General features: G+C 40.3%; 6 protein-coding genes and 1 pseudogene across 6 annotated transcripts; 4 read left to right on the plus strand and 3 right to left on the minus strand.

Annotated features, from left to right (window-relative positions):
* Window positions 1-4185: 4185 nt before the first annotated feature.
* LOC103695810 (BTB/POZ domain-containing protein At5g03250-like) lies at window positions 4186-11191 on the minus strand. The gene is made up of 4 exons (XM_008777227.4): window positions 10778-11191; window positions 8621-8690; window positions 5869-7089; window positions 4186-4926 (listed from the first exon to the last, which is right to left on the minus strand). Exons 1-4 carry the CDS (start codon window positions 10834-10836, stop codon window positions 4462-4464), a joined length of 1815 nt encoding a protein of 604 aa, XP_008775449.2. The 5' UTR covers window positions 10837-11191; the 3' UTR covers window positions 4186-4461.
* Window positions 11192-22778: 11587 nt separating this feature from the next.
* LOC103695802 lies at window positions 22779-23334 on the plus strand. Its single transcript, XM_008777218.4, has one exon. The coding sequence runs from the start codon at window positions 22827-22829 to the stop codon at window positions 23031-23033; it is 207 nt and encodes a 68-aa protein (XP_008775440.1). The 5' UTR covers window positions 22779-22826; the 3' UTR covers window positions 23034-23334.
* Window positions 23335-29168: 5834 nt separating this feature from the next.
* On the plus strand, window positions 29169-38949 carry LOC103695803 (H/ACA ribonucleoprotein complex non-core subunit NAF1-like). The gene is made up of 3 exons (XM_008777219.2): window positions 29169-30196; window positions 36449-36526; window positions 37119-38949. The coding sequence occupies exons 1-3, from the start codon at window positions 29330-29332 to the stop codon at window positions 38718-38720; spliced, it is 2547 nt and encodes an 848-aa protein (XP_008775441.2). The 5' UTR covers window positions 29169-29329; the 3' UTR covers window positions 38721-38949.
* A 12413-nt stretch (window positions 38950-51362) lies between these two features.
* LOC103695805 (receptor-like protein kinase THESEUS 1) lies at window positions 51363-58179 on the plus strand. Its single transcript, XM_017847031.3, is given in 4 exon segments — window positions 51363-51541; window positions 51642-52656; window positions 52659-55120; window positions 56987-58179. Coding segments are annotated over 2 exon segments (2538 nt in total). The 5' UTR covers window positions 51363-51541; window positions 51642-52532; the 3' UTR covers window positions 55073-55120; window positions 56987-58179.
* LOC103695806 lies at window positions 56828-58128 on the minus strand. The gene is made up of 2 exons (XM_008777222.3): window positions 57871-58128; window positions 56828-57686 (listed from the first exon to the last, which is right to left on the minus strand). Exons 1-2 carry the CDS (start codon window positions 58100-58102, stop codon window positions 56983-56985), a joined length of 936 nt encoding a protein of 311 aa, XP_008775444.2. The 5' UTR covers window positions 58103-58128; the 3' UTR covers window positions 56828-56982.
* A 2606-nt stretch (window positions 58180-60785) lies between the features above and the next one.
* On the plus strand, window positions 60786-62129 carry LOC103695811. Its single transcript, XM_008777228.3, has 2 exons — window positions 60786-61112; window positions 61218-62129. Exons 1-2 carry the CDS (start codon window positions 60878-60880, stop codon window positions 61886-61888), a joined length of 906 nt encoding a protein of 301 aa, XP_008775450.2. The 5' UTR covers window positions 60786-60877; the 3' UTR covers window positions 61889-62129.
* A 7853-nt stretch (window positions 62130-69982) lies between these two features.
* The window catches only part of LOC103695807, a 5272-nt pseudogene continuing 3323 nt past the window's right edge, over window positions 69983-71931 (minus strand).

Consider the following 71931-nt stretch of genomic DNA (forward strand, 5'->3'; position numbering starts at 1 on the left):
GTTCCTTAAATTCTTGAAGTCTTGAACTTGAAGCATGAATAAAAGAAACTGCATTTCTAATTTTTGAAATCACATCTTGAATCATGCCCATGCCAGCTTGAACAGAAAGATTTAAGATATGACATGCACATCTAATATGCAATAAATTTCCATTTAACATGGGATGCAATGAGTCCTTTAATAATGTAACAGCAGAATTATTATTAGATGCATTATCAAAAGTAATAGACATAATTTTATCATTAATATTATATGAACATGCAGTTTGATAAATGACATTTGAAATTTGTTGCCCAGAATGTGGAAAATCAAAAGCACGAAAAGCAAGAATACGTTTATTTAATTGCCAATCATTATCAATATAATGAGCAGTAATGGCAATAAAACAATTACTACCTACAGATGCTGACCAAATATCAGAAGTTAATGAAATTTTTACATTTAAAGTAGAGAGTGTTTCAATTAAACTTTGTCTCATTGCTAAAAAGTTAGTCATAGCTACTCTTCTAAATGTACGCCTACTAGTTCTTTTGTAAGCAGGTTGTAGGTTTAATTGAACATATTCTTCAAAATTAAAAGATTCACATAAACTAAAAGGTAATTCATCCTTAACTATCCATTTTACAAGTGCTTTTCTTTGATTTTCTTGATTATATGCAAAATTACCTACAAGTGATCTCCCTTGTATATTAAGGGTACTTTGAGTTTGAGTATGAGAATCATGCATCCTATGACTCTCTTGATGTCTTTTTAAATGGTCTGTTCCCCCACTACTACTACAACTATAAAGTTTGGCACATTTTTTACATTTTGCTTTCCAGACTCCATCAACCATAATTCTATCAAATTCATTCCATACAGCACTAGTCCTCTTACGAGAAGAGGTTTGATCTCCACTTGGTTCACTAGTTCTAGAGGAACTAGGAACATGGGGTTGGGGATTAGTTTCTTCTCCCTCAGAAACAGGAGGAATGCCAAAATGACTTTCCTCAAAAGATGACATATCTAAATTGATGAATGCAAAAAATAAAAACTAACCACAAGGAGGAATTGAGTAGAGGGTCAGAGGGCAGAGGTAGAGCCGAAATTCTGAGCTTCCTCTTGTGCTCTCAACAGGAGTGATCTTCTCTTCTCAACAGGAACCTCCTCTTATGTAGCACTTGAACACTTGCTAAATGCAAACTAAAAATTAAATTGCTAGAAGAGCACTTTAAAAGAGAGAAATAGTAGTAATAGAGAAGGAGAGAATAGTTGGTTTGGTGTGGTGAGAATGAGAGAGGAAAGGGGTATTTATAGGACTCCAAAAAAAATTTTTCCAAAATACCCCTCAAATTAGCTGTTTTTGGACTGTTGGGAGGGGTATTTTGGGAAAAAACCAAAAATAGCCATTGGAAACGGCTATTTTCTCCCCTCCTTCCAGACGGGCCGTGCCAGGCACGGCCCGTCTCGTGCCGTGCCGGGCCCGGCCCGCCAATCCACGGGCCTGGGGCCGGGCCGGGCTTCAGTTTTTCGCTGAGCGGGCCGGGCCGGGCTTCAGTTTTTCGCTGAGCGGGCCGTGCCGGGCACGGCCCGCTAACGAAGCGGGCCGGGCCAGGCACGGCCCGTTTAGTCCGTGGCCCAGTGGGCCTGGGCCGGGCCGGCCCGGCACGGCCCGATGCCCATCACTAGGCACGGCTCATAAAAGGAGGTCGGGCTGGGTTAAGGATTTCTAGCCCGCGGGCCGAGCCCGGCACGGCCCATAAGGGCCTGGGCTAGCACGATTTGTGGGCCAAGTACGGCACAGTCCGCGGGCTAGTCCGGAACGGGGTATTTATAGGACCTCAATTTTTTTCCCAAAATACCCCTCAAATTAGTCGTTTTATGGCTGTTGGGAGGGGCAAAATGGGAAAAAAGCCACAAATAGCCGTTATGGGTATTTTTTTTGGACAGGGCACGGCCCGTGCCGGGCTTGGCATGGCCCGCCACCCCACGGGCCTAGGGTCGTGCCGGGCTTAGACTTTAGGTTAAGCGGGTCATGCCAGGCACGGCCCGTTTAGTAACAGGCCGGGCCAGGCACGACCTGTTTAGTCTGTGGCCCGATGGGTTTGAGCCGTGCTGGGCCCGGCACGGTCCGTTTAGTAATAGGCAGGGTCAGGCACGGCCTGTTTGGTCTGTGGCCCGATGGGTCTGAGCCAGGCCGAGTCCAGCACGGTCCGATGCCCATCTTTAGCATCTACGGAAGCCACGTGCGCATCCAAAGCCGCACATTTTTTTCGGTTGTCCGCGAATATGAACGATAAAAGCGGGGTAGATCGAACCCCCACTTGCGGCGGCCTTATACGGACCCTTGGATCCGTGTGCCCCCTCTGTGCTTTGAGAGTCCCTCACCGGAAGGTTCCTCCGTGTTCGTGCTGTACCACTCGCACCCCCATGGTTACCGTTATCCCGTAGGACCTTGTCTTAAGATCCGTGTCTTGTGAGAGGGTGGCAGGCGCCGTGTGTCCCCGGAAGCTTGGCATCCGAAGCCCTCCTACGCTATGTTCTATTTTGCGCACCTCGGGTTACAGGCAACTAATTCAAATCATTCTTACATTAACTCTTTTATCCTGTTTTTTTTTTTCCACACACTGTAAGAAAGTTTCAGGTTGTTGTATCGTTGATGGTCATCGGTGTTGGTATCTTATCTTGCTCCTAAATCCTGAGACGCACGAGATGCATGAGACATGGCCATGGCTTTTCATCTGCTACCCATCTCTAATCTCTTATAATTGCTGAATGATGCTGCACAAGCTAATAGTCCGTCGAGCACTGGATTTACATCCATCCTAGACAATAATAGAAATATTTCATGCAATAATTAATTTATAATTTTTTATAATAAAATATCTATATACATGCAATAGTAATAGCTGCAAACTAGTTTTAAGAAAAAAGAACATCGTTACAGCAACCAACCGATACGTAGATATCATGATTATTACGTTAAATGTTTTATAAGATAAGAAAGGCATGGAAGATAATATTTTACACCATGTTTGTAACGGCTCTGAGCTTCCTCTTGTACTACTGAATAATTTGTACATTTGGAAGGGGGCAAAAAAAAAAAATATTAAATAGAACACAAAAGAGATGGATGGCATAGTCGTAGGTTTTAGACGAATGGAGAGCATTTTGGCAACGCTTCCATTTTATATAGCTTGGCTGTCGTTCGTCTTGACTCACACGACTCGGCCAGCGTTCAGAGAGAGGAAGAGAGAGAGAGAGAGAGATGGCGGGGCCACCGGCGGGGAGGAGGAGCGCGATCGGGAGGAGGAGTCGGAGTCTATCGAGCCGTCCGATCCCGAAGAGGGGGCAGGTGAAGGTGGCCATCGCGGTGGGGCTGGCCCACTCCGTCGCCGCTTTCTTCGCCCGGGCTCCCGTCCCCCGGCTCACCCGGTCCGCTTCCTGACGCCCGTCGCTCCCCGGAGAGGTGGGGAGGGGGGGAATCGCTCATCCTGTCACTTCCAGTGGCTCTTCTTAGTTTCACACACAACTTCTTGCTTGGTTCCTTAAGAAACATCCAACTCCAACCTTTTATTTCGGTTTCTAGTTCTGCGAAATTTTGTTAATAAATAAAGTCCCAGTTAGATGTGAAAGAAAATGACACCCTCATAAAGAGATCGAGCCTCCCCTTTCCAATATCCGAATTCTTTATCTACTCTCTCTCATCCAAAGGTTTTCATACCTCCTACTGCAATGCAAGGAGATGCTTCTTGTTTGATGCATGGGAAGCTGGGGATGTAACAATACCATAATCCTCTCTAACGGCTTATTAAATTCCAGACCACAAAACGTATCTGAAATGTTAGTGAAAACCCAAGGTCTCGATGCACGGAGCTCACTCCAATAGAGTTGAAGACAGAACAAACTGGAACTAAATCTAATCACGCATTCATCAGGGAATGTGATTTATGTATTTTATATTTTCTTATCCTCTCCTAACATGCGGACTTTCCTTTGATGGATGAGCCATGTAAAATTTTTTAATAAAAGAATTAAAGTATGGAGACAGGTTCGGACTCAAAATCATGTTAAATCCCTGTTTGTCCCAAAAATTTAAACTTATAGAATAAAATAGGTTTATTATATATATATATATATATATATATATATATATATATATATATATATATATATATATATTTATAGAACTTGGAGCTTGTGTGGGTTGAAAGTCACAGCAAATTACACCATTTGTCTTCCAGCCGTAGTTACAGACTTACAGTGAATGCTATCAACAATCACAGGCTATCTAGAGTGCAATCAACAAAAGATAAGAAGCTCATAAAAAGAAAAACACATTGTAAGAAAATATAAAATATATAAATAAATCTTAGAATGAGGTTGATTTATTTATATATTTTATATTTTCTTACACACATCGAGCTCCCTTCGGTCAGCTAATTAATGTTCATCCCTATGACCAGCTGCAATCATAGGGACTTATTTGGCATGCAATGTGGGCTGTGACTTCAAGCCAAATCCAAACTTCTTGGGGAAAATGTTCCATCCACTTTTTGGCTTCCCAAGCTTCTCGATTTCCTGCTTCATGCCTAAACACTCCTTCTCGAGCTCTGAAACTCGCAACCTCATGTCCTCAACACCCACTCTATGGTCATCCTCCTTTTGGGCCTGCATGATTTCGGTCTGGATTGTTCCTTCGTTGGTCCTTGGGAGCATGGTATTCCCATGAGGGGCTTGGGAGTTCTCCATGCTATCAGAGACGAAGAACCAGCCAGCAACTGAGGTTCGTAGACGAAGCTGCTCAAAGAAGACGACTTGAACAACCACCCGGAGGGGCAGCCTTTCATTCTGGGCTGCATGGGTGCAGGCCTCCAGGGAGAGCTTCTGGCAATTCATGAGCCGGCAGAGCTGCTCGCGTTCTGACTCTGTGAGCCATGGGTGGGACTGCATACAGAACCAGAAAAGATAGTAATCATATACCATGAAGAGTTACTGTATCAATTGGAAGGGGGAAAAAATCTGTGCGGAAATCATGACAAACATAAGAATTTTCAAGTTTAATTGCATACAAATTGGTATCTTTACAGCACCATACAACTGTGGCATAGCATACATATTTTGCTTGCATGAAGGTACCATTTAAGAAACAAAAGAAAGAAAACAAATCTGCATGCTTGTTAAATGAGATTGATTGCTAGTTCAGGAGATTTATCGAAGGGTTCATTGGGCCGTATCAAAGCTCAACTTCATCATAGAACCAAGTCTGGCAAGTTCAGAAACCAGATCTCAGGTTGGATTTTAAACTTACATTATCAGATAAAAAGAGTTCCTTCAATTGAAGAAAGCTAGGACTTACCATCTGTTAATCTTCATTTGCACCTTAAACAATGCCATAAGACTTTAATTTTCTAACCAATATACTAAATATAAAAAGAGCATGTCTTTTCCAGTTACAAACAAATTCCAATAGTCAAAAAAGGAGAGTAGCCAAGTTTGCAATAGTCATGCTATATATATATATATATATTGAGAAATAGGATGCAAGAAATCCTGGCCAAATCAAGGTGAGGGATGGAAATGAACCCAATTCTTTGGTGCCAACCTCCAAAGACTTCTACCAATTGCACTAATTGACAGCCCTGATAGTTATGATTTAGTTTGCCAGGAAGATAGACGTGCATTAGAGAAAACAGATGACAAATTTCACTGGGAAGTCAAAGCACACGATGTTCATGTTCTTCCTGCGACGTCCGTACATGTACATATGCAGGTACATGGACGTACACGCAGGTGTGTGTGGCGTGCAAGAGTGCATGTAAATTGAGAAAGGATAAAGTCTCCAGTAGAAGAATGTAAAAGTTTAAATTGGTTATAAAGAGCTATTAACTTAAGATATGTATCAATAGCACGATAGATGCCATCATCTAAAGGTCTGGCATAATCGGGAATGACAGCTGCCAGTGACTGGAACTTGGGCAGTTTCAAATTAACATCTGGTGCGACTTCGGCAAGATAACCATCAACAAGTTTTGCTACCATCGTCATTGGTGTCAATGAAGGGGATGGGGCCATCACTTGTCCCTCATTCAAAGTGCTAGGAGAATTTGCAAGCATGGATTGGTCTGTCAACATGAAGTGATCAAGGATTCGCTGGACGCAATCTATGTCATAGAGAGTTTCAACCGAGTAGCCCACATTTGGTATTAAAAGGTCTTCCAATGCAGCATCATCCAATTGGGCACCTATTCTTTTCTCCAGATTTTCCCTACATAAAGGACTTGCATGTAAGATCATTGCAGTATGAAGCATGCTGAGCAGAAACTTTGTTGAAGTAACACCCTTTTTCGTTGGCAGCAATCCAATGATCTCTTCAAGGAAGACCCTCTGATTGCTTCCTGATGGTGCTGAAACTGATGCACCAGGAGTTGTACGGGTTGTGCCATCACGGAAGCTTGAGTTCCTACTCAGACATGGAAGGAACTTCCTTGCATAAAACATGAGTGCTCCAGCAACATTATCTGGTTTCATGCCTTCAGCTTCCACAGCGAAGATAAGCCTCTTGAATAGAGGTAGACTGAGGAAAGAAGCATCCTCATACCACCAATCGGCACCAGTGGATCTTGGCATCTCTTCAGCAACTATTCCATTCCACAAAGAGCTGCCTGGGCTCTTCATGGAAGTGCGTCCAACCACAGACCAACCAAAAAGATTTGGATCAGCACAAGCTTTAGATGCCAGTGAGCCGATGCATACTGAGACAATGTGAAGCACTTCTGCATGGGAAAGAACACTCTCGCACGACTGCAGAGCTTTGATTGTATCTTTCCAACTATTATAGACTTCATTAAGGAAGTGCTCTGTCTGTAAAATAAGATTCCCACCTACATAATCTTCAGTCATGAGTAGGTACTCAGCAGCGCAGCGCAGACAGACCACATTGAGAGCATTCAGCTCTATCTTTACGTCATAGCAAAATTTTGCTACAAGCTCAAAAGCCTTGGCACCGCCAGGAATGTCATGAAGCTGAAAAACACAGGCTTTTCCATCCTCACCATGAAATTCACTAATCATTTGTTGCAAAAGCCCGCTCCTATTAAGCAATGGGAACTGCAATAATTCATGAAAAATATTATGCTTGTTATAGACACAAACAATTCATTGAGAAAAGCAAACAGACTGTCAGATTATATCACATTTTGCAAAAATGATAAGTGTTTAAAAAAACAAAATTGTATATATATACTTCAGACTTTATCAAGTCAAGAATCGTGATGGTTAGGCTATTAGCTCAGGTTCTTTACACACAGATATGTACCATGGCACATTTATAAACATACATATATAATGAACTAAACGAAGCCTCCTGCAGCAACTTTTTTTTTTTAATTGACAAGCTAATCAGATCATAGCATATTACCACTTAAAACCTACAAGCATCTGCATGCTGATAAATCACAACAGCAATATGTAAGGTTTTCCGAAGGGCCATTTCTAAGTGCAATAGTCTGGTTGAATAATAGACATCATGGCAAGAGATGAATATAATGCCAAAGAATTTTAAAGGAGATGACTAGCTCTCATTTGAGAAAAAAAAGACTCCACATAATGCAGATTGAGCATATGATAGCTATAACAAAAGTGCTTTCGATCATTTTTCCTTAAGAAGAAATAGTTGCACTTTCTAACAAAGCAGAACTTGCACCACCTCCCTGCACACAAAAAAATAAATAATTAATAAAATAGAGGAACTTTATGAGATACAGAAGTTGGAACTGTGTAGCGTATGTATTTGCAGTCTCCATCTGTTATGTATGGAAATCAATACCTTTTCAGTAGAAATGTCATTGCATCAAAATATTTTGAATAAAATTCTGACAGAACAGATCAATTCTTTTAATATGCATGAGAGTTTATGATGTTCTGCAAGATGGACTCTAAAAAAGATTTTAGACAGGGAAAAAAGCTAGAAAAACTATTACAAATTTCTAGATAACTAATGGCATATGTTGATAATACATGAATGTTTGGAACATTTTTTGTTATGGTCTTCATTGAAATAGTATGTCCTTTTCCAGCATTCAGCCTAAGTTACTGATTAGAATTTTTCCAATATAGCGATTAACCAGCAGAAATGAGAATGTTGAGCTGGATGTGTGGTAAAACTAGAAAGGATAGACTAAGAAATGAATATGTTAGAGGAGCTGCAAGAGTTGCACAAATTAAGGATAAAGGATGGAATATCGAGTCAAATGATTTGTATATGTACAGTGAAGATCTGAGGAGGCTCCCCTAAGAAAAGAAGAGAAAGACCTAAATTAACATGAATGGAGGTTGAGAAAGGATATAGAGAAACATAATAATATCGAAGGCGATCCTAGATAGGAATACTTGGCAAATGAGGATCCATAAAGTCGACCTCAAACAGTTGGAAAAAGACTAAATGATTATGATCTGATAGCCATTAACTAGCTTGTCATGTCCATCTTATATGTAAAAAACGGGATCTTTCCATATTCAAAAGTTCCTTGAAATCATGCCTCTTTTGGTAATTGTGCTGCTATCAGCCACACTTGCATAAGTAGGAAAATGGAAATGCGTAACATTATATGAAGGCAGCTTGAAAAGCAAAGAAGCAAACCTTGTGGAGATGAAAGGACATTTCTCCTACTTCGATCACAACATCGCTCGCAAGCTCAGCTGTACATTTCCTGCAAGCACAAAAAGTACCCAAATGTTAGAATGAATTCACAAGGACCATGACCACGAAACTAGGAAATCTGATTTCTTTTGGTTACTTATCAGGATAGTTTAGGACATCATGTTTCTTCATGGTCGATAAATAGCTTTGCATCAATATGATCCCTAAATTGGCAGTTCCCTCCACACAGAAGAACATAAATAACATCCGAACGTATCGATCATCCAATAGAATCCTTCTGGTGTTGGAAAATTGTTTAAATCTGTATGTGATCAGCTCTCAATTTTCACGATCACCACTGCTTGCACAATTAAACATGTGGACTGGGGGCAATATGCACACTATTAGATATGCATATAAAATTTCTTCTCAGCCTTTGGTTTAATCCAAACTGATTCATTTCTTTCTTGTGACAAACCTCTGGATATCTTTGTCTGCGGAATTAGTGATATACTCTAGACTATTTCAGAGAGCACCTTGATGACTTTTTATCAAGGTAATACCAGAAGCACTTCTAATTGTAGGACACTTTATGCTCCGAAGACCAGATGGCAACATGTTTAGGAAGTATGGTAGGGAAGATAACATGTTGTATAACATCAACACTAGTTCGATTTCATAGCATTCCCCACTTTGACTTGACAAGCATATGAGGCACACAACTATGAGCCTTGCATTCCAAATGTCACAGTTCCGGTGTATTTATTTAAGAAGACCTGCTATGAGGAATATTTGCCGACCCAACCTCGCAAGATATTGACCTCGGTATTGCTCGAAGTGTGGTATCTCAGTGTTGACCAAAGTGAAGCCAAATTAGATGGAGTAGGAAGAGGATGCCACGTGCCTCCACAAAAACTGGAAGGCAACTAATGCCCATTCACCACGTGGCCACGATTGCTGTGACGGTTACTCCAGCTCGGCCATAACTGCATGGTTGACGTCCTTAATGTGGCGGACCGTTACCGTGCAGTTATTACACGATGTATCGTTGTTTTGTAGTTATTACAGGTTGGGCTGCTACGGCGTGGTTATTAGGCCCTCTGCTGATTTCGGTGACAGACATTGAGCCTCTCCTATTTATAGGGGAGAATGGGGGACCCTCAGCTAAGTCATTATATTCCCATTCTAGAAACTCTCTCTCCCTCTCTCTCTCTTTTTCTTTCGTTGTTCCATAGAATATGACTGACTTGAGCGTCGGAGGGTCCCCCGCTAGAAAACTTCCAGCAAGTGGATTTTATTTCAGGTTGGACTCAAACCCTGGAAGTGGTATCATATAAAATGCCAACTCTATCAACCCGGTGTCCTTCATCTCGGGTCTCCGCCGAACTCAAATTTACTTCGGGACTTCACCGACCTCAATTGGCCTCGGATTCTAGCGGCAACAAGACCCAAGATGCCGAGAGTGCTATATTTGTAATGCTTGTCCATAAGCTCGAACCCTAATAGTGGTATCATATACAACGCCAACTCTATCAACCCGGTGTCCTTCATCTCGGGTCTCTGCCAAACTCAAATTTACTTCGGGACTTCACCGACCTCAAGTGGCCTCGGATTCTAGCGGCAACAAGACCCAAGATGCTGAGAATGCTACATTTGTAATGCTTGTCCACAGCTTGAGAGAGAGCCAATTGAATTTTGTCAAAACTATGTGAGAATATTTGTTCGATCTCTGTTTATCCTCTAATCCTCCTTGGAAATCTTTAGAGGATTCTCCATTCCCTTAATTCTCTAGCCTTCTGTCGGATGACCTTAAACATTATTTCAAAAACACCCCAAATTTTCCCTGTGGCAAAAGTGCCGCTAGGAGAATGCCCTTCTAAGCTCATGATGTAGTAATGCATTCATATAGAGATGCGACCATCATTAAAAAAAAAAACTTAAAATTGCAAGTATCTCGCTGTAAAAGAAATGCACATATGAAGTACCGTACCAAAGAATTGTTTTTTTACGCTTGCCTAGCTCTCTTTTTTTCACCACAAGAAAATACTGTATTTAAAGAGTAAAACATTTTATTATTAGTACTAAGCAGAGAAGAATGTTGCAACTCTTTTTCATGAACAAGAAATTCTGTTGAGAGCTGGATATGGAAACACATACCACGTTTGGCCTTCCAGTTGGAAGATTTCAGCCTTGGAGCCCGGCTTCATGGTCGCCATCCTTCTTTTTCCTTCTTATTATTTTGAAGTTCTGATTTTTGTCAGGAATGTTATCTCGCTCTACGCTCAGTAGAGGAGGAAGAAATGAAGGAACAAAAATAGAGAAGGATCTGGAGCTCTAGGGCTGATCGCGCCACATAGAAGAACAAGCATACAGATCTTGAGATGTGAAAAAAGAAGGGAAAATTTTGGAGATTAGAGGGAAAAGGTTATCATAAGCCTATGAATCATCTTTCCTGTGTTTCGTTCGGTTGAGAGCGGGGGGAAAAAGGAAATAAGAGATTAAGATGGGCCCGGGTCTAATGGGGAGGAAAAAGGGGCAGCCCGTCCCCTTGAAATCCTCCCCGATGGATTCCACCGGCTTTTCGCTTTTTCTCTCGGTTACATCATTTGGGACATTGTGTCCACCAAGCCGCATTTGTACCTCCCTTGGAGTGCGCCTTTCTCTCGTGTGAAAGGAAAGGCGGGGGCATGATTGCCGACTTTAAATTTGTTTGTGGTACTTCAAAAGAAAAATTACAACGTTAAACTTGTGGTGGCCAGAGATCGGCAGATCTTCAGACACCTTTGTCATTGGAGCTGAGTTTAAAGCTATGTGGGAAGGCATCTCTTATGTGAGACATACTCTGGGTGTGGCCTGCATTCATCTCGAAGGAGACTCGGTTATAGTAATCAAGTAGGCAAGACAAGCAGGCAATCACTATTCTACGACATTCGGAGACTAGCGAAAGAGTGTGGTTCCTTCTGGGCTTCTCATGTCTACCGGAAGGCAAATAGTGCAGCCGACTAAGTGACCTCTGCCGCAGCTTAACACTTTGGAGGGTTTCTTTGGGAGAACCAAGCGGCTGTCCTTTCTTCTCTCCGTCAGCTTTTTTTTTTCAGATTTTGTTGGTTGCACTCATGGTGTGGTGTGAGGTGCCGTTGTACCAAAAAAAAAAAAGAAGAAGAAAATTACATAAAGTTCCCTTGTTTAAGCATAATTTTAATCTGCTTATTTGCGGAAGTTCCCCGGTATGGTTGGCATAAACAATATGTCGAGGGAAAATTGTATATAGATCCACGGTTTCTTAAATTTCTTAAGACTCCCTTGTCAGCAATAATTTGCCAACTTTATATGTAATTGGAAGTTCATAGCATTTTGATGGGGCTACTTGGAGCCAAAATTGATGCTAGTCTGCGCTGCCGTATGCGATTACCTAGAGTTTGGATGCGCTACAATGCATGTTTTATATCGCAGAGACCAGTGCATGTTTGAATGGGCGACAAATCGCCCATCTCGAAAATGGACATGCCACCTGCATGTCTGATGTGTCAAATATGGCAGGTTGATAGTTGAGCAATAGCTATCCATTTTCAAGATGAGTGATGTATCACCCATCCAAATATGTACCATTCTTTAGGATACAAAATATGCATCATAGAGGAACCCAACTTCTACCCATCGGACATGGGTCCATTTATCTGTAAGCCAAGCTGCCATCCACTGATATAGAAGGCGCCAACTAAGATAATGTTGTGCTAGAGGTTCCATCCCACATGACATTTCTTGATGTTAAGAACTCTCATGGAGGTTGCATCCGACTGCGGCAAATATCAATCTGCTGTCCTGCTTTTGCTTTTATTCACATCTGTCGGAAGCACTATACATATTGTTTTAAGGAATAAGTTGTGAGGACCCATGCGGGCGTATGTTTAAACCCACATCGGTTATTCACTGGGTAAATTTTAGGTACTCATACATGATCAAGAAACTCAAATAATACCTTCCGGGTAGCTATTTTGGGTGAAGTCTTGAGTTGTTACAAATGATATCAGAGCGGACCCGGACCATAACCTATGTGGACTAGGGGACACTGCAGCACGAATCCATGGGGCTGACCACGGGCCAATCATGGTATTTGTGATTAGATTTGAATGGATTTGAACCCTTAGTCTGACAAGGACGTCAGGACATATATGGGAGGAGTATGTGAGGATCCATGCGGGCGTGTGTTTAGTCCCACATTAGTTATTTACTGGGTAGATCTTGGGTACTTATACGGGATCAAGGAACTTAAATAATAACTTCCGGTTAGCTATTTTGGATGAAGTCCTGGGTTTTTTACATAAGCACTATGCATATTGTTAATTTTGTGAAACTGAAATGGGTTCACATAGACCGATTAATAAAATGGAGATCTCTACAATGCCAACATTCTATTAAGAACTTTTCAATGGATTCACCTATAGATAGGTGTGGCAATTGGATCGGGTCGGACAAGATGCGGATTAGGTCGGATATATGGTAGATCAAAAATCTGCCAACTCAAATCCGACCTATTTATTAAATAGGTCGAAAATACAGATCTCAACCTGGCTATTTTATTAAACGGATAACTTTCTCAATCTACAACAAATTGAAACAAGTTAAACAGGTGAAGCAAAAATATTGCCCCCCCCCCCCCCCCCCCCCCCCCCCCCGACTTCTAAAAAGCCTTCATTTCTGTAAGACCGTTTTCCAATTCTTTTGCGCCAAAATCTTGCTCAAAATTCATTCAAACAGCCAAATGCAATCACAAAGGGACCATAATTTAATTCAGTTCGGATGTAGAAAGACACATAAGAAAGACACCTGTTTGCATCATGATACTCTTAAACTAGTGACATAGAGAAATCTTTTCTCAGTGGTTTAATGTCGCATAACAATAAGGTTCTAATACAAGAATATGATCTTAAGGTCAAATCTCGAGAAATGAGCAATGGGCACCATTTCCGTGAGAACCTACCTCTTCAATGGCCTTAAAAAAAATAAAATAAAATAAAATAAAAAAATTGATGGTAAGGTTTTAGGTGGAAGATATGAAATGGCAATGCCAAAAAGGTAACAACAATCAGTGGACATGAAGAAACACTGAGCTGTCAGCATGCATGACAATGTGCTTCCATGAGTTAAATTGCTCCATGTAGCTTCCAATTCAGTGAATCCAGGGCATGAAGTTAACCTATCCTGGAGTTATCCCTGCCAAATATGAGAGTCGTGGTCCAGTTCATTGCCACATAGAACCTGTTCCTCCAGCTTACAACATGAGCCAGATATGCGGAGAGCCATATGAGCCAGCCAGTAAAACCAGCCATTGAGAGGCCCTTCGCATGCTGTGAAGTGGAAGGAAAAGAAGGTTTAGAAAGCAATAATTCCATCTTCTAGGGGCTGCATATATGGATGCATGATAGAGAACTAGCTTCTGAAAAAGCTAATAAGAAGGACCTTCTCTTGAGTTTTGAAGCCTGCACAATGTCTCTATTTTTTGAAACAACTAATTAAAACAATATCTCACCAAGCAATGTGGATACTTTGTTCATGATAAAATCGGCATACTAATTTTTTGCTCCATCTGTTCTAGTCATTAGTACATTTTTAAGCAAAGTTGTGCGCATAAAACTACCAAAATTAACATGTATGGCAGCAAATATTCTTTTTCGAAAAAATGCTATAATGTAAATATGCTTGTAGTTTTATTAAATTTGGAGTTGTTGATATAGGAATGAGTTTGAGTCGTAGTGTTGGGTATGTAAACACACTACATAGAGCTATTATTGAGTTGGTGTCATCTCAGACAAACCACACCAAGTCTTGTCTTGGCAGGATTCTGATCTTAACCTAAACCTTCACTTCATAGCTACTTGGTTTAAGGGGAATGACATAATAATTCATCAGTAGTTTCAGGAGCAGATGCATAGGTTTCAGATGGTTGGCTTGTTCTGATTTTTTATCAATGCAGTAGAACATATATTATTTTAATTCCATTTTCACCAGCATCGTTCACTTGCACATTTTGACATAGGATGCCTACAAATGTTTGGTGAATCCAACAAAATTGACAAAAGAATGGATGTGCTTGTACACCATTTGTACATGTAAGGAAATTCTATTTTCAAAAACAAAATGATTACCTTGTTCTGCCTTGGATCGACCAATGCCTTGTAGAGCCCACAGATGCCATGCTTCCTAGGGTGCCTGCAGACAAAAGGATCTCCCAGAGAAATTCTTTTGGCACAATGAGCTTTACCCCCATTCTGCTGCTCAATGCCGTTGAATACTGCTTGTAAGCCTAAGCAACAAAAGTCTAACTGCATATTGCATCCTATGGACATGTAATTCTAACATCAAAACCAAAGGAAGCTGAACTGAGCCAAAGCAGGAAGTGCTCGACGAAATCCCGGCACCGTTGCCATTTTATCCGCATCACTTGATTCAAAATGCCATCGCTTTTTTGTGTCATTTCATGCTTCTCTCCATGGTTTTGAGCGTGGTTGTCGCCCTCTCGTTTTTCTTGATAGGATTCCGTTAAAGGCAAACAGTCAGTTTAAGTTATTAGCTGCTGCTGCAGTTGATGGAGATGATGCTATCTTTCCAGTTGCGTTTGCTGTAGTAGAGGATGAGAATTATGCTGGCTGGGTTTGGTTCTTAGGGCAGTTGAAATATGCCGTCGCAACCTCTCATACCATTACCTTTGTGTCTAATTGGCAAAAGGGCTTGGAGGTAGCTGTGCCTCGGGTGTTTTGAGGATAGTCACCACAGCTATTGTCTGCATCACCTCATTGAGGATTTTAAAGGAGAGTTGATTTTATTTGTGCTGCTCAAGCTTGGACAGTTGAAGATTTTCATGCATCCATTGAAAGCATAAGGAATGTGTCAAGTGAAGCTGCAGAGTGGGTGATGGCTAGCAAGCCCGAAACTTGGTCAGACGCCCTTTTTGGGGTTCAAGATATCATCATTTCTCATCAAACATTGTTGAATTGTTTAACAACTGGATACCAAGAAAAAGGGAGTCATCGATAGTACAGTTGGTTGATGCAATACGTGGAAAACTAATGGAGGTGATGGAAACAAGGCGCGAGTCTTCTAACGCTTGGGTGAGCACTTTAACACCATCTATGGAGTGCAAAAAGAAGTATCAAAGGTCCGTAAGCTTGATGTTTTATGTTCTTCTGATACCGTGTTTGAGGTACGCGGCAATAAAATGTATGTTGTTCACAGTTCACATTGGAAGTTGTGCCAGATTTCTGGTCTACCATTCATGCATGCATGCTATTGCAGTCTTCAATCATGTCGGTAGATCTGTTTATGACTATTGTTCAAGATATTTCAGGACTGAATGTTATCACTCGAACATATTCGGCATCAATTCATCCAATAACTGATGTAGAGAGCATTGATTTCAATTCTGGCACGAATTAATTCATATCCTCGTCCCGTTCATTGTCCACTAGGGCGACCGAAGAGAGCGTTTTTATCGATCCCAATAAAACAAATACAGTGCGACGACTCTACAGCAGGTGCAAACTAGCAGGCAACCTGTGAAGCTGTTCTGTAGATTGATGTTTTGTGCATATCAGGTATTGTTTATCTTGGATGAATCTTTCAAATTGTCCAAAATGGATTGCCATGTACCTTTTTTTTTTTTGGTGGCTATAAATATGTCATCTTTTTCATCAGAGGACTTTTGGTAGATTCATCTTTGATGTTGTATATTTCTTTTATTAGTGCTGTGAAGCGCATGTTTTGCTTGCATGAAAACTGTTAAAGGTATAAACTACTTTCTCCTGTTGCACCTTCCGATATAACTTTTATGAGATGACTGTGGACTGTTTACTTAATGCAATTATTCTGATTTTTGCACCGGCCAGGCATTTACTGGTATTCTCACTCATTTGTATTGAAAAAATTATGTTGAATTGGTTGATGTCAACAAGCAAACCTAAACCATGAGGGACTAGTGGTTACCAAGGCTGGTTTCATGGCATGCTCCATGGTGTGCAGAACAGTCCCCAATTACAAGGGTGGGGAATGGAAAGAGCATAGCCCCTTTTTTATGTCCATGATCTAAAATGAGCAGCATTGTTAGATGATTATCTTTAGAAATCAGGAATGCGCCTCTTTTTTTTTTCTTTTTTTTTGATACATTGGTTGCTCACCCTACTCTAATGTAGGTACAGCCAACAGAGTCAAGAGCTACAAGATGGTATAACTGTAGAGGATGGGTCCCCTGATGCATTCGAAGGCTCTCCCCGGTGTGCTGCACTGCATAAGAGGTGACTCAGTCAACAGCCTTATTCGTCTCTCTATACACGTGTACCACCTGAAACTCTCTACAATCTCGCACCAACCGTCGAATATCGTCAATGAGAGGGTGTCCGGCCGTCCTCCTCCCCTCCTCTCGTATCCAACCGATTACTATGGCCGAATCTCCCTCGAGAATGATGCGCTCTATCCCCAATCTCCTTCTAGCATAGGATAGGTCTGCTCTGAGCTCCACCTCTAAGGCTGTCAAATTATAAGTGTACCGCCCACCTGCAGCTATAATACGTGAATGTGCCTTCTTTTAACCAGTTTTACATGGCAACTGAGTTCAGTTGAGTTACGGGTGTGAAGCTGAAAGCCTGAAGGTAATTAATTGTTTGTGGTCCACCAGTGAGTGCAGTTATGTGGATTTACAAGTAACTGCGAGGTCAGTACGTAATTTTTAATGGTGCCTTTCAGAAATACAATAGCCTGGCAGTTGTTGACTTCAGAACTCCGGATCTGCGTCCAACTTGGAGTGCCTTTGGAAGCTTACGGACGTGGTGTTTCAGAGATTTTTTTTGAAGATTCTTTTCATGGACCGGTTGGAAAGCAAGGAATACCACATTTAGTGTTGAAAAACGAATCTTCAAGGGGAGGGGGGGTGTGGTGGTACATCTGATCGATGGCTTCCTTCAACCACCTGGATGGCAGCCACCAGCGATGCTCTTGAATGAGACTCATGATTGAGCATTTTTCCTTGCTGACCAAATTGTAAGTAAGGGGATGATGGATAACTAATCTTGAAGAGATAATTTGCCAATGTGTGTACGTCTTGCATGAGGTTCTAAACTGAATATAGAGGATTGACTTCAAGAAACAAGCAGTATTGAAAAGAAAGAAAGAGAGAATAGAATTGTATTTCTGCCCATTTATTACAATGTATAGGAGCAGCTTTTATATAGACTATAAGGCTGATGAAGTTTGGTAAGGCCGACTAAGTTTGCAATAATCAATCAATCAATGGATTTTAATAAGCAACAAGGTCCTATGGCAAAAGGATAATGCTACTCAGAATGTAGGTCCATCATGGTTTATGGCCAGGCTAAGAGTCCAAGCCTTGGTTAGGATTCTCTTTTCTTGATAATTTTGTAAGGTCCAGGGATGTAGAACAGAAGAAGAGAATGAGAAAGAAAAGAAGGAAAGAAAAAAAACAAAGACAGAGAATGGGAGCAACCTAATATTTTTAAATTTTAATAGCACAAGTTTGTATTCTCAACCATATAGTAATAAATTTATATAGATGCAAAACTCAATAAGAGTTAGTATCGAAATAAAATACTTGAGTTCTCATAAAATAAAAATAATTTTTTAAATTCGTAAATAAAATAAAATTTTATTACTTTTTATATTTATGTCTTATAGAAGTATATATTAATTTTTTATTGAATGGTGCTCGGTACCATAAGTTGACAAGTTGTTTTTTAGGGTCTCTCACGTACAGAATGAGCTATTGCCCATGTAGCTCTGCATGGTCGCATGGTTATTGTCACGACCCCCGCCCCGTTCCCAGCGGGCCGCCGCGACGGTCCTAGGGTGCGGGTAGGCATAAGGCCACCAGCCACCGCGTAGAACCCTACTATCTATCAATCATCAATAAATCTTGAAAATTTTGGCATGATACTTGCACAAAATGATCACTTTTCCTATAGTGACCTGTCAGGATTATCTCAATACATACAACAACACTACCTGTCAGAGCAGCAATCACATAATCTGTCACATAATAAACCTGGACAATATATAGCAATACATTATCACAGGCACACCATTGATCTGCACACACACATATATATATACCTGCTTCCCAATCCATCCATGGTCAACCCATATCCACAACAGGATCTATGACTGTAACTATGCACTATATACAATAGTAGGTTTATAATACACCAAAAGGTATAAACCACTATCTACATTATACTATGGAGCGGCACAGCTAGCAGGCAATCTCTAACCCTGCTCCTCTCTATACAACATATGTCCTGAAATCCAAAAAAACACCAAACTGGGGAGTGAGTATATAAATACTCAGTGAGTGGAGTAGAGAGTACTATGCACATGAGACAAGATATAATCATGGCTCGAGGTGAAATCTCAAGAGCATATGAGCAGTCGTCAAGAACAGGATACACATAACTCAACATAAGAAATAAGGAGTAAATCATCACAATCCCAATCAACTCATCTGGAGCATATATAGAATAATCAAATAAGTATGTATGATAACATGAATATGCTCAATAGGTCATAGTACTGAATCATATAAATCAGGTGTCAATAGGCTGAATCATTAACAAGACAGCTATCGCGAGGTGGGTTTTACGCCCCAGGCGAACCAGCAACAACTTCCTACTGTCACATGCATATGCAGGATAAGACACCATACCGATAATATAAATGCTAGACAGCTATCGGGAGATGGTTTTACGCCCCAGGCGAACCAGCAACAACTTCCCACTATCACATGCATATGCAGAATAAGACACCATACTGATAATATAATGCTAGACAGCTACGGGAGGTGGGTTTTACGCCCCAGGCGAACCAGCAACAACTTCCTACTATCACATGCACATGCAGGATAAGACACCACACTGATCATGTAAATGCTGGCCAGTATCGAGAACAAAAATTTATAGAGAAACTGTCACATGCATATGCAGGATAAGACACCATACCGATAATATAAATGCTAGACAGCTATCGGGAGATGGGTTTTACGCCCCAGGCGAACCAGCAATAACTTCCCACTATCACATGCATATGCAAAATAAGACACCATACTGATAATATAATGCTAGACAGCTATCGGAAGGTGGGTTTTACGCCCCAGGCGAACCAGTAACAACTTCCTACTATCACATGCACATGCAGGACAAGACACCACATTGATCATGTAAATGCTGGCCAGTATCGAGAACAAAAATCTATAGAGAACCGTGAGGCTCATCTCACATCTGAATACTAAATGGCATCTCGCGAAAATTCTACATCCGCGGAAAGCCATACTGCACCTCGCGGGGTCTTACTATGCCTGGCGGCAAGCAGAATATAAGTCATAGGACTAGCCAATCCTACTCCTAGGGCCGTGTCCCCCCTAGGAAGGGACTGGGCTCCGCCCACCCAGAAGGCTACTATGTACACATAGGCCGATGTTCAACCCCATTGACTATAGGTGTCCTGTAGATACTGCCAAGCCATTCATAAATGCCATAATACACCCTCCCAATACTCTACTAAAAAGGAGTATGATCAAGACTACTACTCACTCGATCATGACCCAATCATAAACTAACATCAGAGTTGGGAGTGAGGAATCACGGGAGTACAATGCAACTCAATATATCATGAGAAGGGCTCTACAAATCAATTTACAAAAAAAATCATTTCACAATTTGGAACCAATTTGACTACTCATAAAAGAGTATAATCAAGGCTACCACTCACAAGTCTTTGAAATAGAGGAAATGAAATCAATTTATAAAAGAAATCATTTCACAATTTGGAACCAATTTGATTACTCATCAATCCTTCGTAATTCCTCTCAATGTTCCCTCAAATGCATGTACAGAATAATCAAGCATGGAGAACAAAACATAGAGGAATCTACCACAACAATTAATCAATAAGCTCAGGTGGAATCAAGTCACACTTGGCAACATTCATGAAAATTAATAAGGAATGTGCTCATGGTGCAAAGTACAAACTTTCACTCACCTGCCAATCTGGCACAGCCCTGATACGCCTCTAGAACTTTATGGTAGACAGTAGGGGACTTCCTCCTCTTGTTCCCTAGCTTCTTGCCTAACTGATATATGCATTTACAATATATTTAGTCTTGTATCAAGGGCATTAATCTACGTGCCAATCATAAATATAGGAAACTTTAATTGATTCAACTCCCCCTTTTTCTAAATTCTTTCCTTTTTCCCTTTATTCATATTAATTAATCCTCAATTTACATGAATCATGATGCAAGAGTATCCCACACACACCTTGGGCCAATACTTTAGGATCAAGGTATGCGAAAGGATCGAATCCCTTCTAATCCAAAATTTTACTAAATCTTGGGTTGACCCCAACTTTGAGAGTCGACCCCCCCGCTTGGATCGATCCCAGCTTACCCTGAGTCGACCCCAAGCATCGAGCCGAAAATCCCCATTCTCTGGGATTTTTTGAGAGAGTCGACCCTACCAGACTTGGGTCGACCCCACTCAGCCCTGAGTCGACTTCGGCTTACTTTGAGTCGACCCAACACCACTTTTTTCATCTTTTTTTATCTCGGATGAACAGTAACCCGGACCGATAGTGGGTCACTTCATCCCGATTTTGATCCACTTTCCGAACTCCAATTTTTATGAAATTTATACCCAATGTTCTACACTCATAGGGGTTTCCAAAATGGTAACATGCATCCCCATCGGAGGCCGATTGACCCCCGAAATAATTCACCGAAGTTGGGACTTCGACACAGTTTTTCTGTAGTGCCGGAAAAATTTGTCGAAATCCGATTCTTCCTCTTTTAACACCCTCTACAACTGTCATCTACCCTTTCTATAACATAAATTCTTTAAAATACTAGGTAGGGACGGGTATTTACTTTTTTCTTCTTGTGAAACTTGGGTCCTTGCGTAGAGAGGAAGGAGACCTACGTTCTTCCCTTCAGCTGGAAGTGCAACCGGGATCCCTTTCCTCCTCGAATCCCCTTCCTCTTCTTCTTTCTTCTTCTTCTTCTTCTCTTTTTCTTTCTTTCTTTCCTCTCTGTTTCACGCCTGAGACTCCCCCCTCTCTGTCTCTCGGTTTCATTCCAAAAGCCACAGCAAACCCTCTTTAAATCACATCAAAGTACTATTCATCTTTTGTTTAATATTATTAAATTTTCATTTTGCTCTTGCCACTTCGATATATCTGCAACTATGCCATTATCTTTTGATTCCTTCCCATTTTGCTCCTAACACTTCAACGCATCTACTATTATGTCATTAACTTTTAATTCCTTCCAATTTTACTTTTATATCAATTTTGAAGGACTATTCTATTTTTTTATATATATAAAAAAAAATTACGGTTATTACAGTTATGATCATCATCAAAATATAACCGGTAACGAACGAAATCAAGGAATTTCAGTTGTCAAACGGAAGCTTCTAAACGTGATGCACGAAACGGGGTAACGGGGGAAATCGTGCTGAAATTCAACACATCGTTTTCTTTGTGAGCTAGTGGAGCAGTTTGGTCCGGCACGTCTTTTTAGTTTGGGTCGTTCTCCACGCCAACAACGGGGTTTTAATTTTTTTTTGTGTTTTTTTCAATAAGTTAACCATACAACATGTATACAAATATATCCAATAATATTAAAAAATTACAAACTTACAAAATGCCTGAATCTTTTTTTTTTTTTCCTGATCATAGGTACCTTCTGTATGGTTAGCTATATAAGCAGCTGTCCGGCCCCGTTGTTACTTGGCCTAAAAAACTACACCACCTTTGGTCATCGTTCATATGTTCTGAAGCAAAAGCCAACAACGTTATTTGATACTCGTATTTTGTCAATCGAATAAATGAGCGGAGTTGATCATATTTTTTATTACCAAAACAAAACAAAAAAAGATCGGAACTGATCTGCTTGCTCTCGTAACCCATCACATCAACCAACTTGGGGGTGAGGTGTTCCACGCTCCAAACCCATCCTGATGTCGAATTAATTGGGCCGCCAGCTTCCAACAGGAAACCGCACCCGACCCGAAAGACTTCGGCCCGCCACGCGTCGCGCATCCGACGCCGCGATCCCCATCCCTCTCATGTTCCCGTCTATATATCGTGATGCGGGAGGGGGGGAGAGGGACTCGTCGGCTGATTTATCGTGAAGCGGGATCACGAGGGAGGGATGGTGTTCTTCTGCTTTCTGGTGGACCAGCGGCGGATGGTGAGGAGGAGCAAGCCGGCGGCGGGGATCTGCTCGAGGTGCGGGGGTTGCGCCAGCGTCGCCGACATGGTCACCGCCACCCGCTTCTGCTACGTCCCCGTCTACCGCCGGACCTGGCGGGCCATCATCTGTACCTTCTGCGGCGCCCTTCTCAAGTCCTACCGATAGAATATATATATATATATATATATAGAGAGAGAGAGAGAGAGAGTTAGATTATGTATATGCAAACGCTTGCTCGTTGCAGCACAGCGGCCGGCGTTGCTCGATGCCAATGCCATCAAGTAATTTGTTTTCTATTTTGTCGTTTTTTTTTGTTTTTTTGTTCCCGTTGAAGAGGGTGGAATTGCTAGGGAGTTGCTTTTATATATATATATACATACATATATAGATATTTGGTTGAGAACAAATGTCGAATAATATGTGTATATATTTATATATGGATCTTACCTTGTCGGATTTTCACTTCTGACTTCCTTGCCTTGTCATTTGTCAATATCTCTTGTCGAGTAATACTGTGGCTTTTATGCCTTGTCAGACATCTATCAACTTGCAACTACTCAGTTCTTGGCTTGAAATTAAAAAAAAAAGAAGAACAAAAAAAGAAGAAGATGATGATGATGAGGGAAAAGAAGCGTGGGAATGAAAGATCTTGTACATAATTTCGAATATCATATCGATGGGTTCTGTTTTGCCACTGGTACCTTATCTAGCTTATATCCGCTACGTGCCGTGGGAGGACGCCAATAACAAATATATTATAAAATTATGTGGTTCTGTTGTGTTTTCAGAAATTTTCACTAATCGCAGGTATCGCAAATCGTGGTTAGCCCACAAGAACAGCTGGAATGGAAGGGGGTTGCCCGGGTACATCACTAACAAATTAGACTAAAGTAATTTATCAAGGGATCTATCATGAATTGGTGGCCATCACAAGAGCTTTGCTATCTTTTCTCTTAGACATCGGAACCCTTAAACATAGTCTCTCATGTTCAGGCTCCAGCTTTTGTGCATGGTAGAGTCTTCAGGTTCTTGCTGGTAACAGGCCCCCTAGCTCCCTATTTAAGCATCTGCTCGACCATTATGATGAGGACTATTCCAGCACTGCCATTACTTGGTTGCGTATACTAATAGATCATTTATCTCCTAGCTAGCTTGTCCCCCGTCAATAATATTATTTTGCCTGCATGCAACGAATAATGAATTAACAAGTAATGCTATAAAATTTAAAGAAAGTAAAGATCGATGCCGAGAAATCTTTTATCTTTTGCTTCAATGCTGGATCACAATTGTTTGGTGCAATTAGGAAATGCAGGAGTCTAGAATGCTGATATTAACATGCATTTGATCCATGTATTTCCACTAGTAGGCGTCTCTCAAATTAAATAGATTATGAGAAGAGGGTTGGCCCTGCGATTTAAACCATTAAATGGGAATGAGTTATGAGTCCTCCAAACATGGGATGCAGGTCCGTAAAGCTGGCTCTATTCAATGCTGCGCAATCGATATGTCCGCTCACCAAACAACCGCACGGAGATGAAGCACTGCACTCCTACTTCCCCCCCTTCCCTCTCCACCATAAATATCCGCTGTGCCGAGTAACTCCCATGCATGGAGGGCCAGTTGCTGATTTATTATTATGGTCATGATTTATAAGCCGAAATATCTAGCGGAGTTACTCCCATGGAGGGCCACCACTACCAGGTAAAGAGAGCATGCCATGATGCCATGATGCCATGCTGCTAATTTATTGTTGTCATAATTTATAAGCCTTGAATGGAATGGACGTACAGGCGCGAGCCCACCGGCTCCGGGATAAGCCCATCGGAGAAGAGGATATTGTCATTCAACGGCGGGGTGTCACATCATCCCGCCATGCCATGCCATGAATGAGTGCTCTTTACTCCATCGTCATGGGGAAGCTTACCCTGATAAGTCCACCGGTCATGTTGCCGTAGAAACCAGAACGTCTGAAGAATCCCAAAATATATATAGAGATAGCAAGAGAGAGAGAGAGACTGAAATTAGATCAAATACCAATATATTCATATCTATATTTATTTTAAATTGATACATATATAATATAGATATCGAAAATATAAATGTAAATAGAGACGTAAGTTAAATAATTAAACTTTAACTTTATGATCAAAGAGTTAAAAATATTACTAACTAAATAGTAAATCAAAAATATGGCCGTATATTTTTCTTAAAAGTTAATGTGGTCTATATAAAATTAAATAGAGTTTCAGATAGAATTAGATATTTGAATGCAAAATTAGATACTTATCTATTCATATTCATTTTTTTTTACAGATATTAGTTTAATACTCAAATTTTTATTCAGGTAGGTTCGAATACAAAAATAAATTATATTATCAGATCTATTTTTATCTCTAATCCAATGCTTAAGCTAATGAGAAAGGTTTTAAAAAATAAAAAGCACTAGCTGAATAATAAATCAAAAGGAATAATCTTATGCTCCGCATATCAAGTTTTATTTTTAGTTTTTTTAAAACATGCGGAGTTTGTGTCCGGCATTAGATTTTGAACTCCAAAGGAAAATAACTTTTTGGTCGTCCATATCCATTCAGCTCAGAAAGATTTATCTAAACTAAAATAGTTTTTTTTCCTACAGTGCCATATTTCAACTTACGATTGCACGTCAGATTTGGACCACCAAGGAGCTGGTTTGGTAGATCCCTAGCCCTAGTCGGATGGGACTTAACACCAAGGAACCATTATATTGCGTCCCACAAGCCCCAGTGGGGTTGGCTGGGAATAATGGATGGAACAAACGGTTAATGAGGGAAGGTTTTGAAGTGATGGCTCTGGCCTTCGACATGAATGAAGCACCTTCGTCGTTCAGTTCGTCGCATTAATGCAAGTAAGTTGGCACTTGAATTTTTTTTATAAAAAAATATTGTATCTTTATTTGGTCAATTTTTCCTTCTTTTTTTTTTAAAGTTTCTTTGGTGACTAAAAGAAATGACCTTCGAGATAGGGTATGCGAGCTAAGCGAGGTGATCGACATCAACGGGGATCATCTTACAATCTTCGCATCGTTGAAATAGAATTTTCGAATTTGAAAGCTGTATTCAAGAATGCAGGTTTTATGGTTATAATTTTACGGCTTATCCCAAAAAATGTGCACACCCGCTTTGGATGAGTAAACTTGCATAGCATTTGATTAACCTATGGGAAGATGAGATTTTGAGTGAAGGCTACAGTAATTCTACTGAAAAGATGCCAAGAAAACAGGATCCAAATTTTGCCACAAATGCAGAAATACCGGGCGGCATGCTCGAGCCCGTTGCATTTCGGCCAGTATTGGACCTGAATTTTCAACCCGACAGAATGGTGGACGAGCTAGGGTTTGCGTCGACCCAACCCGAGCTTGCCGGGTCAGAGCCTGACAAGATAATGCAGTACCTTGGGTTGAGCCCGGCCCAAATCTGGCCCGGCCTAGCCGATAGGCAGGTCTAAATGCAGGTCATTGATTGATAGATAAGTAAGAAATAGTGATGGATGGGTGTGATTCCATGGAGCTAAGCACGAAGAATCTTTGGGTTTATGTAATTATTCAACACATGCAATGCCTAACGGGATACTTCGTAAGTGGTTGTTCCTATGTCAAGCGGCCAACTGGTAGAGTCGAAAGAGAGTCATGTGGTTCTTTTGGGACTTCACGTAATAAATTTGGCGTGGCAAAAATGAAAGGGATGAGGAGTTAAAGGTGACAACATGCTTGTAATGTGTTGCTGGTTCTTTTATTTTTTGTGTATTATTGGAGCCTCTTTCCTTGGTCCCTCATCCCACAGATGAATATTGCTTAAAGCAAATAGACTAAATATTTAGCTTGATCAGACCAACAGAAAGACAAAAAAAGAAAGGCAAGGGAAAACATCCTTTCCAATCTTACATGGACACAGCAAATAATTATCTTCCATGTATCGCCCAATGTCATCCACCATGCTTAAATTTGCTCGGTCTATAGCTTTCTATGTAATTCTGCAGTTGCAAACCAACATTCGATACATTTGATCGCCATCCCCAGCATCATCATCCACTTATTTATTGCATCTTGCATTAGAAATATAACATGTTCTTGCATGATTTGTTCATTGTTCTTTGTCAACTTCATCTTTTCATTTTAATAATCATATTTTGCCCTATAGATTATAATTTATCTATTAAAACCCATTTCCTTAATTTTAGTCATGTAAATATGTCTACTATTCTCATTTTACTTGTGCATGTCATAATATTGCTGCTTGAAACATTGGATGTTGATTTATTCATATCCAACTTTTCCAACCTTAACTTATGTTATGAGACAATTTTTACTAGAAAAATGAAAAGAGAACATGTAACAAATACAATCTCTCTACATCTCTTTGCATAGAGAGCAATTAAACCTCTCTAGGAAATACATATACTCCTATCCATCCTGACAATATTTGATTAGTTTAAAGAACATTATAGGTCCACACCTAGTCCTAGATGATAATTTCGTGGTTCACTGATCACTAAATCTAACATAAAATACCTAAATAGCTTCTACAATAAATATCATGTTGCGAAGGATGGTGGTCTAGAGAAATATATATCCAAGCAGTTGTCAATATAGATATCTGATATATGAAACCTAAGCAACTTCTATGCACCAGTCTACTTATCAAGTCGGCAAGGAAGGTGGTCCAGAGATGTATTTAACTAGTTCTTGATATATATATATATATATGTTTGTGTGTGTGTGTATGTATATATGTATATATATGTATACGTATGTATGTATATGTATGTATGTATGGTAACAATGGTCAAGTCAATCAATCCTATATGTTATTTGCCCAAATACCTAGCATGATATGGTAATTCATCATCAACCATGAATTTAATCAAATTAGCAGTTTATAAGGTGAGGCATTTTTTTCCTTCTCTCCTTTTCTCTGAACATTTTGCTCTGCTTATATTCGCTTGTTCCTTATATAGTAGCGATCATTTACTGTTGCATTTACCAACCCATTACCCAAAAGTGATATATGAGTTTAACTTATTCATTGTTACATGTACATACATATAAACATAGATATAAGCATAGATGTATTCTATATCTATTATATAGATAGAGGAGAGAGAAATCTCCATCCTATCAAAATTTTAGGAAAATCCTAGATCTAGAAAAGTCGAGCATGCCACATCATGAATTTAAAATTAATATGACTTTTTTTCCTCCTAATCTTACCGTAGAAAAATATATCTTTTTCTAAAACTCTATCGAAAAAAAAGTTTTTCAGTTTACGTCATTTCATTAGACGTTTCATTTATATGAAACTCTTTTTGATTAGAATTAAGCTTATTTGATAACAAAAATAAAAAAATATTTTTATATGAAGATATTATTGTTGAACATGCATTGCAAGTGCAAAATGCTAGTATTTGTATATAAATACTTGGCGTGACCCTAGAGCCACATAAAAGCATCTATATTTTAAAGTTCCATAACAACCCTACTCAGAGAGATTTAAATTAGGCTAAGCTTCTATTTTGAAAAAGAGAATCCAGCAGGAAGTCTAAAGGGGTAGCTCTCTTTTAAGTTAGAAATATTATGATTTCATAAACAATAAAAGTTCCATGCTCATCAAAAGTCAAACGTATAGCGATCGTTGATCATAGCAAAACATTCTTTTTGCTTTTTCGTTCGAAGAATGATCATAATAAATTAAGTTTATCTAGAATAAGAAATATATACCAAAAAAATATCCAATATTTTTTTTATTATTTATTCAATATCTATATCTTTAATAGTGATCAAATACGTTTGCGTGCATGCGCATTTAAACTCGCAAATATCAATTACAAGAGCTACCATATTTTTCTGTCAATTTTTGGATGTACTTAATGGATGTCGTTCATCCTTAAAATAATAGATTGCATGAATTATATGGTGATAAGAATTGCATGTAATAAATTCAAGTTTTCTTGTAATTCACTAGATAGACTGCACCTTCTCATTCTTTTTGTTTTTCTCGTTACATTGCTGTTGCCCTCATTTCTTGCTTAGATCGTTTGACATCCCCCAACTTTTCCTCAGCAAGATTTAAATCCTCCTCTAGCATCCTTTTGCATCACCACCATGGTTAGCCTGCCTTTGCTATTTGGTCTCTTTTCATAGTTCCAATTATTTTTCTCTTTCAGAAAACTCTATAGTTTGAACAATTAAGAGTTGCTTCTCTCAGCTATATATATATATATATATATATACCTTCATCTCATCAAGTATCAACTTTGGCTTCGAGGGCTCTGATTGCACTCCTCTTGCGTTCCTGTGCGTTTCCTTTTGGCAACTCCAGCTCTTGCCTAAAACCCTCGCAAAACCCTACCAAGTGGCATCATTCCTGGCGAGAAGTGCAGCGGGGAAACCACTTGCTTATTTCTTCGCATCAATCCTCTCCCCTTAAATGGCCGCCGCGGCCCCCCTGAAGAGCCCTATTTTGATCGCAGAAACCCTAGCCCCGTCGGCGATGGCCGGTCCATGTAGCCCCTCACCTAGCGGCGCCCAGTCGCCCGAACTCTCCTCTCCGCCTGGATTCGAGGCCTTCGATTGGTTCCTCTACGACGCTTGCCCGGACTTCGATCCCGTGAAGGAGTGGCTCGTCGATCCCGACCAGTTCCCGATGCCCGAGGTCGAAGGCAATGGCCCGACCAAACCGGATGGCTCCGACGATCGGAAGAACGTCGAAGGATTCGGCGAGAGTTGTTCCAATCGGGATGCTGGATCCAGGACGACGACCGAATCAGGGCTGAAAGAAGACTTCATGAAAACGTCGATCGATGAAAAGATGGGAAAGGTCACCTTGGCCGAAGACTCTGGGCATCATCATCATCATGGAGGAGATTCCTGTACGGAAGCAGCGGAAGCGAACGTGAACGCCGGTGCAGTGACTAATGTGAGTGCTTTATATGGCGGCGATGGCTCTTCTTGGGGTTCCAGTGTTGCCGAGGGAGGGAATGGAGCGAGGGAAGTCTGTACAGCCAGTGATTCGATAAAGGTGGCCCAGGAAAGCTATGAGGAGAGCAGCAAAGCAGAGACTGAGGAATCAGAAGAGGACAGTGAGTCCTCTGGTGATGGTTCCTCCTCCTCCTCCTCCTCTTCTTCAAGCAGCGAAGAAGAAGAAGAAGAAGGTGACGGTGATGACATCAAGGATCGAAGCAAAGGAAAGGAGGTAGATGAGGCAGAGGAGGTGGAAGAGGGTGAGATTGTTGCTAGTGATGAGAATGAAGAGGAGGATATCAGAGGGCCCATCAGGACCCAGCATGAAGTCGAGGTAATTTGTGCACTCTACTTGAACCGGCTATGTTGCATTTCTTGTATCTTTTTAAAGGATATGTTGGCTTTAATTCTTTCTTGACATACATCGAGCATTTATGGTTTATTATCAACTACATCTTAGCATGTCATATGCTCACGAAGAGAAATACAAGGAATGGTGGATGCTTGAATCTTATACTAAAATTAAACAATATGACATCCATACATGGCTGGAATCAATCCTTTTGCAGTTATAAATAGTATAGGTACAACATAGACATAGATTAATCATAATTTTGTATGGAAGAATAAATTGAATAGGTATGACATTTACTTCGCATTAATCATCGTGGGTATCCAAAATTTACTCACTTTCCATAGGCAATAAACCATGTGAAAGCTACACATTTTTCAGCAATATTCAAAACAAGGTTCGCTGTATCGGTATTGAACCACGTACCAGTGCCATACTAGCATAGGCGTACCGAGTGTCGGTACGGTACGGTACGCAGTACGCTAGGCGTATCGACACTGGCGTACCAATACCGGTACCCATTGGTACCGATACGGTACGTTCGGTACCGACCGGTACATCATACCATGATTCAAAATATATAGGATGAGTGATGAGATGAATAGGGAAAGTTTGCTTTTGTAATATAGTGTCATCTTTGATTATGATTGGTAGAGTTCAAATTTATTGAAAGTATAAAAAGAAATATGAAAGTTAAGATGTTTGCCATGATCTTCTTTGCCTGCATGAGCTAATTTTGACCTGCAAGCGTTGTCCGGTCAATAGGGTTGACTTTGTGGATCGAAGTATACCATGTAAAAGTTTCATAACGTTTTAGTTCTTTCAATTGGATATAAGAGCAACTTTGGCTCTTAATGAATTTATACCAAATTCATGATTAAGGCAAATTTGGGAACATCGTATTTTGCCTTTAGTAGCAAGAGACTTCCATCTAAGGGTGTGCTTGCTTTAGAATCTCTTTGCAAACTTGTTCTTGTGCTTGCTTCCTAAGCATTTTCTTATTGATTTTCATTTTGTGGAGACCTCCTTCACCATACTCACGCTCGAATTTTCTCACACACTAGTCACGTGCTTTTAGTACCTATGGTTTTTTCCATGAAATTTAGATGATCCGTTGGTAGTAGAAAATGCTGGCTTGTCGATTACACAATTTAATCTCAACTAACTTTCAACTTTTTTCCCAATAATTTGTGGAAGTAAATACTTTAAAGCCAAGAGGCATGTTGAAACTCCATCCCATCATATGTATGCTTCAACACTTGAATTATTTCATAATATGAGATATTTTTCTCAATCAATTAAGTGAACAAGGTATGCAAATAGGCAACTTACATAAGCACAGACAACTTCAAATTCAGGGTCCTTGCTTTTTTTAATGCCTAGGACCATTGTATGTCATACCGTATTGAAACGGATGGTATGGGGCAACATCATACTTTACCGGTTCGGTACCGGTGCACAGTATGGGGGTGTATTGAATACTCGGTATATCAAACTGGCCTCTATACCGGGCGTACCGATACAGTGACAGGGTGGCATTGGTACAGGTCCGGTACTGAGACAACGTACCTTGCCTAAGACAACTAGTACCTCTTGAGTCATGATATTCCTTCCTATCTCTTAGTGCCAAACCAGGTTGACATTATCATTCTACATTAGTGTGGCAATTTGAGCAAAAAATGTTAACTCTAGTAGTAAACTAAATATGATCTTATTAAATTTATTGATATATGGGGCAAAATTTACTCGGTTTATAGTAAACAATAAATCATGTGAAATATACTCATTTTCAGTAATTTTCAAAAGTATTGTATGAATGTTGGAGATGAATGGGCAAATTTGCTTTTGTAATATAGTCTCATCTCTAATTGTCATTGGTAGAGTTCAAATTAAGTGGAAGTAAAAGGTAATATGAAGGCCAAGAGATTTGCTGTGATCCTTTTTGTCTTGAGCTAAGTTTGACTTGCAAGCCTTACCCAGTCAATAGGTTGACTTTTGTGTAACGGAGAACACCATGTCATAGTTTCCAAACATTTTAGCCTTTTTGGTTGGATCTTAAAGTAACTTTGGCTCGTAATGAATTGATAATGAATTCACGATTGAGGCAATGCTAGCAACAATATATTTTGCCCTTAGTAGTAGGAAACTTCCCTCTAGGGGGCATTTGCTTCAAAATCTCTCCTTAAACTCATTCTTGTACTTGCTTCCTAGTTCCTAAGCGTTCTTATTCAATTTCTTTTCTGGAGACCTTCACCATACCAACACTCGAATCAGCTCCCACACTAGTCACCTGCTTATAGTAACTAAGGTTTTTCCATGAAACTAGAATATCAATTGGTGGAATAAAATCCTGGCTTGTTGATGACACCATTTAATATCAGTAACTTTCAACTATTTCCCAGTAATTTGTGGAAGCAAATATTTTAAAACAAAGAACCGAGTTGAAACACCATCCCATAATACATATGCTTTCAACACTTGAATTATTTCATTATATGAGCTATTTTTTCAATTAATTAAGCAGATAAGGCGTGCAAATAGGTAACTTACATAAGCACGGACATTTCAAATTCAACGTCCTTGCTGTCTTTGATTTCTTGGACACATAGCACCTCCTGAGCCATGATATTCCTTCCCATCTCTCATTGCCAAACCATGTTGACATCATCATTCTAGGTCAATATGGCAATTTGAGCAAAAAGTGTTAACTCTAGAGTTCAAATTTAATGAATTATGAAAATAAATATGAAGGCCAAGAGATTTCCTATGATCTTTTTTTGCTTGCATTAGATAATTTCAACTTGCAAGCCTTATCCAATCAGTAGGGTTGACTTTGTGGATTGAAGTACACCATGTCAGAGTTTCCTAGTTTTTTAGTTTTCTCGATTGGATCTCGAACTAACTTTGGCTCTAAGTGAATTTATACCAAATTCATGACTGAGGCAAGTTTGCCAACTCTGTATTTTGCCCTTAATCGCAGGAAATTTTCATCTAACAGTGCACTTGCTTTAGAATCTCTCCATAAGCTCATTCTTGTACTTGCTTCCTTAGCATTTTCTTATTCAATTTCTTATTTGGAGACCTTCACCATACCCAATCCACTCCCACACTAGTCGCTTCTAGTAACTAAGGTTTTGTAATGAAACTAGAATATCAGTTGGCAGAAGAAAAGCCTAATTTGTCGATTACACAATTTAATCTCAACTAACTTTCAACTATTTTCCAAAATATTGTGGAAACAAGTATTTTAAAACAAAGAACTGAGTTGAAACACCATCCCATCATACGTGTGCTATCAACACTTGGTTATTTCATTGTATGAGATAGTTTTTCTCGATCAATGAAGCGAACAAGCGTGCAAACGGTGATTTACATAAGCATGGACACTTCCAATTGAGGGTCATTGCTGTCTTTGATGCCTAGGATGCTTAGCACGCCCTTAGTCACAATATTCCTTCCCATCTCTATTGCCAACCCATGTTGTCATCATCATTCTACATCAACATGTTAGTTTGAGAATAAAATGTTACCTCTAGCCTTAAATTATATGGGGTCTCATTAAATTTATTGACATATAGGGCAAAATTTACTCAGTTTCCCAAGGTGACAAATCATGTGAAAACTATACACATGGTTCAGCAACATTTTTGAGTATGGGATGACTGTTAGAGATGGATGGGCATATTTTCTTTTGTATTATAATTTCATCTCTTATTGTGATAGGTATAGTTCAAAGTTAGCTAAAGTCTAAAAAGAATTGTGAAGGCCAAGAGATCTACTGTGATCTTTTTTGTCTGCATGAGCTAATTTCATCTTCCAAGCCTTATCCAATCAATAGGGTTGACCTTGTGGATCGAAGTACACCATATCATGGTTTCATAACTTTTTTTACTTTTTTTTTTTCAGTTGCATCTCGAACCAACTTTGGCTCTTAATAAATTCATACCAAATTCACGACTGAGGGCACGTTTGGCAACAATTATACCCTTAACAGCAAGAAACTTCTATCTATGTTGCACCTACTTTAGAATCTCTCTATAAACTTGTTCTTGCACTTGCTTCTTAAGCGTTTTCTTATTCATTCCTTTTTTGGAGACCTTCTTCACCACACCAATGCTCGAATCCGCTCCCACACTAGTCTGCTGCTTCTATTAAGGTTTTGTCATGAAACCAGAATATCAGTTGGTGCAAGAAAATCCTGGCTTGTCGATCCACAATTTAATCTCAACTTACTTTCAACTGTTTCCCAATAATTTGTGGAAACAAATATTTTAAAACAAAGAATCAGGATGAAGCACCATCCCATCATACGTATGCTTCAATACTTGAATTATTTCATAAGATGAGGTGCTTCAATACTTGAATTAAGCGAACAAGGCAGGCAAATATTAACTTAGATAAGCACGGACTCTTCAAATTCGAGGTCCTTGCTGTTTTTGATGCCTAGGACACTTAGCACCTATGGAGTCATGACATTCCTTCCTATCTCTTATTGCCAGACCATGTTGGCATTATCATTCTACTTCGGCATGGCAATTTGAACAAAAAGTTTTAAGTTTAGTACTAAATTAAATTGGACCTTGTTAAATTTGTTGATATATAGATTTTCTCAATTTCCATAAGCAATAGATCATGTGAAAGCTACACATTTTTCAGCAGTATTCAAAAGTATAGGATTAATGTTTGACATGAATGGGCAAATTTGTTTTTGTAGTATAGTTTCATCTCCTATTATCATTGTTAGAGTTCAAATTTAGTGAAAGTATAAAAAGAAATATGAAGGCCAAGAGACATACTGTGATTTTTTTTATCCGCATGAGCTAGTTTGGAGTTGCAAGCCTTATCCAATCAATAGAGTTGACTTAGTGTATCAGAGAACTCCATGTCATATTTTCCTAGCATTTTAGTTTTTTAAATTGGATCTCGAAGTAACTTTGGTTTTTAATGAATTGATACCAAATTCATGACTGAGACAAGGTTGACCATAGTGGATTTTGCCCTTAGAAGCACGAAACTTCCATCAAGGGGGCACCTGCATCAAACTCTCTCTGTAAACTCATTCTTGTACTTGCTTACTGTTTTCTTAGTCAATTTCTTTTCTGGAGACCTTCTTCACCATATCCATGCTCTAATCCGCTCCCACACTAGTCACCTACTTGTAGTAACTAAGGTTTTGCCATGAAACTAGAATATCAGTTGGTGGAAGAAAATCTTAGCTTGTAAATGACAGTTTAATCTCAATAACCTTCAACTATTTCCTAGTAGTTTGTGGAAGCAAATATTTTAATACAACGAACAAGGTTGAAACACTATCACGTCATTCGTCTGCTTCAACACTTGAATTATTTGATAATATGAGATAGTTTTTCTCAATCAATTAGGCAGACAAGGTATGCAAATAGTAATTGACATAAGCATGGTCTTTGTTGTGTTAGGACACTTAGCACCTCTCGAGTCATGATATTCCTTCCCTCTTATCGCCAAACCATGTTGTCATCATCATTCTACATGGATGTTGCAATTTGAGCAAAAATATTAACTCTGGCACTAAATTAAATAGGGTATTGTTAAATTTATTGACATGTAGGGGAGCTGGTTTACCAGTTTTTCATCACATAAATGCTTCAATACATGTTTAGGGACACCTCTATGAGCTTCGGATGAGAAACTTATAGATACTTCTAGATGCTTCACACTTGATAGTCATTCTTGGTTGCATATGTGCTAGTTTAACCTTATTGTTTCCAAATAAAGGAAATTCATAGAGTTACTTCTTAGACTTTCCATTTCCTTATTTCTCTAAAAACTTTACCTTTTCAAAATGTCTACATAATCATATAGTCTGCTTATGTTGTATGTGTAAAAGTTTCTATGCTTTTCATTGACCCTCATCGTAAGTGCACTGTTCTCATATCTATTGTTCAGTTAACATGGTTCTACTTTCTTGAGTTATTATTTTTGAATTTATTTTACACTATTTACACTCTAATATGATTTGATTTTAGATCTCCTTTCTAGAGCTATGATATGATCTAGTCTGCACGTGGTTTTACATTCATGCAAAATTTTAGAAAGAATAGTCGAGTAACTTGATTCTTCACACTGAAGGTTCTTCCATATATAGTTTGGCGTTCTCGGTTGTAAGTTTCTCATTGTAGTATAACATCCTAACTACAATCATGCAAATACAACTTAGAAGGGTTTTGGATAATAATGAGAGAACCTATACTGCAGGTCCTTCTACCAGTTCCTAAAATCGAAGTATCCTTGGAACCACATCATCAGACTTTACCGGTGGGGGTCATATCATCCGTAAGTTATATGAAACTTAAAACAACTCATTTACATTTTTTGTGGCGCCTAATATTCTCAGAAATGTAATGCTTTGTATGTATAATTCATTTAATATACCATTTTTAATAGTGTATTACTTCTTTTCTGGATGATTCAGGTCAATTATTGAAGAAGAAAAAAATGATCAGGCATGTTACATTACATAAACTGTGGCAAATAGAAACTCATATGTAGGACTAATAAGTGTGTAAACATGTGAACTGGGGCATTTACATTTTGATCTTCCAAAACCTATTAGAGGGATCATCTCTTCATCAAGCAGAATAACTTTACATTCTGGAGAGACAACTGTGGTCTTAATGAATGTAGGCATTGTTAATTTGTTCAAGACACTATTCATCCTGTCAACTGTTTGTTTCAGTATAATATAATCTAAGATATTTCTTCCTTTTCAGAAGAAGTTTCAGAGGTTGGTTAGTCTTAAATCCTTTAGTATTAGTGCTGCCTATGCCTGATTCAGATAATAAGCAAAAACAAGGATCCTCTGGAGTAGTCATTTTCTGGAGCTTGTAACATGATTGCCTTACTATTTTTGCTCTTCTTCTTTCAGATACTGGCTAACCGTGTAATTGTCAACGGTTCAGTGAAACACAATCCTCTCAACGAGGGTTCCATTCTGTGGATAACAGAAACAAGGTCACAGTTAGGTCTGGTAGATGAGATATTTGGACCTGTCAAGAACCCCTACTATGTTGTTAGGTACAATTCAGGCCAGGAGCTACCTGTCGGAATTAGTGTGGGAACCGGTGTCTCTTTTGTCACGGAGTTTGCGAACTGTATCCTCAATGCGAAAGAATTTCATAAGAAAGGATATGATGCATCCGGTGAGCATGACGAGGAGCTGATGGATGAGGCGGAATTTTCTGATGATGAGAAAGAGGCTGAGTACAAAAGATCCCTGCAGCAGGCAAAGAGAGGCCATAACAATAGGCCACATGGGAATCAAGAATCAGTATCTGACATGAAGAGGACCAATTATGAGGATGCTGCGGTTCAAGAGGACATTGCGGCTCCTGCACCTCATGCATCGGTAGCAATGAGCCAACCACTAGTTGGTGTTCCAGGGTCCCTTCAGGCAACACTAGAAACAAGTAATTTGGGTCGTGGTAAGATTTCTTCTTTTCAAGCTGGAAATCCCAGCATGAGTGCTCCTGCCATGGTACCAGCAGTTCCATCTGCAGTGCCAGCTGACAGTGGTTTTAGTGGTCTGTCTCGGCAGGCATTACAGCAGCAGCCTAATGCTGTTTCAACTCATGGATTTCCTCCACATCAGCATCCAAATGCTGTTTCAACTCATGGATTTTCTCCACATCAGCAGCCAAATGCCATTTCGACTCTCGGATTTCCTCCGCAGCAGCAGCCAAATGCCGTTTCGACTCATGGATTTCCTCCGCAGCAGCAGCCAAATGCCGTTTCGACTCATGGATTTCCTCCGCAGCAGCAGCCAAATGCCATTTGGGCCGACGGATTTCCATCCCAGCAGCAGCCAAATTCCAGTTGGGGTAATGCTTTTCCACCTCAGCAGCAGCCAAATGCCAGTTGGGGTAATAATGCATTTCCACCTCAGCAGCAGCCAAATGCCAGTTGGGGTAACGCATTTCCACCTCAGCAGCAGCCAACTGCCTATTGGGCTCCTGGATATGCACTTCAGCAGCAGCCAAATGCCACCTGGAATCATGGTTTTGTGCCTCAGCAGCAGAATATGGGCATGCAGGGAGGATTTCTGATGAACGTATCACCAGGTCAGCAGCCAGGAGAAAACACCTACAATCACCTGCATCAAAATCAAGCTTTTAATAGTTTTCCAAATGGAATGCTATATCAGCAGTTAATTTCTAGTCTCGCAGCCCTGGCCAACACCACCTGGCTGGGTCAGCCAGTGAATCCATCTGCTTGTACCATGCCCCTCGGGTCAGGAGCACAGGGAAACTTCAGCCAGGTAACATTTGGGGGCAATAATATTCCAGAACAAGGGAGTCCAAGTTTTTGTAGCGTGCAGAATCATGAACAGCCACCAACAGCCATTGCTCAGGGGGGTGCCCGACCTTCTACTCAATTCAATCCGGGGAGGTCATTCTTTCGTGGTAGGAAGCCTCATTATAGAGGAGGTCGTCGTTCTTTCGGCCGAGGTGGCCGACCGCAGCGTGGGTAGAGAATTTTGTATTTATTGGATTGCATGCCTTTTTTTCCTTCTTTATGTTAGCTTACTTGCTATATTGCTGATACTTTGGTTGTTTTTTCTGACCGGACAACTTTTGTGGACATGCTATGTAGTGGTTGAACCTTCAAATATCTTGCATCCTTGACATCAAAGGAAAGTTGTTCTGAAAAATGCAGCATAGGGAAGGTTACTTGATCTATGTCTGCATCCCTTCTACAAAGGAATGTATTTGCTGGCTAATTTCATACGACTATAGTGTTTTTGCGGTAGATGATATCGCTATACATTCATTATTGAAAACGGTTACCATAATCAAGAAAATATATCTTTCCTTGTTGAGATTGGAGTATCTTTGTACCAACATCTATCTCAGTCATGATCATTAACCCTTCTATTGGCCGCACCAGCACTATTGGTTAAATAGTATGGCGGTATGATCATTAACCATTGCTCTTTGTTTCAATCCTACTAGCATTTCACTGTAATCCACCTAACTTTAATCCAGTAATTTATAATTACAGGGCATGCTTCTGTTGTGACCCATAGAGCTCGCAGGGCAGTATGATATATAACAGTAATCATATTTGCAGCTTGGCCTTTTGTTGAAAAGAGCAGTGAAAAAAGCAGTTGATGGAAGACAGGGAAACAAGGTATTAGGATGGCCCAAGTTTGCATCTTTACGATGCTTTGAGCTTAAGCGCCCAAGGATCAGCATCTTGGCGCAAAACAACATTGATTCTAGACTGGCAGGAAAGAGGAATAGTGGGGAAATCCATCTTTACACTCTTCATCTCAACGAGAAACAATCAGCAGCCCAGCTTAAAAGCAACATTAATTCAAGAGTCAAGTTCTCAATTTCATTTCTCTACCAAATGCTAGGTAGAAGACGATCATTTTTCTTTATATATATATACAGCAATGAGAAAGAGAATAGGAAGAAAGTTCCACCTTTTCTGTTCTCCACGATTACTCATTAGGCTATATTCCCACTCTTGCTCCTCTCATGTCACTCCCTTTCAGCCACCCTTTGGGACTCTTTATAGTCGATGATAAAACCCCTAATAGGTTAGGGCATTGGTTGTATTTTTGGGACTCTTTATAGTCGATTACTCTTTCACCTTCCTTCGCACGAATCCACCATTAGATTACGCAATAATCACTTCGAGATCTATGCAGCCGGAGGATTGAAAACTTTGGATTGCTTTGAGATCCATGTGGGGCATAATCCAACGGTTTACATTGCGAAAGAAGAACAATCATTTTTTTCGTGTGAAAGATACAACCCGAACCCATTAAGTTAATGCACTATGAAGAGGAATTGATAACTTTCGTGCAAAGCATGGCCACACACACTATAATGACTATAATGAAGTTAAGGAGTATGAAAAATCTTCTTGTTCTGCATGGGTAACATTAAGCAAGGGACAGAAATCCTCCAGCGCATCACTAGAGTATATCATCAGGGAAGGTTCTCTTAGCATGCCATGTACTCCATCTTACAGATCCCAGAGCATGCACAAGATAAATCAAAAAAATCACTTAAAGAACTCTAACAACATAGACCAAACTGAGAAAAAAAATAATAAAAAAATATAAAGAGATGGGATAGGAAAGAGGGCATTGGTGGTCATCGCTCTACCCTCCTCGCCACCACCATCGCTCCTTCCTTCAATCTTCCTCGTCTTCACCACCTTATTGCCTAAATATTCGAAGTCCTCCTTCTTCCAGCATGTTGGAACAGACTCCCTAGAAGAGTCCGAGTCTTCTGCGCAAGTGAAGGAGAAGTCCAATCCAAAAAATTCGTAGCTGCCACAACAACTGTAAATTTGAATTTCAAATTCATTCAAATTTGTGGCAGCTACGAATTTCTGGGATAGGTCTTCTCCTTCACTTGCGCAGAAGACTCGGACTCTTCTGGTGAATCCATTGCAACATAACATCATTGCCACCATTGCCTTGACCAAATTTCTGTAAACTATAATGTTCTTTCCTTTTAATCCTACACCTCCTCCTTTAGAGTGACGATCGCAGCAAGATTCGACTCAGACAACTTAATCCGGTCAAATTTGCCTATGATCTTGCCATGCGAGGAGATATGAAGGGATTTGCTTCCTTTCCTTTGCACCGACATATAGGGTGGCACATCAAAGTTAAAGCATGATGTTTGGGCTCCACCAAAAGGAGGAGATCCCGGTGCTAGTGTCATGATCAATTTGATAACCACCTAACAATTTATTGATACATGCTCACCATATTATTGATATGTACTCTTATATTTTATTGATACACCTTAAATTGAAGTAATACATCTGCACCAAAAAAAATGAAGCAATACATAGTTTAAATCGTTGTTTTTTAATACATAGTATATATCTAAGTAATACATATATGAGTTTTCTTAGTATGCATGATACACACTAAATATTTTATTGATACAACCTTATGCTTTATTGATGTACATCTCAAATCGAGTTCAGGCATGGTCAAAATTGTTATTTGTTAATATATATTATATGTCCAAACAATACACACCTAAGCCTTCTTAATACCTGAGCATCCTAGTTTGATTTTCTAAAACTTCTTAGAATCTCTAGCGACGAAATCAATTTATCCCTCATTGTATCTGTTGTGGTTGAAATTTGGCCCGAGGGTGACCACGCCGGAGGAAGCCAAGAAGCCGCCGGCCGGGATAGAAAAGGAGAGCCGACCTCCTTTGCTCCGGGGTACTTGCATAAAGCCTTGGCCGGAGATTCCGGCGAAGGCCCTTTGATGGCTAAGTTATCTCCGGCCAAGACCCTCCGATGGCTAAGTTAGCAGAGTTTTTGGAAAGTTTTCTGAATGCCTTTTATGGCCTCTTATGGCTTACCAAGGGCCTTTTCCTACCCCCTTTTTGTAGGGTGAGGGTCTCGGCCATTATCTGAAATCTCAGATCAAGCTGTGATCAGCTGGCCATTAGCCGTTACCTAAAATCTTGGGTCGAGCTGTGATCAGCTGGCCATTAGCTGGATTTAAACAGAATCATGGAGATCAATCTCGCAGGCGGAGGATTCAGGAGATATCTTTCCAGATTTATTTGAATATGAATTCTGAGGATCTGCAGGATCTTCAACGGAATTAAGGTTGACAGGGCCGAGGTCGGCTCGGCCTTCAACGGGGTCCGATGTCGGCTCGGCCTTCGGCGGGGTCCGAGGTCGGCCTGACTCTGAGCAGGACCGAGGTTTAACCTGCTCGGCTCTGAGGTCTACCCAGCCGAAATTGGATGGCTCCATGCTGGAGTAGGACGATCCATTTTGCCTCCCATCAGCATCATTTTTGACTGGGTGAGAGAGTTGACGCCATTGGAGGCGACACCAAGTCCTCTAGTTTGAGCCTATTTGAGATCTCGCAATTTTATAAAAAGAGGGTGGTAGAGAAGAGAGATAGTGATGAAAGTTGAAATAGCAGGTTATGGCTATGCAGTTCTCGATGGCACCGTGTGCATGCTAGTGCGGGGTAAAAGAGAGAAAAATTTAAGAGAGAGAGAGAGGGGAAGAGAGAGGAAGAGAGAGGTTTTTTAGAAAAAAGAGATAGGCTTTGGGAGTTGTGAGATGAGAAATGTGGTGCATGCGCTTAGGGGATCTCCTAGGATAATATACTTCAGTGACTACACTAGAAGATTTTTATCTCTAAGATAGTAAGACTCTTAAAGACAATACATTGGGCAACAAATCTTTTTCGAATGCACCAAAGAAAACACATGATAGAAAGTTTTTCCTCAATTGCACAAATTCCTTGTTGATGAAATAATCATGAATCATATTCTTGAACTAATCATCTTCCATGAATTTTGTAATCTAATCATGAAATTATTCATAACTTATAATTAAAAAACGCAACTCTTGTTTCCTCTTTTTTTTTTTAACACAAGCCTGGGCCGCAATTCCAACCAATTGGGCTGGATTAAAAAACAGGCCCATTGGCCGAATGTGGAACTCTGGATCGGTCTTGCTGACCATCTGAGACCATCTTAGAATTCAATATATCCATATTTTGCTAAGTTAAACTCTACTTATAAATGCCGATATCTTTGTCATTTACATCAATCTCCATCTTAAACTCTTCTGAGTCTGATATCTAAGCACATATTTATATTGGTATCCCACCTTTCAAGCTCATATATTAAACTTCATCGTTTTTTTGTGTGGAATATTAAACTTATTGTTGCTTGTTGGTGCAATACAAGTATGAAATCGTGAATGTAATCTGATATATTTAACCAAAAATCTCTGTGAACACAGGGTATAAACTTGCAAAATATTGGTTAGCGAGCCCGCGCTTGGATCGTTGCTTTCTCTTTATATATTTAAAAATTTATAACATGGGGTATAGTTTTGAAATATATTTTTGAACTCTGTTCAGCTAACTGGTTATTGTTTTTATTTATTTTGATACTTAGTAGCATTTGCCATAAGTTTTCCATCTGGTATGGAAGATGGAATTAGATTGGGTCGGATGCTAATCGGATCAAAAATTCATCAATCTAAATCTAACCTATTTATTAAATAGATTAAAAATTTTGATTTGAATCTAATGCCCACATAATCTATTTATTAAATATATCAAATCAAGTCAATGAGTTAAATAAGTGAAGTAGATTTTTAATGAATCAAATGGATTTAAACAAATTAAAAAATCACGTTAAATAAAGGAGAAATAAGTTAAAAAGATTTTAGATAAATTAAATAGATCTATTTTTAAATAGGCTATCTAATCCAATTTGAATGTTAAATTGGTTTTAAAAGAGCCAGGTATATAAAATTTTAACCAAATATGCGCGTTAAATAAGTTAAACGTATCAGATATCTTAAATCTAAATCAAACTGGATGTTAAATTGGTTAGATATATCAATCTATTTACAAAGTAAATTTATTTAATTAAAATTTAAATCTATTTATTGCAGAATTGGAATTTATGAGTTGGATCGCATTTTGCGGGACCTAATTGCTTTTTAAATTCCAGTGATGGAGGCCAGTTATGGGTGTGTTTGCGAGCCTCTCAAGCGGAATCCGGCGACGGCGACGGCGACGGCGACAGAACGCGGGAAGTGGCGCTGGAATTTGCTGGCGTCACCCATGTGTGCACGTGGCCCGATGTTCCCAATCCCTTTCAGTGGGACCCAGTTTGAAATAGCGAAAAAGATTCAAGAACATAAATAATATTTTTTTTGTGAGAAAAACGATGAACTGGGCTGGGCCCCGCATAGCAATGAGTAGCTTCCAACTCCAGGGCTGGACACAGAGCCGAGAATTACGCTGGGCCCACAACGTCTCTGTTCATCCCTCGCCCCTCTCTCTCTCTCTCGGCTGTACCCACCTTGCCGTCGATCCTGGCCGTCGGATCAGCGAGCCTACTCTGACCAAAAAATAGACCGGGTACGTTCACCAGTTGCAGTCGGGCATCATCACAATGTTGATGACATGGTATCGTATGCTCATGGGCGGTGACGAGAATCGCGGACTAAACGGCTAGAATGTTTGAATGGAGGGGTAACATCGTAAATATGAAGGAAAGATAGGGCGTCGGTTTTGAGCCGCGCTCCCAGGGGTAGTTCTAAATACACCCCCCCTATTGCTCAGGACACCCCCCAAAAATTAAAAAAAAAAATACCCAAACTAACCTTTAGTGTAATTACCATATTGCCCTTGAAATTTTCTCAGTACACCCCCTTCCTCCTCCTCCGTTTCGTGCTCCGTTCGGCACTGGATCGCCGAACAAAATGCTTCTGTTCGGCTGAACGGTGCCGAACAGAAGGCTTCTGTTCGGCAACCCTCAACCGAACAGAATCCTTCTGTTCGGCGGAGGAAAGGGGAGGAGGGGTAGGAGGGTGGGGAGGAGGCGGCGGAGGGGGGAGGGGTAGGAGGGGTAGTTGGAGGAGGGGGAGGTGGAGGAGGAGGAGGAGGAGGGGGAGGTGGAGGAGAAGGGGGAGGAGGGGTAGGAGGAGGAGGAGGAATGGGAGCAGGGAGGAATAGGGGGTGGAGGAGGAGGCAAAGAAGGGGGAGAAGGCGGAGGGGGATGCAGAGTAAGAGGGGATGGGGATGGGGGGCGGAGGTAGAGGGGTGGAGGAGTAGGAGGAGGGAGGAGGGAGGAGGAGGAGGAGGGTGAATAGGCGGAGGAGGAGGGGAGAGGGATGAGGGGGAGGCAGAGGTGGGCGGGAAGAGGGGGAGGAGGAGGAGGCAGAGGCAGGGCGGAGGAGGAGGGGAGAGGGATGAGGGGGAGGCAGAGGTGGGCGAGAAGAGGGGGAGGGGGAGGAGGAGGATGAGGAGGGGGGAGGAGGAGGAGGCAGAGGCGGGGCGGAGGAGGAGGGGAGAGGGATGAGGGGGAGGCAGAGGTGGGCGGGAAGAGGGGGAGGGGGAGGAGGAGGATGAGGAGGGGGGAGGAGGAGGAGGCAGAGGCGGGGCGGAGGAGGAGGGGAGAGGGATGAGGGGGAGGAGGAGGAGGATGAGGAGGGGGGAGGAGGAGGAGGCAGAGGCAGGGCGGAGGAGGAGGGGAGAGGGATGAGGGGGAGGCAGAGGTGGGCGGGAAGAGGGGGAGGGGGAGGACGAGGATGAGGAGGGGGGAGGAGGAGGAGGCAGAGGCGGGGCGGAGGAGGAGGGGAGAGGGATGAGGGGGAGGCAGAGGTGGGCGGGAAGAGGGGGAGGGGGAGGAGGAGGATGAGGAGGGGGGAGGAGGAGGAGGCAGAGGCGGGGGGTGGGGAGGGTGGGGGTAATTTAGGAATTTTCAATTTTTTAGGGTGTCCTTAGCAAATGGGGGGGTGTAGAGAGTATTTAATTTTTTTTTAATTTTTGGGGGGTGTCCTGAGCAATAGGGGGGGTGTATTTAGAACTACCCCGCTCCCAGGCATCGCGAACACGTTGGGGTGCTCGCGGCGGGGTGGATTCACAATATATCCCACGGAAGTGTCAAGATTTGGTCACCGACCGGTGAGACGGCTTTTTTTTGTTTTTTTGTATGTGTGTGTGAGAGTTGGTACAACTGCGTCCCATACATGTTCGCGTGGATGCAGCCAACAAAATAAAAGAAAAAAAAAGAACACACACAAGGACTGAGACATTAACACATGGTCGCCCCAGATGAACTATCCAAAAGATGGATCGCAAAAGGTGAGACGTTTATTGCCGACATTATGGCACTACGTGCAGAGTACATCTTTAAAGGATGACTTGGCCGTGGTAATCGAAGAGATTTGCGAGCGACTCTGTGAGTCGAATGGGCAGCCCTTACTCCGTGACATACGGTAAATAGCAAGAGACTGTGGCTCCTTTAGGGTCATATATATACTGGAAAGCTAACATAGCACAGTGCAACACTTGGAAAATTTTCTTTGGATAAACTAGATGGATGTTGCCTACTTATTTAGGCAGCTTATTTTTTCTGATTTTCTTGATTCTACTCATCTACGTTTGACATGAGAAGCCGGTGTAATAAAAAAAATCTATTCTTTAGATATAAATAAATAAATCAACGATACCTACGTGTATCCAACTATATATTCGCAGGAATTTTATACGTGCCAACATGCATGCTATATTCTATTATTTATTTTAGTTTTTTCAAAAAATTATCATCATTATAGATTAGATAAAACCTTGTTACATTTACACATAAATTTCTAATTCAAAAAAAGTAAAATTATAGTCATAAGCTTTGCGAAAGGCCGTTCAGCTAATTTTTCTCTATGATTAAAATCATATTTTTACCAAAATAATGATTAAAAGCATATTTATTGATTAAACAAAAAAAATGGAGCAGATATTGATAAATAACAATAGTTTTTGATGTATTTGCTAGAGAAGCTGGATGTTCCATTACAAGCTCCAATTGAATCCGATAGGTGCTGGGCTCATGTCAGCTTAAGTCCAACCCATTTGCACTGCTTCAGAGGTATGCTTACCTAGTTACGGTGATCAGATCATGGTTGCGTGCACCGAAAGCCGTCTCGCTAAATCCGTAACAGCTGGCTCGAGATGTACGGGCATCAGCAACTGGAAAGGGTTTCAAAAAGGAAAAAGATTATTCTCCTTCTGACAAACAAATAAACAAATTTAAATTGACGGCGCTTTGTTTATCCAGTAAAGTATTTAGACGATATTTCAACGAAAAAGCAGGGGTGCGGGTTAACGGGTTTTTTTATTTTGACGGCCAGAAGGACGGTCGGGGGTTGAGATGACGGCATGTCGCATTTCTTGCTGCCTTCCGCGTCCACTGGACCACCAAACGGAGTCCTCACCGTTCTTCGCACGAATCCACCGCTGAATCTCGAAATAGTTGCTTTAAGAGCCAACATGTACACACACACACACACACACACACACACACATATATATATATATATATATATATATATATATATATATATATATATATATATATATATATATATATATATATATATATATATATATATATATATATGTGGATGAAAAAATTCGGAGTGCTCTCACAGCAATGGAGGAAGCAACCCAACGAGGGGAATTCTGAATTATGATGTCAAGAGTTTCGGAGCAAGCTGGTCACCTGTTGATGCTATTCGTGTGTGTGAAGAGCTCGGACGGTCTGGTCAGACTAAGAATTCAAATTCATATAAATTTAATCACAAACATCATGATCGGTTTGTGGTTAGCTTCAATGGATCTGTGTTGCATAGGTTATGGGTCGGGTCTTCTTTGATACCATTTGTAACAACCCATAATCTCACCCAAAATGGTAGTCGGAAGGTATTATTTAGATTTTTTGATCTTGTATAAGTACCCAAGATTTATCTAGTGAAAAACTAATATGAATTTAAATACATGTCCGCACGGATCTTCATAAAGATAACCCCAGATTCAAGCTCAAAAGGTAGCATTTTTCATATACTATTTTCAAAAGATGGAGGCCATTGCCCTAATCTTGTGAGACTATATGCCTTCAGTTTGTCCTTGATTTGATTAGAATGTTATGGCCAGGGACCGCATCTAACAGGTTAATAAGCCTTGACTTAAAGCTATACCTGTGAGTTTTGTGCAGAGAAGCTAATATCCATTATAAAAACAGAATTTGCATTAGAATTTAGATCCATCCGTCCACAAAACATAGAATTGTTGTTAAATGTGGATGTCATGGAATATGCTCTAAAATAAGTGCATGTAGCTTTAAATCTACACTTTCAAGGGTATACCTAGGTGCATGTCTCATGGTTATGTGAGTGTAAACAACTCATCATAGACTCTATTAATTGCCGCCACCATAGCGAAAATATTTATATAGCTATGTCGATGTAAGTATGGTTAATTACTTCCGAAGGGGAGTAACCTTCTTTCCTGACAGCAATCAATAAAAAAATGCCTCAAGGGAGAAAAATAGGACAACTATATTGGGCCAAGGATGAGGCTGCATTTATAATATCAGAATGGTAGTCACCAATATTTTCTCCAATTCATTATAACCATCCATAATTTTTTTTATAATCACAACATTACATAAATCTATGTTTAAATATAAAAATATGAGAAAAGATAAAGAGGTATGTGTATAATGAAATATGATATGTTTAAATTAAACGAGAATGGATACGCCCACTAGAGTTCGGAAATAAAATATTACAAAACTAAATTGAAAGATTAGAAGAGAAAGCCCAAATCAAATAGTAGGTCTCTTATGATTCTCTACATATGATGCCATCTAGTTAGCAGTACAATTAGCTTTTCTATAGATATGTGAAACCTTAAGAGATTGTAGAAATCAAATTAGTCTCCCGCAATATTGTAGAAGAAGATGAAGTTTATCTTTATCGGAGGCAGCTCGGAAAGCCATCTGATGACTGTCGTAGAATTACTTCTAAATAAACCATGAATCCCGTAACATGGAAACAACAAAATTCAGTTCCTTCTATGCCGCCCGCAATTATGCCACTAGTAATATGGTATCAAATAATATAACACTACTTGCAGCTATAAAAGTATGAATGCTACTTTAGATAACAAAACTTGCTCAACTCGAATACCTTTCTCGAGAATACTACCGTCAAAATTGATTTTAAAAAGGTAGAGGGGTGGTAGCTCTCAAGAGAAATATGTTACTTTAGAAAACGTAGAGATTGCAAAAGAAGAGCCCAAGATTGCCGCTGTTGTTAAAGATCTGGCTATAATAACCATCTAAAAAAATTCATGAGCCTAGATAAAGGCTTTTGGAAGAGTTAATCTAGCATTTTATCTTATACCTTGGAGGATGCAATCATTTCTCACCAACCAAATATTATAAGCAATGTAAGAAGCCATCTCCTTATCATTACTAAAAATCTCTACTGAACAATAGGTAAAAACTTTCAGCAAAAAAAAAAAAAAAAACAATAGGTAAAAACTCTTTCATAGAAAGTGACAAAAAAGTGGTTGAGTTTTGTATTGGAGCTTGTCTCCATACTTAAGATGCAACCATGCATTGAAGAATCACATGAGCCAAAGATTTTTCGACATCAGGGCATACATATATTTATAGTATCTCGAGATATGATCACCATGATGATGTAACAAAGCTCCGCATGGTAGTCGAAGCCCCGTTAATTTTCACATAAATAGAGCAATCTTGGGATGAACTTCAAGCTTCCAGACTCAAACCATGTTCTCAACTGGTTGTTTGGATAGAAAAGGTCAATAAAATCAGATACTTTGGTAGTCAGAATAAAAGGCAGACCCCAAATGAACCTATCACCATATTCACCAACTGATATTGGAATTGACATAACTCTATGCATTAACTCATTCAAGAAATATTGGGCAGTAACCAGTTGATTCTATTTCCTTCCATTGGAGTATCAGATCTTTAACCATAATTCTCTGTAATGCAAAAGTATGAACAAAAGTCGGCCATCATGCTAAAAGTAAAGATGACAACCAGAAATCCTGGAGCACATTAATTAATGCACCATCTCACTAATTAATATTAGAATAAATAATTGCAGTATAAAAACAAATCTTCTTCCAAACTGAAGATGCACTTTAATTGCAAATCGGATAACATGCAAATGACTATAGACCACATTTCATCTTCATAAAAGAGCTCCAACAACCATCGTACACTAAAAAATACCTTGCCATATACATGAGCCTAAGAAATCAATGAGGGAGTGCCCCAGCTATTGTCCCTAACAAGTTGGCATATGTAAGTCCCACATACATGAGCCTAAGAAACCAAATGCACCCATTTAGAGTTATCATTTTTTTAGCTGAAATAAATAATTCATACAGATTTAGTATGAATACATTCAAAAAAATCAAAATACAGTATATCTTAAATGTACTAAGCAGCTCATCCTCTCCAACCCATAAGTATCTCCATAGTGGTTGGCCACATACGAGGCCATCCAATCTACAATCTTATTGGCATGAAAGGCCACCATCGATTTTGTCCCTCGCAAATTTTTTTTAATAATACTATTCAACTTTAATAGAACTCATCTAGATATAATAGTATTAGATGCAATTTTATAAAGGTAACCGATCGCAGATAAAGCGCTTTGCTTCCATCCCTCTAATTGTCTGAAGAAATGCCGTATCATGCCCATGCAGGATCACTTCTTTCATGCTGAAGTAATGAGAGTTATGGATGGAAGATATTGTAATATTTTTTATATTTTTGTTTTTTAATATTTTTATATTGTAAGTATCTGAGGCGCAGAGATGTATACACGAGACACGAAAAAATATTTTAACATTAGCCATCCTAGAAAGCACTTTGCCGTAAGCTAATCCTATTCCACTTATGATTCACTTGGTCCACAAAAATAGGAAGATAAAAAAAAAAGTATGATCGAAAAAAAAAAAAAATTATTTAGTTCAATTTTTTTAAAAAAATAAAGATAAAAAAGTAGGATTTATATGGAAAATAAGATTTTTATTTTTTTTAGAAAAAAACATGAAGAATATAACAAAGTCTTTTTTTTCGTTGGTTGCGAATTAAAATTTTTTTTTTAGTTTTCAAAACTACACTTGAGCTATCAAAATCTATAAATAAATTTTTTATTAAAAATATAATAGGTATTCCTTTGAAATGTACTTTTTTATGATTAATAAAACATGCAAAACTATTTTTATAGATATTATATTTTTAAAAATAAATTTTACAGAAAAAATATTTTGGCCAGGAAAGATACTTCTCGCGAAGCACTATTCCATGAGCACTCTCTCCCTTCTCAAACACCTATTTTCACATTGCAATTAGGTATACAAATAGCCATATAGATATACTATTCCAAATTAATGAGTAATAGAGAATATTAAAATAAAAATTTATTTAATGAATATATAACAGTAAATTTTGATATATTTACCGAAGAAACCGTGTGTCACCATGAAGTTAAAACGTCCACCGTCTCTCACGGACGCTGGCGCCGTTAGTCAGTCCTGCCAACGGTCCACCATTAGACGCCGTTAGTTTCGTTTCTCGAAGCCGCGTGAAAGCACGCCTCCCAAAAAAAAATCATCTCCCATCACCATCTCTCCCCCTGTATTCTTGGATTTTTTTTTCTTTTTTTTTTCAGCAAAGGGAATTTTTTATTGTTTTTTTAGCTACGATCATTAGAAAGAAACAGAGAGGTAAAGGCTAATATAATAAGTCCCACCTTTGTCTTCTAAAAGCTCACTTGCAGAGCTCCCATGGCGGTTACCAGTATTTAAACAACACCTAAGCGCTCTCTCTCTTTCTCTCTCTCTCTCTCTCAATTCATCTACCTTCCGGCGAACTGAAACAAGCCCACATTATCATCTGTGGTCGGAACTCCACCGATGCCCCTTCGAAAGTTCGTCAATCTTTCCCCCTTTATTTATTCTTGTTCTCGCTAAAAATTGGTTTTTTTTTTGGGTGGAAAGGTTAATGTGGGTCCGATTGCTCCTCTGTAGGCTGCCAGCCTAAAGCCACAGGCTGGAAAGAGCTGTTGGGGCGTCGAAGAAAAGCACCAGCGGATCGTCGTGGTGGGGTGCATTCTGCTCGAATCTCATTGTGGCAGCAGTGGAACTGGGCCTCTCTCCGGGAGAGAAAGTGAAGGGTACGGAACGGGGGCGAAGGTCCGATCTTGATTGCTTTCCTTTCTGTCTCTCTGGCTGTGAATCCTCGAGCTGGAAGTAGGATCCCGTTGCCGCCCCCATTTTGTTTCTAAAGATCGAGCTGCTCCTTTGTGGATCTGAGCTGGTTGAGGTTTTGTCCTTGTCCCCCCTCCCAAAAGAATCTTTTTTTTCATTGCTTGGTGGTTGTTTTTCTGGAGTTTTGAGGGTGCCATTTGGATTTAGTTTCCCTTCCCTGAGATTTGTCTGCAAAAGTTTAATTTTTGGGTTTTTTTTTTTCTTTCTTGTTTTCTTTTAATGCGGGATGAGAAAGTGTAGTTCTTGATTTGGAAGATTAGTTTGGGTAAATTGCAGGTTATAACCCTAGTTTTATCGAGTCTAAAAACAGAAATTTTGGGTTTCTTGGGCCGTGTCTTCTAGACACTGGGCATTTAACGTTTTGGATATTTTTAGAAGTCTGGGCTTTGGGAATTTAGGAGTTCGAGGATCAAAATCTTATAAAAGTGCTGCTTTTGTGGTGCATTTCCTATAGTATTACTTCTGGAACTTCTTCACTTTGTCTTCAGGATTTTGAGCAAGAGATTAGGTTTCCGAGAAGCTAGGTCTGGAGACTTTGGGATTTTTAGGAGGAATGTGGATTTGGTGATTCTAGATATCTGCGGAAATAAAATCTTTGAGCGATCTATCCATCGTAGTCTGGTTTGTTGTTCATCTGGGTAGGTGTTGAAGATGAAGGAGATGGAACTGTTGAGCTGGATCTCTTTGCTCTTTCCTCTCGCTTTCTTCACCTTCTTATTGGGTGGTTCTTCTGCTGCATTCACCCCTGCCGACAACTACCTTCTTGCTTGTGGTTCCCCCAAAACGTCCCGGTCCAAGGCGAGGTCTTTGTTCCTGATTCACAGCAGTCTTCATTTGTTCTAAAAACTTCTGGAGATGGTACCTTTTCCGCCTCCAGTTCTGCTCTTCCATCACCCATATATCAGTCCCTCCGCATCTTCTTCGAACCTGGCTATTACAAGTTTGATATCCGGCAACCAGGCCGGCACTGGATCCGCCTCTATTTCTACCCGCTTCCAAATTCCGGCCATGACCTGAGCTCAGCCCCATTGACTGTCACAACGGATGAGTTTGTCCTCATGAACAATTTCACTTTCAAGAGTTCCAACTTCACATATTTGTTCAAGGAGTATTCAGTGAATGTAACCTCTGATTTGTTGGTTCTTACCTTCATCCCGTCGAATGGCTCTGTTTCATTTGTGAATGGGATCGAAGTCATCTCGGTTCCTGATGAATTGATCAATGATCAGGCTCTGGCTATACCAAATGCTCCTTTCAGTGGTCTCTCTGAGATTGGTCTTGAGACCATGTATCGCTTGAACATGGGGGGCCCTTTGCTCACTCCTCAGAATGACTCGCTTGGGAGGACCTGGCAGACTGATGGCAAATACCTCCACGTCAACAGCTCAGCCGTGAATGTGTCTGTAGATCCTGCAAGTATAAAGTACCCTGATGTGATGACTGCAGATATAGCACCAAAATGGGTATATGCCACTGCCGATGCAATGGGAGATGCAAATGTAACAGACTTGAACTTCAACATCACATGGGTCTTCACCGTCGACCCGAGTTTCCTTTACTTGATCCGCCTCCATTTCTGTGATATTGTCAGTAAGGCTCTGAACACACTGGTTTTCAATGTTTATGTGAATTCGGACATTGCTATTGCAAGTTTGGATTTGTCATCTCTAAAGGGTGACCTATCTGTGCCGTACTACAAGGATTTTGTCTCGAATTCCTCAAATGGTTCAAATACCATGACTGTGAGCATTGGTCCAGACACGGTGGCTGACGTTAGCAATGCAATCCTGAATGGTTTGGAGATTATGAAGATTAGCAATGATGTCAAAAGCTTGGATGGACTCTATGCTGTTAAAGATCTTATGCCTGAGTCACCCTCAGGAAAGAACAAGTTCGGAATTATAATTGGAGTAGTTGTGGGATCCGTGGCTGCTGTTGGTTTGATGGTATTGTGCTACTGCTGTTTCATGGTTCGCAGATCGAAAACTAGAGCCCATAGTCACCCATGGTTACCGATGCCCTTACATGGAAACTCCCACACAATCAGCAAGGTGTCAACAACTTCTCAGAAGAGTGGAACAGCAAGCTGCATCTCTTTGGCCTCTACCAACCTTGGTCGTCTTTTTATGTTTCAGGAGATCATGGATGCAACGAATAAGTTTGATGAGAGTTTGCTTCTTGGTGTGGGTGGCTTTGGAAAGGTCTATAAGGGGACGCTGGAAGATGGCACTAAAGTTGCTGTCAAGAGGGGGAACCCCAGGTCTGAGCAAGGGCTTGCTGAATTCCAAACTGAGATTGAGATGTTATCCAAACTCCGGCATCGTCACTTGGTCTCACTTATTGGCTATTGTGACGAGCGCTCTGAGATGATTTTGGTCTACGAGTACATGGCGAATGGGCCACTAAGGAGCCATCTCTATGGTGCCAACCTTCCATCCCTCTCATGGAGACAACGTCTTGAGATCTGCATTGGGGCTGCAAGGGGACTGCATTACCTCCACACTGGTGCAGCTCAGAGCATAATCCACCGTGATGTGAAGACCACCAACATTCTCTTGGATGAAAATTTTGTCGCGAAGGTCGCAGACTTTGGTCTTTCAAAGACTGGCCCAGCTTTAGATCAGACCCATGTTAGTACTGCAGTCAAAGGCAGCTTTGGATACCTCGACCCTGAGTACTTTCGGAGGCAGCAGCTAACAGAGAAGTCTGATGTGTACTCTTTCGGTGTTGTGTTGATGGAAGTCCTCTGTGCAAGGCCAGCACTCAACCCTGTTCTCCCAAGGGAGCAGGTAAACATAGCAGAGTGGGCAATGAGCTGGCAAAAGAAGGGCATGCTGGAACATATTATGGACCCGGCATTGGCGGGGAAGATCAATCCGGCTTCCCTTAAGAAATATGGGGATACAGCTGAGAAATGCCTGGCAGAGCAGGGTGTTGATAGGCCAACAATGGGAGATGTGTTGTGGAATCTTGAGTATGCTCTCCAGCTTGAGGAGACCTCCTCACTTGCCGACCCAGATGAGAACAGTATAAAGAGTATTCCTGGTATCCTACTACCACAGATGGAAACTTTTGATAACAGCGTTAGCTTGGTTGAGGGAGTAAACTCAGGTACTGGTACTGATGATGATATTGAAGATGCTACCACAAGTGCTGTATTTTCTCAGCTGGTGAATCCACGGGGAAGATGAGCATTCAATCAAGTTGCTGCGGTTTTCAGACTTTATGGGATCATTCATGTACGTGAAAAACATGTGGCCCTCTTGTTAAGTTCAAGAAGGTCTTATCTTATATTTCTTTTATGCTAATATTTGTTCATGCCTCTTGTTTCAGTTTGTAACATATCCTACTTCATTTATGTTATGCCTTGGTGGCCTTATTTGTTCTAGCTATTTGCAGCTGTAAGCTTGAATGAGTTCAGTTTTCTAATATGGTTCATGGAGATCAAATGGTCTAAATTATGCACTGCTTATTCTAATATTTTGTAGAAGTTCCCTATTTGTGAGATGGTGGAAACAAATAATAAAGAAATCATATGATACTTGTTACAGTTCCTCGCTTTGTACGATAATTGTGTGTTTTTCTCAGTTTTGTGCCTTACATCTTTAAGTAACATGTAGTACACTTATAGTTTGCTGTATTTCCCTCTTTGTGGCCTTCCTTTTATTTTGTTAATAATGTCATAGTTTGTCTATATTCCAGTAATGATCAGCTCCAGTCCTTTATATTTTCTATTCTTCATCAAATTTGTTTGAGCTTGTCTGATGAGTTTCTAAGCAATGAAATTTATGTAAATGCTTCTAAAGACATGGCTATGTACCTTGAGACCTGCAGGATCTTACAAGTAGGAATCACGGAGCTGTAATATATGTCACCTAACTCTTTCAGGGCTCGTTTGGTTCGCGGGAAGTATTTTCCCTCTTAGGAATATGATTCCTGGGAATCAGATTCCTAGGAAGAGGATACCTAGGAAAGTACTTTTGGCATGTTTGGTTAACCATGGGAAAGTGACAAATTTCCAAAATGCTTATGTTTGGTTGACCATCCACTTTCCTAGAAAAGTTATGTATAATTCCTATTATGCCCTTAATAAAAATTAGGTCTTTAATGCCTCTTTAATGCTGAAGGGTCTTTTTGGGAAAAAATAAACAAGGAGTGATTCCCACCTCATGGGAAAGTAACTTTTCCATGTTTCTCATGGGAAAGACTTTCCTATGAAATGTGGGAATCATATTCCCATGGGAATACAACTTTTCCATCTCTCTCCTTTGAAAACTCCAACCAAACAAGAGGCATTTCATTACTTTCCCGTTGACCACACTTTCCCCCCTTCTTTTCCTGCGAACCAAACGAGCCCTCAAATGCTGGACAAAAGTCAACAAAATATCCAACATGAAAAAAATAATACTATGTTTGGGGACTTCAGTCTAGTGAACTGTGATCATTTGGAGACATGCTCTTTCTTTCTAAGGTGGAAATTTTCATTTGAAAAGTGATGTCTCAAGAATAGGACGTCTTTAGAGTGGCTAATATGCCTGTTGACTGTTGGGCATTCAGAAACAAATATGAGATAGTAGAAAATATTGTTAATTAGTCTCTGTACTTCATATTTGTAGTACTTTCAAGAAATCAAAATTCAATGTTATGATCAATATTCTGGTTATTTTGGTTTCACTTTTATTGATGACTACAAAATGAAGCATGTCTCTTTTATAAAGAGCTTATGTTATTATGTTGCTTCAAGTTGAGATTTGTCATATGGGTATCAGTTAGATTAGTGGAACTTTTGCTTCTATCATTTGCTGTTTGATATCAAAACATGATTCCTTGGAATTTTGTTAATTACCTCTCATCAAGCAGAATTCGTTGGTAGGATCACATGTAGTCTATTTGCTACAACCAAATAAAATAATGGCCATCCAAATTGCCACAATTCAAACTCCTTATGAAAATGTTGTTCTTTCACGTGTGAAAATCCAACCATATCACTTTTGTTAAATTAGAAATCCTTAAACCACATTAAGAACTTGATTTCTTTCAGATCGCTTCTTATAGTGCTTAATTGACTTCACTACTTGATATCATTATATTGTGCCACCATTTAGTTAACAGTCACAGGTGAAAATAAGCACAGCTTGCAATCTGGGGATAGAAGTGAAGAGGTCCTGTACTTGTCCTCTCCACCTACTACTGACATTGCTACCCCTGGTTTTGCTGTATTATTGAAGTTTGGACGGTATGTTCGGCCAAGAACTCCTTCCACATTCGGAGATAGCCCAAAGATTCTGAGCTGCACCTCCAAGTGTGCGAAGCAGTCATCAGATGGTATGTGGTAGTTGTGGATCCTATCATCTTCCTTGGTGACCGGAACCACATTTAGCGAAACCTCTGCAATTCCCTCCACTGTGATCATGATGCTGTTTCTGCTTCCAGTCCTCTCCACCGCCAGCTTCTTATCAATTGTCTTCCATTCAGAGAGATGGCCTTCTGGGACTTCCAAGGGCTCTCCATTATATGTGAAATGGAGGTGGTCGACGGCATCATCCCATCGTTCGGTTCTAGTTGCCTCCACGGTGAAAGCGTGCGAACTGAACATGATGCTAAGGGCTTGAATCCACGTGAAGTCACGGGTCCTTCCAGCAGGCCGGGTGCCAATGAAGCGTGCATTGATCTGCAGGTTGGGGTCGGATATCAGACTGAAGTACTCATCTCTCCTCCCATGGAAGTAGAACACAATGCCATCGCCGCCAATGAAGCGAGGGTCATAGCAGCCAGATCCCAATCCGTTGCAATTGGCTTTTCGACCTGCAATGAAGATATAAATTTATGGACAGTGCTCTCAAGTAATCTCAAGGTAGACAAACAGAAAGAAGGTATGAATAGACGTGAGGACTCCATGGCTACAAATTTTCATGCATATGTTCTAGTTTGTTGGCAATTGTTGACTCAGAAATGAACTAGTGAGAAACTGTCAAGCAGGTGATCATACCACGGCAGACTGTCTCACATTTGGGTGAGTTGCAGTCCAGAAAGCATCCTTTGGCTTTTGGGTCCGATGGTTTTGCAACCGGGCACTCCTTCGGGCATCCAACCTGCTTGCGGAAGCACGGGCTTGGTCGGTTTCTACAGGTCAGGGAGCTTTGAGCTGAGATTCCTCCAATTTCTATGGCGACTGCAAAGAAGAACATCAGAGCTGTATATTTGATGCCGTTTTCCTTCATCTTCTAATGTTGGGTTGCTCAGAATCTTAGCTAAAGGATAGATAATGCTCAGTTATGAGAGCCAGCATCTTGTCTTTCCTTCTTATAGAGGCTGAATTGTTAATTTTTCTTAAAAAAAGAAAAATTAAAAAGAACATTGGACTTCCTAAGCAGCAAGGTTTGCTTGTTTGACATCCAATTGTTTGGCAGCTTTCGACTCCTAGGCAGAAGATCATTATCATGTGAAGGCCCCAAATATAACAATTGGAAGGCAGATGACCCTTATTGTTATCAGTGGAATTTGGTACTTGGATTGGTGAGCCCAATATATTATATATGTTCACAGTTCAAGATCTGACAGAGCAACTTGATGGAATCTTCCCAAGATTTGATCTCTTCCTGAGTATCAAATTGCTTGCCAGCCTTGATTCTTAGGTGGAAGCAAATAAGGGCGATAGCTTACAGATTCAACTTATTTGAGGTCAATGGTCTTTATCTATGCTGAGATGTGGGTTTCCAAGCATGGGATTAGACTTGTGAATATAATGAAACTATCGAGCTTTGGTGCAAATTGCATCGAATGGAGGCTCGATGTTCCACCTTAGGAGTGCGACGGTGTTTTATTGACATTAATGGAATCTCGCTTGCATGCAGCCAATCAACTTTTCACCTAGGTGAGACCTTGTGGTTCTCATGCGGGTTTCTGAAGAAAGTGAAGAACAGGCAATCTTTAATTTTGTGCTAACATCTGAAAAGCTCTAATCTAAGGTTGGTGAGGAAGTGGATAAAATATAAGAGCAATGTACAAATTAGCATTGACTTGATCCGCACAAATATACAAACGTCATGGGCGGCTCCCATTGCATCTTGTGAAAGTAGCTTCTTTATGGATGCAAGCAGAAGCGTTTGACTTTCAATCTGAATTCAAGGCCCTAACTTTGATATTGGGTCTTCTCGCGAAGTATTAATGCCTAGTGCTTGCTTATTTTATTCATTCATTCTTTCCTTCATTCACTGTTCTGATCGCTCAAGACAGGAGGAGGCAATGTGGCTGTATCAGTTTAGGTTTCAATATGAAGATGCCTTTTGTATGTGCACTCAAGTGCATGTGAGTATCTGCAAATTGTATCTGAACATATGATGTGCAGACATTATTGACTGTGTTATCACCTACTAGCTAACTTTTAAAGGCCGTTTACATTCAAAAATTAATCTATCGCAGATCATTTGTGTACTAAATGATTGAAAATACGAAGTTGATTGTGATTTATTTAATCATTTATGCGGGATACTTGAATGAATCATGTTTGGCCATTTGTCACTAATATAAGAGAATATTTAAGTAGTCAATTACTGGAATTGCCTTCCTAAAGGAAGATATTGGGGCACAAGAGAGTTATTCATATAGGCAGCTACTAAAACCTCCAACGGGGGAGTTTGTAGAACAAAGAACCACAAAAAAAAAAAGAAAAAGTTACGGCTGAAAATAACTGCAAGTCTTTATCTCCAAAATAGTCCACTTTGTCATATGATTGGATGACTACCCTCAGCAGGAAGGATGTCTTTACCCTGGAGAGCTAAATTTATAGCATTTACTATTTTTAACCATGCAGGATTTCATATAAAAAGACTAGCCAAAAAATGTTATTTTAGTTTTTGACCGTATATAAATATTCAAGATCTATCTAGTAGATAGCCAATGTGGGACTAAACATATGCATGCATGGATCCTTACATACTTCTCTCATTTAAGCCCTGGCATCTTCGTTAGGCTAAATATTCAAATATATTCAAATCTATTCACGAGTACTATAAATCTAATTGCGAATATTACAATCAGCTTAGGATCAGTCTAAATAGGCCTGTGCTATAGTATCCCCCAGTCCATGTGAGTTATGGATCAGGTTCACTTTCATATTATTTATAATAACCCAGGACCTCACCTTAAAAAAGGCTAGCCAAAAAGTATGTTTTGGGTTTCTTGGCACTGTATAAATACTAAAGATCTATCCAGTAGATAGCCAATATAGGACTAAATAAATGTGTGAGGATCAGTGCGGGCGTGTAATTAGTCCTACATCAATTATTTGTTAAGTAGATCTTGGATATTTATAAACAACTAAGAAACTCAAATTATATCTTTTAGTTAACATTTTTGGGTAAGATCCTGTGTAGTGACATAATAGTATTAGAGTGAATCTGACCCATAATCTATGTGGATTAGGGGACACTGCAACACTAATATATTTGAGTCGACCATGAGCTGATTGTGATGTTTATAATTGGATTTGGATCATTAGCTTGCCAAAGATGTCAGGGATTAAATGAGGGTAGTATACGAGGATACGTGCGGATATGTATTTAGTCCCATATTAGTTATTTGTTTGATAAATCCTGAATATGTATGAGTCACCCACAATATTATGATTATTATTATTATTATTATTCCATTTAAAGCTTCCGCCAACTCACCATGTGAGGAGTCAAAACTCACCCATCTTCTATCTCCGTACGTCCACCGTTGAGAAGACCTCAAACGATGGAGTGCTGTACATGCACCTACGAGCAAAATCTAATGCTAGGTTCGCAAGTGGTTCCCAAAGTCCAAGACGCTATTCTATACTCACTGGGCAAATTTCAACGGTCGAACAAGGCACGTTAACCTACCCCGAGCTCACGATCAACAAAGTCTCAGCCTTTAATTAGAATGGAAGAGAAGAGGCAAGCTCCCATTAACTGATCGAGTGACCCTTTCATCAACCCAAGGTTCCGAGCACTCGAAAGACACGGTAGAAGATGAAGCTAAGCAGTGGCAAATGCTTTGCTTTGCTCCTCTTCTTTGTGGCCGGGGCCATCGAAATGGGAGGGGCATCAGCCCAGGACATAATGGGCTGCCCAAGCAATAGGAGTCCATGCTTTTGGAGGCTGTTCCCGTGCCCGGCGGAGTGCCCGGCCATCCAACCCAAAAACCCCAAAGCCAAGAGATGCACCATCGACTGTGACTCACCCATTTGCCAAACCGTCTGCATTAGTATTGCACCATCCCCTGCATGCCTCAACATTTCTTCTTCTCTCTTTTCCATTATATTTCCGCTTGCACCTCCACCTTGAGCTTACTTTTTCTACTTAATTCCAGGTCCCAAACCTAGCTGCAATGGAATAGGATCCGGCTGCGGCGACCCTCGCTTCGTTGGCGGCGACGGCGTCGTGTTCTACTTCCACGGGAGGAAAGGCGAGCACTTCAGCCTCGTCTCCGATCCCGGCCTCCAGATTAACGCCCGCTTTGCTGGTCTCCGGCCGGCCGGAAGGACCCGGGACTTCACTTGGATTCAAGCGCTCGGAGTCACGTTCGGTTCTCATGCCTTCACCATTGAAGCAACTCGAGCCGCGCAGTGGGATGACGCCGTCGACCACCTCAACTTCACCTGCGATGGCGACCTCTTGCAGGTCCCAGAAGGCCACCTCTCTAGCTGGAAGTCGTATGATGGCAAGCTAATGGTGGAGAGGATTGGAAGCAGAAACAGTGTTAGGATCACGCTCAAGGAAATGGCCGAGGTGTCCCTGAATGTGGTTCCTGTCACCAAGGAAGATGATAGGATTCACCACTACCAGATACGGTCCGACGACTGCTTTGTACACTTGGAGGTGCAGTTCAGATTCTTCGGGCTATCGCCGGACGTGGAAGGAGTGCTCGGACGAACATATCGTCCAGACTACAAGAATGCAGCCAAGTTAGGAGTAGCAATTGCGGTGGTTGGCGGAGGAGGACGAGTACAGAACATCATCACTCCTGTCACCGGATTGTAAGCGCTGCTTGTTTTCTCCAAGGAAGATGCCTAAGTGGCCGGCCGCGTACGTGATTTAATTTTTCCCGAGAGTTTAACGTTACCTGTTGAAATCCACAATAAGTAAAGGGGATTGAATCGCAAAAGCATGAAACCATTTTTTGTAATAGCTAACAGTACAATTACATCTACGTATCTACGTACAGGTATGTAATAATAGCCTCGCTTGGGAGTTGGTAAGATGGTGTTCAAGAAGTTTCGCATGTTCCCTGTTTCCCTGGTATCACATCCTCCATGTTTCTCCCGACATCACATCCCCCATGTTTTCTCCCAATTCAGTATCAGATGCCGTGAGGAGGAGGAGATAGAATTCTCTCAACCCACTTAATTTAAATCTTTTAAAATAAAATTTTAAAAAATAAAAATAATATATATATATATATATATATATATATATATATATAATTGATGATGCATAGCTTTTATTTATAAAAGTAATGACATATTCTTTTGCACAATTCTAATACAATCTCTCTCCTAGTTCGAATTAAACTAAATTTTTAAACTAAATATAAATAGTTAGAAAGAAATATGAAAAACTAAAATTCTAGAGAAGATATATCTCGACTTCTATATTAACTTTGCTTGTTCTCACTTTGCTTTATTCTTCTTGAATTTGGAGGTACGTTTGGTCAAAATCTTTCATTAAAAAAAAAAACTTTTAGTTTAATCGATTTATTTTAGGATCCAAATAATAAAATTTTGGATTGTTTCAACCCCATATAAGGTTGGGCTCTAAGTCATAGATTTCAAAAAGTTATCTAATATAAAAAAATAATAATCTTAGTCAGATGTCTGATGTAAAATAATAATAATAATTTTAATCGGATGCTCTGTGACTAAGTTATGGCCTCCGAAAGTTTGGCTTTCTGATATGGTGGATCTCGTTTCTAAATCTTGTCCAGCTTAACTCGTAGTGGCCAAAATAGTCCACATTGAGTCTGATGATTTTTTGGACCACTTATGAGCAAATGTTGAGACGATCTCTATCTACATAGGAGGAAGTTAATTCGACGTGTAAATTAACAATCTTTTTGCCTCCTTCATGCCCCAAACAATATTTAATGCGTAAACTAACAATCTTCTGCCTCCTTTCACGCCCTAACAACCTTAAAGTCACGGATATAACAGTCACAAAGATTGACAGCGGGATTAAGCATTTGCTTCCGTCAAACTAATTTTATGCACTGGTTGAAGGGACCAGTTTTATAGCCAAAGGATAGGAGATTACTCAGGTAAATGAAATCGGTCTCTTCTCTTACTCTTGGATTCTTTCAATGAATTTGAGTTACTGGGCTTATGTCATGAGTAACGAAATTGGGTTCCGAGTAAGGCAATGGATTTGTGAAACAGTGATCCTAATCAAGCGAAACCGCCGCGCTTCTGTCAATTGCTTGCCAGCTTGAGTGGAAGACAGGCTCATGGATTCAACTACACTGAGGTCAACGGCCCGTTCTTTTCTTACTTCTAAGCATTGGATAGGCCTTTTGCACTCATGGCCACGTTCAATGGCTTCTGATGGGTTCTTGGCCACATGCGATATTGACTTGTATCTACTGCTTCTTGGAGCATCTTGGGCGGGGTATCAAAGAACGTGGGGTAAACGCATACTCGCACGGATCCTCACATACTTCATCCATTCAAGCTCTGACGTCTTCGTCACGTTAAGAATTCAAATCCATTCAAATTTAAGCACAAATACCACGATTGGCTCATAGTCAGCCTCAATAGATCTGTGCTGCAATTTCTTCTAGTTCATATAGGTTATGGGCCGGAATTCGCTCTGATACTGTTGTCACAACTCAGAATCTTACCCAAAATGACTAGTCTGAAAGTATTATTAGGATTTCTTGATGCTATATAAGTACCCAAGATATATCTAGCAAATAACCAATGTGGGACTAAATATATGTTCACATATATTCTTATAGGAAGCGAAGGACATTGATCTTTTAATGTTGGCGCTAACTTTTGAAAACTCCTGTTCCTGGATCTCTTGAAAGAGCTCAGAGCATAAATAAAACAAATTGAGAAATTTTTCAAAAGAAAAGAGCAGCCATGGAGAGGGTTTTTGATACTCCTTTCCTTTTTATGGTATCAAGAGAGAACACTTTGTCTTTCGTTGAATAACTTCACAATTTGATACTTTATGAATTAATTTCAACTCCAATTTGTATTATCAGCATGCAGCATGCACTGATCCTTTACACTCGTAACTTTTTCTAAACATAAAAAAAAGGAATTGCTATTCATTTATTGGAGACCACGCGTGGTGATCACCTTTATTTTTTTTTTTGCTAAGGGATCACCTTTATTAGCCTGTAGGTCTTTTCCACGAAATGCTCTCAGGTCAATTTCATTTATTTTATAATTAAAAGAATGCGATGTGATCATTAAGATTCCCATCACCGTGATTGAGAGATACCAGAAGCAGAGCCGATCCCACAGCACTCTTGCCCCATCATCTGACCGTTCCATCAAGTATTGGATAAGAAAAACATATCGTCTAGCTTTAAGTAGCAGAACATGATGGAATGGAAAATGATCATATCCTCCCTCTCTCTCGCTTTCTCTCCCCGCGCCATGTCCGTCAACTATTGTTTCCCACGTCGACCGAGATTTTCTCTTATTTCTGAAAGGCCCGTCCTTCTAGAGCAGAAGATTAGAGCGACTTATATTAGTTATATAGCTTACCACGGTTAGCTAAAATAAGAATTGGCCAAATCTTTGAGAACAGATGGCGCATCTGAGATTGGTGGTAGACAGAGCCCTACTTCATACGGCAGAGATTTTTGACATCATTGTGTCGTCAGTCCTTTAGGTTGCTAAAAAAATCTGTGGCTCTCATTCTCCTCTCTTATAGCGTCTAGAATTATGCTCGTCTCCTAAGAGCTCCCACCCCCTGATTTTCTTAAGGTGAACTTTGATAGCAACGTCAAAAAATATGGATACAGCGGCGGTGCCAAATTTGCCATCAGAGAGATCAGAAGGCCAAATTAGTAGCAGTTAGGGTCGGTGAATTTTCGATCAGCCCCGTTGCTGGTGCCCGAGATCAGAGCCGTTTGAGAGGTCTCTTAGTGAGGCGGGTGCTGGGGTGTGGACCGTATTATCCTTAAAGGGGACTCAGCTATGAGAAGTGCTTTTGCTGCCGTACCATTTCATTTTACCAAGTTCAACGTTAGCCAGATTAGTAAAATTTTATTCGAATAGATTCAGGATCCAAGGCGTATTACCAGTGAGATGCAACTGCCTCATGACATCCGTAGTTTGTTGGGTGAGTACGGCTCCCATCAGGCTACTCATGTTTATAGGAGAGCAAAAGTGTTGCGGATTGGATGGCATTCTATGGTGGCTTATCACTCCGAAAATTTTATTTGGGAGAACCACGTCTCGATTCCATCTTTCTTGGAATTTTTTTTCCTTTCTAACTTTATCAACTATACCCACGCCCATTGTCTGTGACTCGCGAATGCCAAAAAAAAAAAAAAAAAAAAAAACAAACTAATGTTCCACTTGCTTAAACAGAAGTTATTAAAATTGTTTTTTATTTAAACATAGTAATTTCGTATACTTCAGATGTCCCCTGTTGTCAATAAAAATGTAATCACCATACTGTGTAAGTATCATCTAAAGAAAAGATTCAAATTTCACCAATTTTAGAAAGAAACAAAAAAGAAAAAAAAAGTTCTTAATCTGATTACGAGAGAGGGGAAGAATTAAACAATGCAAGAAAACAAATTAGTCAAACTAAAACGGGAAGATGCTTCTCCTGCACTCCAAGAGACCATCAATACGAGGAGTATTCTGAAATACCTTTGTATTTCTTTAATTCTTTCCATCCGTAATTCCCACAGCATCATCGCCATCCCGACGGAAATTTTTGCATCTCATTCCTGGTTTTCGGTTGCTATTTTCCCGTTGGAAACGTAGCTCCAGAAATTGTATAAATGGTCAAACTAAAACGGGACACCAAATTATTGATGGATGTGCAAAATTAACTTTTAAAAGGTAAAGCATTGCATGAGAATGATGCAGGAGATAGAAAGCTTTGACATAGGGCAGAAGGCGCATCATTTGCTGCCCTAAAGAAACCCAACAGCACCTTGGGCATTAGGGCCTGCATCGAACTTTCACTACTAGTATAACCACGCCCAGCCCCAACATGGTCACAATGGAGCATTACTCAGTCAGGATAGAAGGCATGAAAGGCAATGTAGGAGGAAACGAGGTATAAATAGTGTTGGATATGTAATTAGCTTTAAGAAAGATTCCAGTAATGTTTAAGCAGCAGTGATCAGGGCTTAGAAGGCCTGAGCACTTCCCTAGGACATCTAACAAACGGCTATTTGAACTATATTTAGAGAGGCTAACGAGGTCGCAGATTATATGATGTTTATGTGGCTACCTACTCCGAAGGTACCTTGTGATTGGGCAGGTGTGGCATTTGTGATTAGAGACCATTAGCGCCAGGCTGATTGCTGTGCGAGGGTTGTCGTTCCGTTGAGGCCTCGCATTTGGGGCGGAGCTCAGGGCTGCATGGGAGGGGCTGATCCTATGCGAGACATGTATTGGAGGCTAACAGGATCATTCTGTAGGGGGATTCATCCGTCTTGATCGATCGTCTTCAGGTGGCGAGATGGGAGGGGGTAGAGCACGCCGCTTTTGTGCGACATGCAACGGATGCTACGGGAGTGTCGGGCCACTCAGGTTAGGCATGTCCTTCGGGAGGCAAATCAAGCTGCTGATTGGGTCGTCTCCTTCACTGCTCAGCATTTCGGAGAGTTTTTGTGGACCCAGCATTCCTTAGTTTCTATTGCTTTCTGTAGTCTTTTTGATAGTGATGCAATTGGTTGTGCTCAAATGAGCATCATTTTGAGCAGTCGACCCACCAACAAAAAAATGAAGTTGTTTTGAGCACCTCGATAACCCTATTATTTTTTTAAATTTTATTAAGATGTATTCGTACTCATATTGTATGAAAAAAAAAAAAAAAAAAAAAAAAGCCCACTTGGAGAGCCCTCAACGGCTGGTCCATTTGTTGCTCCAACGGCTACATGGTTCCTCTGCGTAACGGTCCAATAGGCCAAGCCAACGGCCGCCGAAGGGGCCCAAAACGGAAACACCACAAGACCTCCACGGATAAGTTCCGGAAAAGATGGGAAACCCCTAAAAATTATAATAGAATTATTGTATCTTCTTCTTCCTGAAACACTCCTCCAAAAGCCACAATATTTATGCCATGGTGATTCATTGCTTGCCTAGAATTTAAACAAGACAGACATCCAATAAACAAATGGTTAGCTCTTCCGAAGATAGATGATACGTTGCGCTTGAGCTCCTCTTAGTTATATGAAGTTTTCAAAACCCCACCAATAGCAGATGGAGCTCCTGAATTGCCCAAGCCTCCCCTTGACTCGAATTCGACCACTGCTGCAAACTGGGGAACGCAAAATCCACCAGAGAGACAAAACTCGAAGGAGCTGAAGAGACCAATGGAGTCTCCAAAAAGGTGCGTGGAGGCCAAAGTTCAGAAGAGCGTTTGAGCTCTCTCCAATGACAGAGAGAGCTCATTTCACACATCAAGCCTTCTTCATATGGGACTTTGCTGCGAGCTGCTCAAAGAGGGATTCTTAGAAGGGGGTCTTCAAGTCCATGGTCGCATGTTAAAGAGCGGTCTGGGATCCGATCCGTTCTTGCAATCCAGCCTCCTGAGCTTTTATGTGAAATGCGAAAGCTTGGATTTTGCTCGCAGGTGCTCGACACCAGCAAGGTTAGAAGCAATCTCGTCTGCTGGAATTCCATAATTACGATGTACTATCGAATTGGGCTCGTAGAGGAGGCCTTGTCGATGTTCCTTGAATCGCAGAATTATGGATTGAACCGGACGCGTTCACGTTTTCTGTTGCTATAAGAGTCGCAGGACAGCAAAAGGGACCCTCTCTGGGGAAGCAGCTTCATTCTCTCTCCATTAAGTTAGGATATGGAGAAGAGGAGTTTGTAAGCAACTCTCTCATCCAAATGTATGCTGCTTGTGAGAGAATAAATGACTCGACTCGTGCTTTTTGAGGCGATTTCCACAACAAAGAGTCCGGTTAGCTTGGAATTCTATGATCGCTCGGCTAGTGGGAGCATGGGATCCATGGGTGGAGGGTTTTAATCTTTATAAGGAGATGTTGAGCGCTGGAAATCGAACCAACTCCTCTAACTTTCAGCAGCCATGCTGAAATCTTGTGCTGATATCGAGCACAATTCTATGGAAAGCAACTTCACTGGACAACTTATTGTGCGCGGTTTTGATTCGAATATGATTTCAGGGACTGCACTTGTGGACTTGTATGCAAAGTGTGGAGAATTAGAAAATGGAAGCAGGTCTTTGAAAGAATGAAACAGAGAAACGTCACCAGTTGGAATTCCATAATTAGAGGGTACTCTCAGATGGCTGCAGAGAAGAAGCTTTCAAACTGTTTTCGAACGATGAGAAGACAAGCAAACTATCCCAGATAAGTTTACATTCCCTGCTTTACTGACTGGGGTTTAAAGTAGGAGACCACGTTCCTGAAGAATTCGAAGCGATGCATGCATATATCTTCAGGTTGGATTTGGAGAGAGATCGTTTCATTGGAACTTCTTGATTGCTGTGTATCAGCAAAGCGAAAAATTGAGTATGCTAGACTAGTATTTGATGATATGGATTCAGATGGACAGTGGAGTTTGGTCTTCAATAATATCTGCAAGCGTGAAGGTGGCAGAGAAGAGGAGGCACTCCAGCTATTCATTGAGATGAAGTGTACTTAGATATCATGAAACCAGTCAGTTCATCTATTCAAGCTTGTTCTTGGCCTGTGGAGAGTTACCAAGGCTTAGAAATGGGGAAGCAGATCCATGCTCGCTGTTAAAAAGCAGTGATTCCTCTGATGTAGCAACAAAGAATTCCTTATTACCATGTACTCGAACTGCGGGTGCATCAGTGAAGCATGGAGAATCTTCAATTCATAGCAAAACCAAACGTGATTTCGTTCAACTCAATTATTTCAGCTCTTGCTCAACATGGATCTCCAAAGAAGCTGCGGAGCTCTTCAGACAGATGAAACTTGTTGGCAAAGACCTGATGAATTACTCTCCTAAACCTCCTTTCAGCTTTCAATCATGCTGGTTTGTTCGGAAGGCCTGGAGGTATTCGATTCCATGGAAGAAAATGAAGGGATCAAACCGAGATACCAACACTATGCATGCATGGCGGACATGATGGCCCGAGCAGGAGTATTGAGAGAGCAATGAGCTCTAATAGATACCATGCCTTTCGAACCCTGCACTTCTCTATGGAGAACTGTTCTTGGAGCTTGTGGTAAAACACCGAAACATAGGAATCGGAAGGCAGGTAGCAGAGTTGCTGCTCGAATCAGAACCAAACGAAGCTACTAATTATGTACTCGTTGCTAATATCTATGCTAGATCAGAAAGATGGAGAGAAGCTGAAAGCGGTCAGGCATGTTGATGGAAGACAGAGGTTTGGAGAAGGAAATTGCTGTCAGTTGGATTGAGATTAATAGAAGATTCATACGTTCAGAGTTGAAGACCAATCGCATCCTTTATCACAAGAAATATATGAGAAGTTACACGAGCTAATCACGGAGATTAAAACAGCAGGTTATGCACCTGACATTAGCTTCACGCTTCACGAGGAGGAGGAGAGTAGAAGAGAAGAATCACTGTTCTACCACTGTGAGAAGCTGGCATTTGCTTTTGGATCTTTCTACCGCTCAAGGGGCGACACTACGAATCATGAAGAACCTCCGGGTTTGTGGAGATTGTCACTGTGCGTTTAAGTTACTTTTCTCTGATCACAGAAAGGAAGATTATATTGAGAGACACGCATAGTTCCACCATTTTGTCAATGGGGTGTGTTCTTGCAGCGATTATGGTGACAATAACTTTAAGATCTTGTTTCACTTTAATTAACATAAGCCTGCCAAACTATGAAAGTTAACTATTAAGATCTTGTTTCCTTTAATTACCTAAGCCTGCAAATCTATGAAGTTACTTGAACAACTGTGAGTGGTGTTGAACTGAGAACTCACTTGGATTGGATGAAAGTGAAATCGTGCAGGAAAGTAGAATTACATAATGCTGCATTTCAAATGATGAAAGGCTCCAAACACAGCCATTCATCTACTGTGGTGAAGAACAAGTTCATGTTCCAATTAAAATAAATACCCAATAGGCCTCGTCGGAGAAAATAATGAAGCCAATCTTTTTCGACTATCTTGAATAGGCCGCTGAAAACAATTGAAGACTGAACCAGTGACTGAAGCATCTTAAATTTGCCTGGCAACCAAAACATAGCTTAAAATGCTACTTCAATGGCTCGAGAATGAAAAATAACCTGATGAAGAGGCTTAATTTTTTGCATTCTGAGTGAATCAAGGCAGGTCTGGCAGCTGCAGTCCGCGAAGCGACAGATCTCACAACCAAAACAGACGCATGTGGTGCACCCTCTGCACGACGGTGAATGCAAGCATCCCCTCAAATACCTTGCGGCTGGCTCGCTCCTCTTCATCATCGCAGCTAAACCCTGATACATGGAAGCAGCACACAAGGCATGACGCATAGTGAAATATAGAAATGGGGAGAAAATGCATGCAGAAATAATGATTGTGTTCAAAATATGGAAGAGTGAAGAAGTCCTTGAGATGACAAAATACTAGGTGAACAGATCATGTGCGAAGCACTACTACTAGGTCATTAATTTTTTTTCCCTTCCAGAAAAGCCTAATTTTTTTATGCAAATGTTTCTAATGTGCCATTGTACTACTAAAATCTTAAATACTTTGATTTAATTGGATATTCTTGATGCACTGGCACCAACACATGGTAGCATATGCAGTTAAATGGTACTGTCCCATGAGGCCACCATTTTCTGTATTATAACTTGTTCAGGCAATGATGATTAGTATGTCAGTTGAATCTGGAGATGCCTTACTCTAAAGCCTTGAATAAAATATAGGAGAATTAAGTTTCTCTAACAATCAAAATTTCAGTTACTCACCCATGCAAGTCTTACTTCCCTTCTTCAAGCTTCCACTTTTGCAAAATTTTTCCCCCCTAACCCCAGTAAATGAAATTAATTAATAAATTAATAAAGCATAAGAATTGCCATGATCCCACGTAAGATTTTCTCAGTTCAACTCACAAATTTAAAGAAAAAAAAGATGTTCTCAGATTCTAACTCTGTTGAAAACACTCTTCTCGTAAAGTCAAACACTCAAAAGAGTTTAACTTGTCATGATACCCTTAAAACACAAAATAAAGTGAATATGCACAATTAGATTTTCAGTTACAAACCCCTAAAGCAAACAGGCTGTAATTGCATTCAAATTACTCCATGGTTAAACCTGATCTTAATTCTATCAAATCCTTTTGATATTTTTCAAAAAAAAAAACTACATAATCCTACACTATATGCATTTACTTGAACTCGAATTGATGCACAAAGGAGCTCGTTGTAACTAAAACAGAACCAACGCTGATAGTAATTCCAGACATAAAACTATTTATTTGAAACACAAACTGATGAATAAAGGATAGAAAAAAAAGGATCTGTCAGCGGATCATTTTGCTTCTGATAAGCAAGAATTTGTCCCAACTTAATGACATTGATGAACAGCTACCTGTATTACCGTTTTCATACTTTCATGATGTATTCCTACAATGGGATGCCATGTTATTCCCAGGGTTGTACATCTGATTGCCATAACATTGTCATAAAGCAAGACAATGCCTTCTTCCACCAAAAATTATTGATTTACAAATTAAAGAAAAAAAGAGAACACTTACAATAATATTCAAATATATTTTCATACACAAAATAACCATGAAGCTTTAAATCCATCACTAGACCCATTTCAAGACTAGAGAACGACCTGAATATCAAGTGTAACTGCACGATATACAGGCAAAGCATGAGAAATAATAGCAAAGTTGTGTACAAAGTAGGCTGTAACCAAT

This window comes from Phoenix dactylifera, chromosome 4 (genome assembly GCF_009389715.1).
Source record: "Phoenix dactylifera cultivar Barhee BC4 chromosome 4, palm_55x_up_171113_PBpolish2nd_filt_p, whole genome shotgun sequence".
In the NCBI taxonomy this organism is placed as follows: domain Eukaryota; kingdom Viridiplantae; phylum Streptophyta; class Magnoliopsida; order Arecales; family Arecaceae; genus Phoenix; species Phoenix dactylifera.

Coding starts and splice junctions, on each gene's coding strand:
- LOC103695810 (XM_008777227.4), bottom strand. CDS start 10,836: ATGGCGACCATGAAGCCGGGCTCCAAGGCTGAAATCTTCCAACTGGAA. Junction 7,090..8,620: donor TGTCCTTTCATCTCCACAAG/GTTTGCTTCTTT, acceptor GAATTATTGCAG/TTCCCATTGCTTAATAGGAG. Junction 4,927..5,868: donor CTATTGATACATATCTTAAG/TTAATAGCTCTT, acceptor TTCTGTATGCAG/TCCCACCCATGGCTCACAGA.
- LOC103695802 (XM_008777218.4), top strand. CDS start 22,827: ATGGTGTTCTTCTGCTTTCTGGTGGACCAGCGGCGGATGGTGAGGAGG.
- LOC103695803 (XM_008777219.2), top strand. CDS start 29,330: ATGGCCGCCGCGGCCCCCCTGAAGAGCCCTATTTTGATCGCAGAAACC. Junction 30,197..36,448: donor GGACCCAGCATGAAGTCGAG/GTAATTTGTGCA, acceptor CCTATACTGCAG/GTCCTTCTACCAGTTCCTAA. Junction 36,527..37,118: donor CGGTGGGGGTCATATCATCC/GTAAGTTATATG, acceptor TTCTTCTTTCAG/ATACTGGCTAACCGTGTAAT.
- LOC103695806 (XM_008777222.3), bottom strand. CDS start 58,102: ATGAAGGAAAACGGCATCAAATATACAGCTCTGATGTTCTTCTTTGCA. Junction 57,687..57,870: donor ATGTGAGACAGTCTGCCGTG/GTATGATCACCT, acceptor TCTTCATTGCAG/GTCGAAAAGCCAATTGCAAC.
- LOC103695811 (XM_008777228.3), top strand. CDS start 60,878: ATGAAGCTAAGCAGTGGCAAATGCTTTGCTTTGCTCCTCTTCTTTGTG. Junction 61,113..61,217: donor TTGCCAAACCGTCTGCATTA/GTATTGCACCAT, acceptor ACTTAATTCCAG/GTCCCAAACCTAGCTGCAAT.